General features: G+C 37.1%; 1 protein-coding gene across 1 annotated transcript; it reads left to right on the top strand.

Moving 5' to 3' along the window:
* Positions 1-37683: 37683 nt before the first annotated feature.
* On the top strand, positions 37684-42803 carry LOC100799557 (guanine nucleotide-binding protein-like NSN1). Its single transcript, XM_041013642.1, has 9 exons — positions 37684-37868; positions 37973-38217; positions 39019-39127; positions 39229-39402; positions 39492-39658; positions 40389-40653; positions 41568-41753; positions 41866-42077; positions 42218-42803. Exons 1-9 carry the CDS (start codon positions 37850-37852, stop codon positions 42563-42565), a joined length of 1725 nt encoding a protein of 574 aa, XP_040869576.1. The 5' UTR covers positions 37684-37849; the 3' UTR covers positions 42566-42803.
* Positions 42804-72089: the final 29286 nt, after the last annotated feature.

Below are 72089 nucleotides of genomic sequence, written 5' to 3'. Positions count from 1 at the left end.
ACTAGAACGATCAGCACCAATCTGTGCTTCTTCCTCGTCTATCAGGTCAATATCTTTCCTTTCAACTTTTGTTTTGTAAATTACAGTGTAGTTTACAAAAGCAAAGGTGAAAGGACTTCCCCTGGGGGTAGGGTGCTACGAAAGCACGGATTGGTGCTAATCCTTCTAGTGAGACCTCCAATAAATCTGAGAATTATAAGGAGGAAGCACGAAAGAAAACACAGAAGCATAAACCAAAGAGGGTGGAGAGTGTCAACACTGATGCAGAAGCCTTTGGTGATGACTGGAAAATTCTTATTGCTCTATGCATTCTGAAGCTGAAGCACTAGAACATACGAAGAAAAGAGATACAGGCCATCAAAGTGTGTCATTGGAGAATAAGACAGGAGATTCAACTATGCTGAAGATGGGAAATTCAGCTAAAGTTGTGATAAAACAAGACATGAAGGGAAGAAGGCATAAATATGGGTTTAACAACAACAAACGTGAGAAGGCACAGAAGAAAAGGGTGGTGGATGATGAAACTGGCGACAAACATCAGCTGGATGAAGTCCTATAAAGATCCTCCTTATTCTCAAAGAGGGGAACAAGCAACAATTTGAAGGTTGTACATTCAGGAACTAAAGAATTCAAAATAGCTAGTAATAAGAGGGATTTGTTTTTGGGATTTTCTGAGCACCAAGAGCGGCTATGCAAGAAGCTTGCACTTGAGGAGGGAAGGATATTTGCAGCTAATGAACAACTTTCTTAACTATTTGTCCTTAAGATTTTGCTATTTCTTTTTGCTAATATGTAAATATAAATGGTATAAGGGTATCGTGTAAAAACATGGTCTATATTTACTTCTAAGATTGTTAGGGGTAAAAATGACCATGTCCATAAGCCATAGCCTTATATTATTTATATTTACATATAAGAAAAAAAAACAGTAAAATCTGAAGGACAAATAGTTAAGAAAATTGTTCATTAGCTACAAATATCCTTCCCTCCTCAAGTCCAAGCTTCTTGCGTAGCCGCTCTTGGTGCTCAGAAAATCCCAAAAACAAATCCCTCTTATTACTAGCTATTTTGAATTTTTTAGTTCCTGAATGTACAACCTTCAAATTGTTGCTCGTTCCCCTCTTTCTTTTCTGCAAAAAGGAAAATCAATATCAAAGAAAACATGGATGAAATCACAATTAAAAAGCACAACTACTAATCTTTCAGAGTCCTTTGGTTAATTTGTCTTGTCTCCTTATGTGGTGGGGTTTTGTTTAATAATATTATACTTTTGCCTTCCAAAAAAAACTTATGACTGATCCTCTTTTCATTAATCCTATTTTGTATGTTATTGTATAAAAGATCATGGGTTCTCCACCTGCCTCCCCTACTCCTCCTTCTCCTCCTCCTCCTTCTTCTTCTCCTTCTCCTCCTCGTCCTCCTCCTACTTCGGACGCATCGGCCTCGACATCTGCCGTGAAGCGGACACGCGCAAAGCCTCACGTCTATGATCGTTGTCCACTAGACCACCTGGTGTTGAGAGACCAGTGGTGCATGTTGATCCTGCTACCGGGAAGGTCGACGGTCCCCAAAGGAAGAAATTAAGAACACATTTGGGGATTGTGGCACGTGATAAGGTGGACATCACCTACGAGAACTAGAAGGAGGTCCCTACTGCTCAGAAGGACCTGATTTGGGAGGATATTCAGGTATTTCTCTTTTCTTATTTGATTTTGTGTAATTAATTGCCAAAAAATTCATTATTGTAACAAATAAACTTTGTTTCATGTTGTCAGGCGGAATTTGATATCCTAGAGGCTTCTAACAGTAGGACAAAAAGGAAGTTACTACAGACCGTGGGGGAGAGATGGAGGTAGTTTAAATCAGACCTCACGAGGAAATGGGCCCTTGCAGCCGATCAGGACGGTGTCGAGGACACTGTCTATGACAAATACGGCATCAGCAAGGAAAAGTGGGCCCAGTTTTGCCAGACTCGCAGAGACCCTTCTTGGGAGGTATGTTCCTTTTCCATTTAAGTTGTTTTTCATATTAAACATGATGTTGTTATACTTCATTCTACCCATTTCAAACATTATTGTTTAATTTTTCCAGGATGTGCGCATCAAGGCACAGGCCATCCAGAAGCAGAATACTGTCCCCCACGTTTTGTCTCGTGGGGGTTATGATTATTTGGAGCAGAAGCTCCTGGCTGAGAAGACCAAGAAGAAGCTGCAGGAAGCTGCACAGTAAGGAAGCGTTGATGGCGTCATCGACCCTCCATCCCTGGTCAGACGTCACGTGAAGTGGAAGATGGCCCGCACGAAGAAGACAGGGGAGATGACAACTTAGGCCGCAAAGGAAATCGCTGAGAAGATTGTAAGTCATTTTCAACTAACCATTACAATTCTATTTGAATATTTTGAGAATGCCATGTACCATTGTGTGTTTTCTGTGCAAGATTCGTTTGAGGAGCAGGCCACACAGGGATCGTTCGTCCCCCGTGGACGTCAGGATGTTCTGGCCGCTGCTAATGGACGTCCAGAGCACCCTGGACGTGTCCGTGCTATTGGAGCCGATGTCACCATCAAGCAATACTTTGGATTGGCTCCACGGACGTCCCGTAGCGCTTCTTCCCTGCCTCCTGGCGAATTACAGCAGCTGACTCAACAGATCAGGGACCACCTAGAGGAGTCCATCACAGAGAAAGTGACGAGGCAGGTCATGGCATCCTTCAGCCAACTTCAGTCACAGATGCAAGCTTAGGGACTTGCAGTGCCTCCTGAGCCTCTGGTTGGTCCTAGTCCCTCCGGTCCTCGATTGAGCACAAAGGGGAGTTGTGTTGATCCCTCAGGAAATGATCCTGAGACGGGTGACTTTGACAGGTGCGGCTTGTACATAGAAGCATATCTTGCCCGCCTGGTTGCCGTGGGGAGAGTTTATGAGGGATCCACTCTTGTTCATAACACTCCTTTGTTGCCTGGCCAAGTAAAGGTGAGTGTGGACGAGGTTAAAGATGCAGATGCTCCAGTTCATGTACCCACTGATGAGGTTTCCTTAGTGGGGCAGGCACTTCACACCTTCCTTGCTTGGCCAACACATCTGGTCAAGTCTTTATCACACCAGGTACTTATTGTCCTTACTATATGTTTCTTCTTTTTAAATTAATTCATTAAGCGTGCCTGAAATTTGGCTATTTAACTTTGTTTCATGAGCAGGTAGCTGTGTCTCCGCCAAAACCACCTCTGAAGCCTGATCCGGAGGTCGATGATCCGCTTTATCTGATGACATTGACCATCCCAGAGCTTTTCTTGAGGCCTTATCAGGTTAGATGGGATGCCACCGTGTTCGGGGTCGTTAATCCAGATTTCCCCCTGTACATAAAGCACGAAGACCTCTCCAAAATCACACACGGTGGTCAATGTCTCAGCATATCAGTGTTACAGTTGTGGATTCTGTAAGTCTTTAAATAAAAGGCTTTTATTTACCTAAGTTATGGCTTTCAATTCATAAATATTTAACTTTGACTTAACATAAGCAGGAATCTCACTGAAACATGTATGCGAGCGGGGAATTCTGATATCTATGGATTCCTCGAGCCACAATCCATTCAGAGGTCTGGGCAATCGCAGTTTGAATCTGAAAGTTACATAAAGAGTTGGATGCAGAGTTCACAACGCGATGTGTATCTTGGAGCCTACCTAAATGGGTAAGTCACAAAATAACAAAATTTAATTAATGTTTACTAATGTACTAACCCATTTTAGGTTCCACTGCAGCGGACACTGGCAGATGGTAGTCATCCTGCCCAAGGAACACTTAGTTGTCTGGTTTTGTTCATTGTATAACAGACCAGACAACTACCTTAAGGGGATTATTAATAGGTTAGTGTTCTTTTCAATACATTTGCATTGTAATACCTCAACGTACAACACCAGTTTTTAATTGTTACTCATATGGAACAGTGCTATCAAGGGTCTTGATGATGCTCCACAGCCTAAATCAAAGGCTCCTGCTAGGTGGGTTGTCGTCAAGGTACGTCACTTACATAAAACTTCCACTTATATATATTTCTTTATGTGTCTGTACACCAGTTGTTTAATTAATATCCAAATTTCATTATGTATTTAGTGTAATAGACAAAAAAGGAACTACTGAGTGCGGCTACTATGTGATGCACTGGATGTCCACCATCATTTTAGGAACTTTTAGAAATAATTGGGAAGCGGTAATTTTATTTCAAAGAAAATCAATTTATTTATAATTTGTATTACATTATTAACTTATTATGATTTATTTCATCATGCAGTATTTTAACGATCCTAGACCATTGGAACCAGAGAGATTAAAAGCATTGCGGATCCAGTGGGCACAGTTTTATCTCCGAGTTAGAGATCAGGCCTAGGATTTAGGGACATTTTTTAACATTTTTTACATTTTTTACATTTTCTATGTAACATGAACATTGAATTCATTTGATGATTGTTCTTTATAATAAATCAATTATTTGATGTTTATTATCATTAAAACTGCTTGAAAGCAGAATAAAATATTTATTTGCTGTGAATTGGGCCTCCTGAAATTGCATTTAACAGGTACAATTTTGGGTTTACTGTAAAAACAGAAAGTATATATAAAAAAAATACTTGAAAACAACATCGGTTATTAACAAAAACCGATGTTAATATCATAACCAACATCGGTTATAATAGAAAAATGATGTTAACGTTTGTATATTAGCATTGATTATTTGAGTATAACCGATGTCAGCGTTTGTATTTTAACATCGGTTATCTGTGAATAACCGATGTCAACTATTGTACATTAACATCGGTTAATTATATATAACCGATGTGAATATTGCGCTGTTAACATCGGTTATGTACAATTAACCGATGTTATACACAAAGAACTACACCAAATAAGTGTATGCATCATCAATGTTGACATCAGTTTTCTAGCAAAACCGATGTTAAGGGCATATATTAACATCGGTTTTTTTTAGAAAACCCATGTTAAACTAACATATTAAGATCGATTTTACTGGAAAACCGATGTCAACGTTCATCATGCGTATACTTTTTTTGCTGTTGCTCATTGTGTTTAACATCAGTTATTTAGAGAACCGATGTTGTCATATGTATGTTAACATCGGTTCTACAAAACCGATGTTAACATTCATACATTCAACATCGTCACTTTCAACATCGGTTTTAGAACCGATGTAGAATGTTCTAAATAACCGATGTTGAAAGTGTATTTTCTAATATTGTTAAGTCATGGAAGCCCCAAATTTTCCTTATACTTGATGGAGTTGGCCACTCAGGAATGACCTTTATTCTCTTAGGGTTCATGGGAACCCCTTGATCACTATTTAAAAAATTAAGGAAAGTAATGCAATTAAACATATCTTTTTCTGTATTTTCATGTTGATTATTCCTACCAATAAAGTACGACAAACCTAAGGTGTCCCATATGAGTACCTAAGTTTGTATTGAAACTAAAAATAAGAACAAACCTACCTAATGAGTCCCTATGTACACAAATCATGAAGATGTTGGGTGCAAGAGTGATTTTACAAAAGAGGGTTGCACCACTCAAAACATTCATCATACCACCTATTTTAGGGATTTGGTTCCTAATAATACCTATTTTAGGCACCAACAAAGCACAAGTATTTAAGCTCTTGCAAACTAAACCCTCATCCAACAACTCCTTTACTTGAGGAATAAACTCAAGCCCAAGAGGTGTGGCAATGCTAACAAGTGTATTTTTACAAAGGAGAAAATGTGGAGGATTTCTAAGAGGGGAAGTTTCTTTAATGCTTGTCTGTATTGTAAAATGACTTTCCTTCTTAGCTAACCTCTTGGAGGAAACACTTACCTCCTTACACTCCTCCTTAACCATTAATGGTTGTCCTTCTTCTTGGGGGTAGATTTCATCACTAGATTCTTCCCCTTTTGATTCTTCACGTTCACTAGAGAAAGGTGAAGTAGTAGCCTCATCTTGGCTACTATAAATATCTTGGCCCCTCATAATCATGGTTTTCTTGACAGGGCATTGAGAAGTAATGTGTCCTCTTCCAAAACATTTAAAGAACTTTATTGAGCTAGCTTCTCTTGCATACTAGCCTTAGGGGGTTACTTTTCTATTTTCTTCCCCTTATCATCTTTGGGCTTAGAAGTTGCTGCCCCTAAGATGCCTAGACCTTGGTCTTTCTTTGGATAAGAGTGAGAGTCATAAGATTTTAAAGTAGACTTTCTTTTAAGTTTTTGCTCTACCCTTATTTCCCAATCTAAGTAAGCCTCTACATATTCCTTCCCATGGAAGTATGGGAGGTTAATGTTAGCCTCTTGAGGCTTTCTTTCATTTTCTCTCCTATGGGAGTGAGGTCTAAGATGTGACCTATGCCTTCCTTCACAATAATCACGAAGTTCTTCACTTAGGCTCTCGCAAGAGTTATGACTACTATAGGAGGCATGTTTTTCTTTTCTTAACTCTTTCAGTATTTTCCTTCTTTCTTCTTCCCATATTTGACCCTCTTATCTTGATTTACTTTTACCCTCTCTTTTCCTTTTTCTTTTCTTTCTAGTTTTTCTTTCCATAACTTAAGGGAACTCAACTCATCTAAGATTCTAGATAAAGGGTCCTTATGACTAGTACCCTCGCCATTAACACTAGATGAATGATGACTCATGTTGGTTCCTAAGTTGTGGTTCTTTCTTGTTGGGGGTTTGAAAAAAAGGTAAAAGTTAAGGTTCCAAAAGAACTCAAGATAAGCGTGATAAGCAAGAAGAAAGTATTATGCAATAACAAGATAAGCTAAGTGTAACTAGTAAAGAAAATAAACTGTGAAAGTAAGCAACAAATTAAAGTGAAAAAAATGTAAACTAGGCGGTTCCTAATAGTGTTTGGATGACCTCATTTAAGGTTGCCAACAAAACACTCACTATTCTAAGAAAAAATTGCCTAAAATTATTACATACAAATGGAAGTAGGGTGGCCTATTGGAGGCTCCCAACTTACTTCCAATGAAAGGTCTTTTTCTTACAAAATTTGAAAGCAATGAAGGTAAGTAAATTATCAATTACAAAATTGCAAAAAGGTCCTCAAGTTTGGTGGTTGTTCTCTCTTTGGTGATTCACTAAATTTGGAGTGCTTCTTAGTCCAATAGTTCTTAAGGTGGTTCACCCCTCGCTTCTTGACTCAAATTCTTAAAGGGATGGCACCAATCCTCTTTTGTAATTCCCTATATGACAACTCACAAACAAGGAAACAAAGAGACAAGCAATATTCAAAGACAAAAAAAATGAAATGAAAGCTAAACCAATAGAGTTTTATCAAGACAAATTTGCAAGGATTATTAAACAATTAAAGCAATGACAAGCACATAAAAGCAAGCTAGGACTCAAAGAGAAACCTAGAATGGCTCTAGAGTAGAGTAAAAAAAACTAAAAATATAAGACTCAAGAAACCTCTAGTTTTGACACTTGTTTTCACACTAATTTTAAATTTAAATTCCATAACTATGGTTGGTATAAAATAGGCACAAATTATAGAACACATTTCGAGCCAAAACAACAAGCACACTTCCCTTTCACTTTTTTTTTCTGGACACTAATTTTCCAGCCAACTTGTGTGACTTTTCATATTTTTTCCTTTTATCCAAATCACTTGGTTCTTTTTGTATAATTTTTTTAAAGATGTCTAGAAAATTCAATAAAACGTTCAGCTCAAAATTCTCAATGATCAATTCCCAGTAATTTTTACAAATACAAGTACATGACTGTAAGACAACATGGATTGAGTGATTCACACTTAGATTTTCGTGTTTTTTTTTTCGAATCAATATTTTGGAAGAAAATTGATAGAACCTAAAATTAACACAAAAACATGATTCAAGAGTAGATCTACAAAATTTGAACCATAGAAATGCAATAACAAGTGTAGATCTAAGATTTGATCGGTTTATTTTTTTTGAATCTACTATAAACAACACCAAACCACAAGACAATGGAGGATATACATGGAGAATAAGATGAAGAACAAGGAATTAAAGAGAACTCACCGAACAAAAAGATAGAGGAAGCAAAAGAACATCACCTAGATGAAGATGCTCTGATACCACATGATGTAAGCTCCATTGGAGCTTGTAGGCCTAGGATCTTCTTCGTCAATGGATTCCTTTGCTTCTTGGAAGATGAATGGCAGCGGAATGGGGAAGGAAGAGAGAGAGGAGATGCCACTTCAAGGAGAAGATGAGTCTAGAAGAAGCTCACCACCATAGGAGGCCATGGATAAGAGCTTGGAGGAAGAAGGAGATGAATGAAGGGAGAGGAAGAGAAGAGCACGAAATTTTGTGCTCTAAAAGAGCTTTGAAATCTGAAGTTTAATTTTCAAATGATCAAAGTTGAAAAAAATGCACACACATAACCTCTATTTATAGCCTAAAGTGTCACACAAAATTGGAAGGAAATTTGAATTTCAATTCAAATTTCACTTGAATTTGAAATTGAATTTGTGGAGCCAAAATTTCACTAATTATGATTAGTGAATTTTAGTTATGGTTCAGCCCACTAATCCAAGATCAATTCCAAGATTCTCCACTAAGTGTTCTTAGGTGTCATGAGGCATGTAAAGCATGAAGGACATGCACAAAGTGTGACTATATGATGTGGCAATGGGGTGTAGTAAGCAAATGCTCACCTCTCCCTCTAAAATTTAATTGGATTGGGCTTCTACCAATTCAATTAAATTTATTTCCAACCACACACATCAAATATTCACCTAGTGCATGTGAAATTACAAAACTACCCCTAATACAAAAACTAGTTTAGGTGCCCTAAAATACAAGGGCTGAAAAATCCTATATTTCTAGGGTACCCTACCAACATTATGGAGCCCTAAATACCAGGACCAAATATAATGACATCCTAGTCTAATATGTACAAAGATAATTGGACCCAACCTTGGCCCATGGGCTCAGAAATCTACCATGAGGTTCATGAGAACCCTAGGGCCTTCTTCAGCAGCTCTAGCCCAATCCTCTTGGAGCCTCTTGCTCATGGTTCTAGTGACTGGTCCCTTCCTAGGGAGGATTGCATCAGTGCAGAAGATGGATTGAGTTACATCGTTTCCTTATCTACTGCCAACACATAATTATGCCAATTTACAAAAAAAAAATTGAGGACTGTGGACGTCCATGTGTTATTTCCAGCTTCACTTTGACAAGATGTGATGGACCATGTTCTTTTAATGAAAATCTAGATTGATTCAACCCTATGTCCTATGAAGAATTCGCAATACTTCAACCATGCATCATTCTCATACATCCATGTTTTTCATTGGTTGCAAAGAATTGGGAAGTATGAGCACCCCCCGTTTTGTGCAAGTTCAAAACAAGCATCCCTTCCCGCCATATGGCTTGCCCAATTATACACCACCCAATGTGGCGCACACTCTCGATGAGAATGTCAATAACTCCACTCCCATACTCATTGAAAGCCAACAAACTCAATCTGATCATGCACATATCCCTCAACCCATGGGGGAGACACATGAAATACCCCACCACAATCTAGTTGACTTCGAGCCTCGCCTCAGATACGCCCCTGAGGGGCAAGCAATTGGTGGGGTACCCCCGCCAAACACTTTGGAGGGCCCTCAGTTTCGCCTACAACTGCAACCCTTGCATTTTGCGGTGGGAAAAGTCCCTCCTGCTATGGTGGAAAAGGAGAAATTGGATCATATAGAGGAAAGGCAAAGGGCTATTGAAGAAGACGGAGATCATGTTTTTGCTAACATGGCAGAGTTATGCCTAGTGCCTGATGTTATCATCCCTCCGAAATTCAAGGTGCCCAATTTTGATAAGTACAAGGGGACTACTTATCCCAAGAATCATCTGAAAATGTACTATCGGAAGAAAGGGGCATACGCGAAAGATGAAAAACTGCTGATACATTTCTTCCAAGAAAGCCTTACTGGGGCAGTCGTCACCTGGTATACCAACTTGGAACCTTCCCGAGTTCATTCTTGGAAGGACCTAATGGTTGCTTTTGTTAGGCAATATCAGTATAATTCTGATATGGCTCCGGATAGAATGCAGCTACAAAACATGTGCAAAAAGGGGCACAAATCTTTCAAAGAATATGCCCAATGGTGGAGGGATCTGGCAACCCAAGTGGCACCCCCACCCCAATGACGGAAAGGGAGATGATAACAATGATAGTAGACACATTTCCGGTGTTCTACTATGAAAAGATGATAGGTTACACTACTTCAAGTTTTGCGGATTTAGTTTTTGCCGGTGAAAGGATCGAAGTGGGTCTAAAAAGAGGCAAATTTGATCATCCTGCTTTGATGAATGAGAAAACTAGGGCAAATGGAGAGAATGAGGAGGAGGGAGGAACCCATGTTGTGACTGTCATCCCAACACGGCCAAATTTCCCACCAGCTCAACAATGTCATTACCCAGCCAATATCAGCCCTTCTCATTACCCACCACCCAATCATCCACAAAGGCCATTCATAAATCAGCCACAAAGCCTGCCTGCCGCACATCCAATACCAAACACCACCCTTAACACAAACCAAAACACCAACCACAGAGGGAATTTTCCAGCAAAAAAGCCTGTAGAATTCACCCCAATTTTGGTGTCCTATGCTAACTTGCTCCCATATCTACTTAATAATTCAATGGTAGCCATAACCCCAGCCAAGGTTCCTCAACCTCCATTTTTTCGAGGATACGACTCAAACGCAACATGTGCTTATCATGGAGGAGTTTCGGGGCATTCCATTGAGCATTGTAGGACTCTGAAACATAAGGTGCAAGGTCTAATTGATGCGGGCTGGTTGAAATTTGAAGAGAATTTCTTGTGAATTCTGATGTTGGCAAGCGGCACTATACATGGGGCAATTTGGAGGTTGTTGTTAGATGTCTCCAATGACTCATTAGAATTTTCAAGTTTATGCCATTATTGTAAACCACAATCACAATGCTAATAATATGGATAAATTTGACATCCTTGTCTCTCATTCTCTCACAAATACATCTTTTCTTATTTAACTTTCATTGGAATGTGAGTGTAAGTCGATGGTTTGTTTGCTTAAGTGACTTGCGCTTATGAGTTTTGACTTCTAAGACTGTTCAATAAGAAATTACTCGTTCTCCACATTTGGTGAGTGTGTCATAAACGACGAGTAAAGCAAAAGTTCAAAAAACAACATTTGATTGACTATGCACAAACATTCATGTGACCTCATTCTTAAAAGTTTTTTTTTTGAGAGAAAAGTGAGTTATCAAGAATGGATTCGTTTGACTTAATCTGTCAATTGAAAATCTTTTCAATATTTCTCGTCCTTGAAAATTCATTTTCGAGAACCTGCACAATTTCTTTCATTTTTCCTTACTACAAGGTCATGACGAAAGACAGCAAATAGATACCTCAATGCCCTACACTGGGGCAATGAGAAGCACCGTGCATGAGCCTCAAGCGAACCTAGGGGAAAATCAAAAGTTCTCACCCGGTAGGTTGAAAACCCGAAAGGGCAGCCTAGGCAAAATTGGGTTTAATAAAAAAAAATCAAGGGCGTGTTATTAAGGTTTTGTCCCAAAATTCAAACTACAAAAGGATCTAAGTCAGGATTTGAAATGACACATAGCCATGTTTCAACATCCCAGATGTTAGTATAGAGCAATAAAAAAGAGAAAGAAATAAAGGGAAGAGAGAAAAGACACAAAGTTTTAACGTGGTTCAGCACACGATGTATGTGCCTACGTCCACGGCTACACTAGGAGAACTTTTATTTCTTTCACATAATAGCTTACAAGGTGTCTCTATATATAATACTAATGAGACACAAGTTTTTACAAACCAAGCGATGTGGGACTAAGACTACAAAACTCTAACAATCCAAGCGATGTGGGACTAAGACCACAAAACTCTAACAATTCTCCCACTTGGGGTCTAAGTTCCAAACTCTAGTAGCTCCTTGTAAGCAATGAGTTCATCAACTCTTTACCTAGTGTAGCGCCTTCATCTTTAATTATCCTTGAAGGCCAACTGAGGCAATGCAAAGCCTTAGCTTGTCAGTTATAACAGCTTTAGTCAACATATCTGCTGGATTCTTGATCCTAAGATCTTCAACAAAGATAAGTCTCCATCATTTATCAACTCCCTCATAAAATGGTATCTTAATTGAATATGCTTGCATCTAGAATGGAAGACTAGATTCTTAGCAAGACTTATAGCACTTTGGCTGTCACTAAACATTGGAGCATCATCTTATTCTTTCCCTAATTCATTGAGAAAATTCTTTAGCCAAATCATCTCCTTAGCTACTTCTAAGATAGCTATGTACTCGGCTTCCGTGGTTGAGAGAGCAACTCTATTTTGAACTTTAGACTTCCAACTCACAGCAGTACCTCCCAAAGTAAAAATGTAGCATGTAGTGCTTCTCTTGGTATCAAAATCTCCTTCCAAGTCTGCATCTGAAAACCCCTGTAAAGTGAGATTTCCTTTTCTGAAGCACAAACACATCTCTGAAGTACCCTTAAGATATCTGAGTATCCACTTTATGCCTTCCCAATGCTCCTTTGCTGGATTTGATAGGAACCTACTGATAACTCCCACTACATGTGCTATGTCAGGTCTGGTACACACCATAGCATACATCAAACTCCCAACTGCTGATGCATATGGTACTCTTGACATGTAGCATTTTTCTTCATCTGTCTGCAAAGATTGCTTCTTTGAAAACTTCAAATGAGATCCCAAAGGGGTATTCCTGGTCTTAGAATCTTTAAGGTAAAACCTGTCAAGCAACTTGTGTATATATTTCTCCTGAGACAGCTTCAAAATTCCTTTTGATCTGTTTCTAAGAATTCTCATACCAATGATTTTTTTAGTTGGACCAAGATCCTTCATTTCAAAGTTTTCTGCCAACTGCTGCTTCAACCTGTTAATTTCTGCCATACTAGATCTTGCAATCAACATGTCCTCAATATACACGATAAGGATAACATAACTATTAGTATATTTCTTAACATAGCAGCTGTCGCAACCTACCCTTCAGCGGGAGGGCGACACGAGGGCTCACAGGTGCGTCTTCCAAGGAAGGAAGGCGTGCGGAGTCGCCACCAACGTTTATTCAAGGAAAACGTTAGAAAAACCAAAATGTGTGGTCTAAAAACTTTAATCGTGAAAGGTTCGGGAGTTGTTTTTATGCACGGGGAAGGTATTAGCACCCCACACGTCCGTCACAAGGGACGGCAGCCTTTAATCAAGTGTGCAAATATGACTTCAAAATGTTTTATTTTCCCTTTTTATGTCTTTTTGTGCTTTTATGCTTTTTATGTTTTTTGTATTTTTTATCTTTTTGTGGTCGACAAGGGTGTTTCCCTCGCTCCTACGTATCCTCAATTACGATGAGGAAATTAGACCTACGTAGTTCTTTTAGAACTAAACGTTGGTTAAGTTGTTTTGATCTTTTTCCGCAAGATCAATTTTAACCGAACAAAAGTCGTTTATGGCATTGGACCATTAAACGATCTTTTTATTTTTGGAAAGGAGAGAAAAGTTAAGGCGTTGGACCATTAACGATCTCTTGGTTTTGAAAGGAAAGAAACGTTAAGGCGTTGGACCATTAACGATCTCTTGGTTTTTGAAATGAGAGAAACGTTAAGGCATTGGACCGTTAACGATCTCTTGGGGTGGTCAACAAAAGTGGGGTTTTTGCTCCTACGTATCCTCAATTGCAATGAGGAAATCAGACCTATGTAGTTCTTGCAAAAGTGGTAAAGTTATATGTTGATTTTATACTTTTGAACGGTCCTTGTTAACCAATAAAAGCAAAGAGGACCATTTAAGGTGTTGGACCTTAAAACGGTTTTTAGTGATTTTTGCAAACAAAGCTTGATTTGTGAGTTGGTTTTAGCCTTAGTTTCACTTTGGTTATTAGTCAATTCATTCAAGGAAACTTCCAAAGAAAAACGTTCGATCGCCTAATCTACTGGTTTACCTAATTTATCTCTTCTTAGAGGACTAAAAGCATGCATAGGTTTTTTCACTGGTTTGACACCTTCCATCTTCAACTTCTTTAGAAGCTCTTTAGTGTATTTCTGCTAACGAATATATATACCTTTACTATCTTGCTTGATTTGAAGCCCTAGAAAGAACATAAGTTCTCCCATCATTCTTATTTTGAACTCACTCTTCCTCGGATCAGAGAAATCCTAGCACAGAGATGCATTAGTAGCTCCAAAAATGATATCATCAACATAAATTTGAACTATAATGATTTTTTTCCAACTTCTCTTCTGAAAAGAGTAATATCCACTTTATCTCTCATAAAATCATTTTCTAAAAGAAAATAACTCAAATTGTCATACCAAACACGTGGTCCTTGTTTCAAACCATATAGAGCCTTTTTGAGTTTGTAAACATGATCTGGAAGTATATGATTTTCAAACCTAGGAGGTTTTTTTACATACACTTCCTCTTCTACAAAGCCATTTAGAAAAACACTTTTAACATCCATTTGAAATAACTTTATATTTTTATGATCAACAAATATAAACACGATTCTTATAGCTTCTAGTCTTGAAACAAAAGCAAAGGTTTCAGTGAAGTCTATACTTCTTGTTGGTTATAGCTTTCATCTGCTAACCTAACTTTGTTTCTTACCATCTTACCTTGTTCATCAAGCTTATTTTTTAATACCTATCTTATTCCAATGTTGCTTTTGTTCTCGGGCTTGGGAACAAGTGTGCAAAGATCTTTTTTGGTGAAGTGGTGAAGTTCTTCTTCCGTTTCAATGATCCAATCATCATTAATCAGTGTTTCATCTATTGACTTAGATTCTATTTCAGACAGAAGAGTACAAGACGCAAGATCTTTGAATGATGGTTTGGTTTAGACTCCTTTAGTTTGATCTTCGATGATATGATCTTAAGGTTGGTAGTTAGAAAATGTCTAGTCCTTAGTTTGAGGTTATTGACTTGATGATTCTCCCGAATAAGGAAGCATTTCATCAAACAATTTGACTTTATCTATCTTAGGTGCAACAGATGGACCAATTTGCATATCTACAAAATCATCCTCAAGATCTAATAGCTTCCTATCAGTTGTTAGACCATCAATAAACTTAACATGGATAGATTCTGCCACCAATAAATTTTTTGAGTTAAACACTTTGTAAGCTTTAGATGTGTCAAAATACCCTAGGAAGAATCTTTTATTCACCTTTGAATCAAACTTTGTGAGTTGATCTCTAGTGTTAAGGATAAAACACTCACATCCAAATGGATGAAAGTATGAAATATTGAGTCTTCTTCCTCTCCATAGTTCATAATGAGTTTTTTTTTTATCAATATTCTATTTTGAACATAGCAAGTTTTCACTACTACTACCCATAAGTGTTTAGGAAGTGAGTTTTTGCAAAACATGGTCCTAGCCATTTCTTGCATAGTTCTATTTTTCTTTTCAACTACCTCATTTTGTTGGGGTGTTCTCGATGAAGAGAAATTGTGAAAAATATCATTCCTTTTACAGAATGATTTGAACTCGGCATTCTTAAACTCAGTTCCATGGTTACTTATGATAGAAAAAATGAAAAGTCTTTTTTTCATTTTGAACCCTCTAATAGAATCTCAAATACCATAAAAGACTCATGTTTATGTGCAAGGAAGTAAACCCACGTATGTCTTGAATAGTCATCAACTATGACAAAGCCATATTTCTTATCTCCCAAACTCAACATTCTAGTTGGTCTGAACAGATCCATGTGTGTCGCAACCTGCCCTCCAACAAGGGCACGAAAAGGCCTCTCAGATGGGCCAAGGGTGCATCTTCCATTGAAGGAAAACGTGTGGAGTCTCTACCAATGTTTATTTGAGGAAAACGTCAGAAAAATAAAAAAGACAATGGTCTGCGTATTTTGAAAATGAGGGTTCGAAAGTTGTTTACGCACGAGAAGGTATTAGCACCCCACACGCCCGTCACAAGTGACGGCAGCCTCTAATCGAGTGTGTAAAACATGACTTCAAAATTATGTATTTTCCTTTCTATTTTTTCTATGTGTTTTCCCTTTTTATATTTTTTTTTTACTTTTTGGGGTCGACAAGGGTGTTGCATTTACTCCTACGTATCCTCAGGTGCGATGAAGAAATCAAACCTACGTAGTTCTTTAAGTATGAAATTTTGTTGGTTAAATTGTTTTTATCTTTTTTGAAAGATTCATTTTAATTGAGCAAAATTCGTTTAAGGCATTGAACCATTAAACGATCTCTTGATTTTTGAAAAGAGAGAATCGTTAAGGCGCTGGACCTTTGAACGATCTCTTGATTTTTGAAAGGAAGAGAGAACTGTAAAGTCGTTCGACCTTTGAACGATCTCTTGATCTTTTTGATGAAATGAAGAAGTTTATGAATTGGTTTTATTTGGTTTTGGCTCATTAATCTTCAATCCCTTTTTTTAAAGATAACTTGCGGCATTAATGACCGGTTAAAACTTATTTTACATTGATGAAAAGAGTTTACGATAACGATCGGTCGAAACTTTTTTAAACAATGATTAAGTGAGATTACAACACAAATAATCGGTTGAAATTCATTTAAACAGTGATTAAGTGATATTACAACATAAACAATCAGTTGAAATTTATTTTAACGATGATTAAACAAGATTACGATATGAACGACCAGTCGAAACTCGCTTTGAACAAAGAAAAAGATCGCCGATTATCGAAGAAGGAGATGAAGATGCATAAACAATAAAAAGGGACCCCTAAGGGTCCATAAATCAAACTCAAATGCTTAAAAGCAAACACTAACCAGATGTAGAACGAAGAATGAATGAAGAACGAATGAAGAACAACCGACGAATGATGTAGAAATCGATTGCGGGCACGATTCGGCAATGTTTTAGCTTCTTTTTCTCTTCTTTTCTCTTCTTTCTTCTTCTTTCTGGACCTTTGAACCTTGGGGTGTAGAAGCAAGCTTCATGATGATGAATCGAGTTGATTCAAATAGTTTTGATAATGACAAAGATGATGACAAAAAGCCCAAAGAATGATTTCAAGATTAAGTCAACAAGAAGAAATCAAGAAGATTCAAGAATCAAGTGAAGTTTGATTTCAAGATTCAAGAGAAGAAATCAAGAAGACTTCACAAGGGAAGTATTGAAAAGTTTTTTCAAAAAACAAACATAGCACAGTTTTGTTTTTTCAAAAGAGTTTTCTCAAAATTTTCTAAGTTACCAGAGTTTTTACTCTCTGGTAATCGATTACCAGTGGCAAAGTTTGATTTCAAAAAGCTTTCAACTGAATTTGCAACGTTCCAATTGATTTCAAAATGGTGTAATCGATTACAAGATATTGGTAATCGATTACCAGTGTATCTGAACGTTGAAATTCAAAATTAATTGTGAAGAGTCATATCCTTTCATAAAAAGCTTTGTGTAATCGATTACATGGTTTTGGTAATCAATTACCAGTGACAAGTTTTGAATAAAAATCAAAAGATATAACTCTTCCAATGATTTTCAGTTTTTTCTAAAGGTTATAACTCTTCTAATGGTTTTCTTGACCAGACATGAAGAGTCTATCAAAGCAAGACTTTGACTTGCATTTTATGAACAACTTTTACACAACTTTTTCATATATTCTTTTACAACCTTTGAGTCTCTTTGAACATCTTTTTGAACTTCTTCTTCTTCTTCCTTTGCCAAAAGCTTTCTGAGTTTTCCGGTTTCCAAACTTTGTTCTTTCACTGAAAACAAAAGTGTGCTATTCATCTTTTTCATTCCCTTCTCCCTTTGCCAAAAAGAATTCGCCAAGGACTAACCGCCTGAATTCTTTTTGTGTCTCTCTTCTCCCTTTTCCAAAAGAACGAAAGACTAACCACCTAAATTCTTTTGTGTCTCCTTTCTTCCTTTTCAAAGAATTCAAAATGACACAGTCTGAGAATTCTTTTGATTCTTCCCTTTCCCATAAACAAAATATTTCAAAGGACTAACCGCCTGAGATATCTTTTGTTTCCCCTTCACAAAGTTTCAAAGGACTAACCGCCTGAGATATCTTTTGTTTCCCCTTCACAAAGTTTCAAAGGACTAACCACCTGAGAACTTTGTCTTAACACATTGGAGGGTACATCCTTTGTGGTACAAGTAGAGGGTACATCTACTTGGGTTGTTGTAACTGAGAACAAGAGAGGGTACATCTCTTGTGGATCAGTTCAAGTGGAGGGTACATCCACTAGGTTGTTCAAAGAGAACAAGGGAGGGTACATCCCTTGTGGATCTTTGCTTGTAAAGGATTTTACAAGGTTGAAAAGAAATCTCAAGGACCATAGGTCGCTTGGAGACTGGATGTAGGCATGGGTTGTTGCCGAACCAGTATAAAATTCTTGTGTTTGTCTTCTTCTTCCCTACTCTCTTTAATTTCCGCTGTGCCCTTTAATTATTGTTTTTACTTTTGGTTAAGTTTTTATTTCTGTTCTTTACTTTCTTAACATTATAGTAAAAGCCTAATTGAATCTCGTAACATTAAGAAGGATAGTTTTTAATTACTAAAGGTTCATTAATAATTAATTCAACCCCCCCTTCTTAATTTTTTCGAGGCCACTTGATCCAACATCGGGAACCTCAGGACCCTTTACTGCATCCTTCCCACGCCTATTTGTAGCAAAACAAGGCATTTTGGATGAAGGTAGCTCGCCCAGGCGAGCTGATAACTTCATCCTGAAGTAACTTGCCCGCCCAAGCGAGCTGGTTACTTAATCAGGAAGTTATCTAGGTGGCTCAGGGGCTAAAAAATGCCCTGAACGTGACCCTTTTGCCCCCATTTTGGGTATTTTTCACATTTCCTTCGAAAAACCTTACGGAATGCGCGAAAATTGGTGTTTAGCAACTCAAGTCGGCTGGCAAGAATCTAAATGTTTGCAAATGATCATCCCCAGACGAAATTAGGGTATGACTGTTGCCCCTCTTTACTTATTTTTTATTGGAAATAAAAGGGAAGTAAAGATAAAGACACTAATTTCGTTCGAGGGATCTCACCATCCAACCAGCCACAAGTGGAAGCTCAAGCAGTGAAACTGAGGAAGTATGAGGACAATGAAGTTCTTCTTTTTTCGTTTTCTTCTCTTTTTTCATTTTCATTTTCCATATATCTATTTTTTATTTTTTTAAAAAGCATAGAAATAGAGGACTTCAAGTCCTATGAAGCACAAGGACAAAAGACATTGAAGTCTTTGAGATGAAGACATTGAAAGCGTAAATGATGACATTGTCACTTTTTGAAAGCATCCAATGACTGAAGACATTGTCGTCTTCGAAATGTAAATGAAGACATTGTCACCTTTTGAAAACATGCAATGACTGAAGACATTGTTGTATTCGAAATGTAAATAAAAGCATTGTCGTCTTTTGAAAGCATGCAATGACTAAAGACATTGTTGTCTTCGAAAAGTAAATGAAAGTATTGTCGCCTTTTGAAAGCATGTAATGACTGACGACATTGTTGTCTTCGAAATGTAAATGAAAGCATTGTTGCCTTTTGAAAGCATGTAATGACTGAAGACATTGTCGTCTTCGAAATGTAAATGAAAGCATTGTGGCCTTTTGAAAGCATGCAATGATTGAAGACATTGCCATCTTTTAAATGAAAATGAAAGCATTGTCACCTTTTCAAAGCATACAATGACGGAAGACATTGTCGTCTTTGAAAAGGGGCAGATGACCATAATTTGCCTCTGCATGCCAACGAATTTGATTGTCTCTGGAAGGCAAAAGGAGACTGCAATAGTCTCGGTCGAAAGACATTGAAGTCTTCGAAAAGGGGTGGATGACCATAATTTGTCTCTGCGTGCCAACAGACTTGATTGTCTCTAGAAGGCAAAAGGAGACTGCAATTGTCTCAGTCAAAAGACATTGAAGTCTTTGAAAAGGGGCAGATGATCATAATTTGTCTCTACGTGCCAACGAACTGGATTGTCTCTAGAATGCAAAAGGAGACTGTAATAGTCTCTGACAATGTAAATGACAGAGAACTTTGAGTCCTATGAGAGAAAGGCAGAGGGCTTTGAGCCCTATGAAAGATAAAATGAGGACTTTGAGTCCTATGAAACAAGCCAAATGGTGCTAGTACCAAAGGGCTCGATCTTATAGAAAACAAAATATTGACTCTTTGAGAGGGCCTCTTATCCTCAAGAGAAATCTATGCACTTATGAACATGATTTTTGGGATGCAGATACATGCAACCTTTGTCTTGAAATGCAGTAAATGCAAGTTTTGTATGCAATAATGCAATGCAATGGAAATTTGTACAATGTTCATGATATTTTTTCCTATTTTTGTGATTCTGATTTTGATTTAATTTTTTCCTTTTTTGTGGAAAACACAAATTAATTGTCCCCTTCTTTTTTAAAAGATGTCATAACTCATGCAATCTCATCCTATTTTTTGCAAATTCCTTCGGGAACTCCCTTAGAGTGTATGTTCTATTTGATTTTGTTACTTGACAATTTTGGAGTGATGGCAGTGGATTCATTTGACATTTAATCAATGAACCGAAATATTGGTCCTAGGGTTTTCCCCTTTTCTTTTTTTGAAAACTTTGATTATTCAGAACAGCAAGAAAACACAAGGCTTTAGGACCCATCACATGCATCATTGAAGGATGGCAATTGATTGTCACACTTTGGTGTATGACCAAGTGAAACTTTCTTGATTTAAGGTCTTAAAGTGATGCCATGGGTCTGTTGATCCCACTGACACTCGATGACATGGGTTGATCTTGAAAGAATTTATACAGTGAAGGCTACCCTTGGATTCAAAAAGAATCTCAAAGAGTTTGCATAAAAGACTAACATTAGATGTTTGGGCATCTTCCATGAGCTCTTGGTCAAATGAGTTTTCTTCTCAAATGTGCAGGTGTGAAACCTCGGGGGGTTATATATATATATATATATATATATATATATATATATATATATATATATATATCAACAATCACAAGCGTGTGCGGGTTTTATTCTAGAATCCCAACTTAAAAGCAAATTAGTCATTCTTTGATCTACATGGGCTTTATTGGGCTTGTAACATGGTCAAGGGCAAGCGGGCTATGAAAGAAAGGATTAGAGAGGCTCAAAGAGTGTTTAAGGGTTACATTGAGTAAGAACCTCGAGAGCATTGCCTGTATTTCAACTTTTCAGTTGGGCCCTACTCCTTTTGTCTTGTACATTAACCTTTGATTGCACTTTTGTGCCTTTCTTGAAGAATCTGGAGATCTTTGTCTTTTTTATCTTCACTTGCCTTTGGCGGATTTTATTTTCTTTTTTTTTTCATTGTTGCCTAGCTTCATGCATGTGTTGTTTGCATTTCTCTTCCCGTTGGTTTAGCAGTGGTTCTTACTCAGGGTTTCTATTTTGCTTTTGTTGTTTTTAGAAAACAAATATGCTTTGGATTGGAGGGGGTAGCAAAGGATAAACTAGTGTTTGAGATGTTGAAACATGGTCGTGTGTCATTCAAATCCTGACTAGATCCTTTTGTAGTTTGGATTTTGGTACAAAACCTTAATAACACGCCCCTAATTGCTTTTTTTCCTTTTTATTATCAACCCTAATTTTTGCTTAGGCCGCCCTTTCGGGTTTTCAACCTATCAGGTGAGAAATTTTGATCTGCCCCTAGGTTCGTTTGAGGCTCTTGCACGATGGCTCTCATTGCCCCAGTGTAGGGCTCTGAGGTATCTATTGTTGTCCTTCGTCATGACCTTGTAGCAAGGAAGAAAAGAAAGAAATTGTGCAGATTCTTGAAAATGAATTTCAAGGACGAGAAATGTGACATCCTAGAATTTCTACCCAGAATTTTGTAAGTGCTACATTTAAATAATTATATATATATATATATATATATATATTATTCAGTGTATATATATATTCTTGGTAGAAGTATGTACATTGGGGGAAAGATACGCGGGTTAGACTAATTAACGAAGAGTAACCCATAACCGAACAGTTATAGATTAATTCACAATTAATTAGTCTAAAAATTATCGTTTTGCGTGCAACTTAAAATTTAATAAAAACCAACCTCTGAACCACGCTCAGGGTCTCATTTTGAGCGTTTTGATATATATATTGCCTACTTTTGAAAACGGGCCCCGACGTGTGCAGAGAAACGCGAGGAACTAGAACCAGAGAGGCGGCACGCAAACCGAGGTAGGATTTCAGCATCCAAAAAGGTCCAATTTTTCTCCTTTGTGGCTAAGTATGAAGTCAAATCAAAGGAAAAAGGTGGGCCTTTTGCTCCACTTAAAATGGGACATGTGGCAATTGCTTTTAGAAAAGAAAATGAAAAAGAAAAGAAAATCATTTTTTTATAAAAAGCCCAAATCTTCTCTCTCTTCCTTCAGAAAAATTTCAGAAGCTTCTTCCCCCTTTCCACGTTGCTTTTTCTCTTCTTCTTCTTCTCCATTGTTGCCTCCATTGAAGCTCCAAAATTCCTCTTCATTTCAATCCCAAATTGCAAGGAAAAGCCATTTTCGGAGTCTTGGAGCCTCCCTCTACTTCGTGGGGATTTAAATTTCAGGTAAGGGTGGACTTCTTCTCACTTGAAATTTGTGGGTGTTGGGTTTTTGGGAGCTATAATGGGTAGTTCTCCTAGGTTATTGCCTTAGGGTAGTTATTTGTGAAGGAATTTGTTGAAATTATGCTAAACTTGACATGTTTGATGTGAGCAAAACTACCCATGTTGATTTAGAGTTTAATAATGATGCTTTGTGATATATGTATGTTTTAAATGTTGATAGAAAACTGATAGAGAGGATGGGGAGAGTTAACTTAGAGTTAAATGTGAGAATGATAGTGTGGTAGGTGGAAAAGTGTGAAATTTTGAGGGTTAGAAAGCCAAATTTGATGTTAGTGGAAATTGGAGTCTAAAGTGAGTTGATTCTAGTTTAGAATGTCCATTAGGACTTGTAGGAGAGCTTGGGCAGAGCAAATGAGAAAAATGAGTGACAAATGTGAAAGAAAAGAGCCATTTCTAGGATAAATTGGGTGTTGAGAGGTCAAATTTTGAATAGGTGGAGTTTTCACCTTAAAACCAGTTTGAGCAAGTCTAAATCAATGTTATAGACTTGATGAAGATGAGAGTTTACCCCCAAATTACCCAATTCTCATTTTCACCTTTCAAACCTTGAAAATTCACTAAATTGATGGGTTTTGGATACCTAGAATTTGATTTACCTTGATTTGAAGTTTGTTTTTGGCTTGAGTATGATTTATACATGATTTAGGACTTGTAGGATCCAATTTGAGTAAAATTGGATGTAGGCAAGTTGGATTTCGAAATCTACCAAATTGTGCAGCAAAAGCTGTCAAATTGTGCAGCAAACTTGACCAAATGTGCAAAAAAATGGTTGTGCAGCACTAGTCACGGGAAAGGTAGTACATCTCGTGTTCTAGATATTTTCTAGCAGATCCCAATGGTCAAAATTTAGATTTCTGTATTAGGAACCTCTAGTAAAATTCTCAAGGCGATCCAATGGTTAATGAATCAGAACGAAGAGAATGTTACTGGGGCATGTGAGTAGGAAAAACTGTGGAATTTGAATGAGTTTTGTGTAGAGTTTTCTGCCTCCACTCTGTTTCCTTGGTTTAGGGTAGTTTCATGACAAATGGAATTGAATTTTTTGGATATTGTGAAAGCTTGGAGGGGTTGATGGGGGACCCAGTGCTGAGAGGAACGAGGATAAGGGCTACGTAGGAGTGCGTGAGCTCAATTTAAAGGTGGGCAACTGGGGATGGTGTGCTTATGCCTGACTTGTGGAAATGAGATAGTTGATTTGTGCCATCGCCCGATCGCCACCTAGTACCACATATGGCGGGTGCCCCATAATCCAATAAGCTTGATGTGAGAAAGCGTGGAAGAGTCAGTCTTCCTACTTTTGTTTGTTGACCACAGAGTGGTACCTGGAGATATGTCATGGGGGTCAGGAGACCTTGGGGATGTTAGGTGGGGTGCTATTGCCCAAAACCAAGCTTGGCTAATCCTGACCCAATCCGGGCATAGTCAGTCAGTGAGAACCTGTGACGTACCTAAACAGGCGAGCTCCTGGCAGTCAACCAATAAAAGAACAAAGTCCACGAAGCAAGGAGACTTGTGTGGTGGCTGGCCAGCTATGTATCTTGGGTGGTATATGAAAATTAGCCTCTAGTAATCGATTACCATTCATGGGTAATCGATTACAGGGTTTAAAAATGGAGACAGGATGTTAAGTAGCTACTGGTAATCGATTACCAATTGTGTGTAATCGATTACATACTTTGGTAATCGATACCAGAGAGGAAATCCCTTGAAAAAGATATTTTGACTATGCGTAGCCGTTATGGGACGCATTGTATGGTTACCTATGTAGTTAGATTTCTTGTGAAAGAGTCTACCCTCTTTCTTTTATCTCTTGTAGATCGCGATGGCAGCACAGTTGATCCATGATCGCGTGGTGATGGAGTGCCTAGAGGGTGTTTGGAAAACCCTCGACGGCAATGAGAGGTGTCGATTCCGTGGCACAATTCGACTCACTGCTACTTCATTAGTACATCCGGAGGAACCCGCACGCACACTTCAGCAGCCTGTGGAGTGGATACTACCTACACCTACTCCATATCGACTAGCTGAGTCAGTTCAAGTGATAGAGGTGTCATCCTCTGAAGAAGATCTTGAAGAGGATCTAGAGGAGTTACCTCCTGAGCCTGCTATGGACGCCCTTGGCTTACCTAAGGATGATGAAGACCCGCTCCCTGATGTTGATTCTCCAAAGGATATTATGTCAGCATCTGAGGCAGACTCTATAGAGGAGAGTGGTTCTGGAGGGACAGCCAATAGTGACGACTCTTCATCATAGTAGACGGCTCCTTAGACTAGGCGTACATACTTTTTGTGGGTGGGTGTAGCTAGTTCAGACTGCTAGGTTTACTCTTTTGATTTTTGGGTGGGTAGACCTATTGTATAGAAATTTTGATGATTGTATATATTGTGGTTGAAGCCACCACAGTTGTTACCTTTGCTCTGGATGTCACTATGTTATTTTGAAGACTCCCATATTTTTGGACAGTTGTAGATGATAAAAACAAGTATGCTTTATCTTGTTATTTGAAAAGGAAATGTTAACGAACTTTATTTGAAAAGAGTTTACCAACCGCATCTTATTATCTTTCACGTGACGACCTAAAATGATGACTGATATATTTTTGAAAGAGGAAAATAGTTTGGAAGTTACTAGTGATCAGAAAGAAATGAATCCGAATAGAGTTGTGAACTGGCCATTCAGGACTCTATAGTGATAATTTTCCTTCTGAATATAATTACCGTGAAATGAATAACAGTGCAGAAAAAAAAGAAAAGGAGAGAAAAAGAAAAAGAAAAAAAAATTCCCATGGTTTCTGCTATTTAATTTATTACTATTAAACCAGTCATTATTTAGGGACGCCACAAGAAATATTAAAAGGATCTTCAATTGACATATTAAGTCAAATGACTCTTGTTCTTGATAACTCACCTTTCTCTCAAAAAGACAAACTCTTAGGAATGATAAAATGACGTCACGTGAATGTCTGTACTTTTCATTTGAAACACAATCAATCAAATGTCTTTCTTTTTTTTTGAACTTTATTCATCGTTTTACGGCACCCTCACCAAACGTGTAGAACGAGCAATTTTCTGATTGAACAGTCTTGGAAGTCAAAACTCAGGAGCGTAGGTCGCTTGAGCAAACAAACCAACGGCTTACACTCACATTCTAGTGGAAGTTGAATAAGCAAATATGTAATTATGAGAGAATGAGAGACAAGGATGTCAAATTTATCCATATTATTAGCATTGTGACTGTGGTTTACAATAATGGCATAAACTTGAAAATCCTAATGAGTCATTAGAGACATCTAACAACAACCTTCGAATTTCCCCATGTATAGTGTCGCTTGCCAACGTCAGAATTCACAAGCGATTCTCTTCGAATTTCAGTCAGCCCACATCAATTAGACCTTGCACCTTATACTTCAGGGTCCTACAATGCTCAATGGAATGCCCCGAAACTCCTCCATGATAAGCACATGTTGTGTTCGAGTCGTTTCCTCATAAAAAGGGAGGTTGAGGAACCTTGGTTGGGGTTATGGCTACTATTGAATTATCGAGTATATATGGGAGCAAGTTAGCATAGGACACTAGAATTGGGGTGAATTCTACATGCTTTTTTGTTGGAAAATTCCCTCCATGGTCGGTGTTTTGGTTTGTGTTTGGTATTGGATGCCCGACAGGCGAGCCTTGTGGCTGATTTAGGGGTGGCCTTTGGGGTTGATTGGGTGTTCTTGGCTGATAGGGTGGTGGGTAATGAGAAGGGCTGATATTGGCTGCGTAATGACATTGTTGAGCTGGTGGAAAATTTGCCCATGTAGGAATGACAGTCACGGCATGGGTTCCTTCCTCCTTCTCATCCTCTCTATTTGCCCCAGGCTTTTTATTTGTCAAAGCAGGATGATCAAATTTGCCTCTTTTCAGACCCACTTAAATCATTTCACCGGCAAAGACTAAATTTGCAAAGCTTGAAGGTGTGTAAGACACCATTTTCTCATAGTAGAACACCGATAACGTGTCTACTATCATTGTTATCATCTCCCTTTCCGTCATTGGGGGTGCCACTTGGGCTGCCAGATCCTATTCTTTGAAAGATTTGTGCCACTTTTTACCCATGTTTTGTAGCTGCATCCAATCTAGGGCCATATCAGAATTATACTGATACTGCCTAACGAAGGCAACCATTAGGTCCTTCCAAGAATGGACTCGGGAAGGTTCCAGATTAGTATACCAGGTGACGGCTGCCCCAGTAAGACTTTCCTGGAAGAAATGCATCAACAATTTTTCATCTTTCGCGCACGCCCCCATCTTCCAACAGTACATTTTCAAGTGATTCTTGGGGCAAGTAGTCCCCTTGTACTTATCGAAATTTGGTGTCTTAAACTTCGGAGGAATGACCATGTTGGGTACTAGGAACAACTCTTCTATGTCAGCAAAGGCATAATCCGCCTCCTTTAATGGCCCTTAGCCTTTCCTCTATGTGATCCAATTTCTCCCTTTCCACCATAGCAAGAAGGACTCTCCCCACCGCAAAATGAAAGGGTTGTGGTTGTGGGAAAAACTGGGGGCCCTCCAAAGTGTTTGGCAGAGGTACACCACCAACTACTTGCCCCTTAGTGGCGTATCCGAAGCGAGGCTTGAAGTCGGCTAGATTATGGTGGGGAATTTCATGTGTCTCCCCCATGGGTTGAGAGACATGTACATGATCAGATTGAGGTTGTTGGCTCTCAATGAGTATGGGAGTGGAGTTATTGACATTCTCATTTAGAGTGTGTGCTATGTTGGGTGGTGTATAGTTCGGAGGCAAGCCATATGGTGGGAAGGCATGTTTGTTCTAAACTCGCACAAAATGGGGGTCGTTTGTACTTCCTAACTCTTTGCCTCTCGGACCTACCATGTCTGAGGTTGGATGATTTATTTGGTTGAGGCCAGATGGGGGAGTCGGGTCCACCTCAGCAACGACGTTGGTAGCGACAACTGCAGCCACATTGACCTCCATTATCTTCTTCATGCTCAATATGGCCTCCATCATGGCAGCCATTTGGTCTTTCATGGCCTCTATGTCAACCTTCATCTGTTCCTGAACTTCCTCTACTTCACTCATTACTCTAGCTCTAGCACGCATTTGGTAAGGGTGTCGTAAAGCGCATTCATTCCTTTTGATAACAATGGTTACAGTTCTGATTTCAAGGAAAAAATGCAATGAGCAATGCCACCAATGTTAAAAGAAAAATAAGCATGGATGTATGTGAATGATATGTTGTTGAAGTATTGTGAATTTACATAGGACATAGGGTTGAATCAATTTAGAACAACATGCTCCATCACATCTTGTCCGAGTGAAACTGGAAAGAACACATGGACATCAACAATCCTCAATTTTTTTTTTGTAAATTGGCACAATTATGTGTTGGCAGTAGACAAAGAAACGATGTAACTCGACCCATCTTCTACCCCAACTTTTGCAAGCTGGTTACTTCCATACTTGACCTTGACTTGATGAACCTTTTCTTAAAACATTTGCTTGGTTCAATCCCACAATCCAAGGAAAAGCAATTTTGACCGCCAACACTTTGACAACATCTCATAGAGATGCCCTAAGAACCATCATTTCCTAGTTAACCATGGTACCACATTCACATGATTTTCAATCATTTTTTTTGAAATGGGTGTACAATCCCAACATGGTTGGTTTATAGCCATCATCATGGTACCCAACACATGTAACTAAGAATGTGGTGTAAACTTTCATGACTTTCTCTTGTTGTTTTTTTGTTCTTGTTTTTTTTGTCTTTTTGTTGTTTTTTTTTTGCTTTTTTTTTTGTTGTTCCCCATTTTTTATAGAGGAAAATGCAAGGACTATGCATGAGTGAACATGGAAATAAAGGTATGCAGTTTGTAGAACAAAAAACATGTTAAATGAAGATGCATGATAATGCAATAACTCATGCAAAATGCAATGCATGAATGTGAAAAATGCAGGAATGATATGCCCATCACGATACCATGAAGAGATGCATGACGTAATCTAGGAATATGCCAGAGTAAGTTTACTATGTGCCCCCTAATTAAGGAACCTAATGGAAAGGATCCAAAAGTCCACTTTTAGTGATAATTCCCAAGGGTAGTTTCATTTAACTTTACTAGCTTCTAGAGATATCGTCCTCTTAGGTAATACATTGTGGTGATAGGGACTATCAACAACAATGCATCACTAAAAGAGGAAAACTCTAGATGAGACTTCATTGTCATCAAGCGAGTTGGAGACCCAGCATAACCACATATCGACCTCCACTCCTTATGGCTCACATAGACCCGGGTATAGGGCCTAATATCTCAATGTGTGTGCGAGCTGTAGGTGTCATGTGTGTGTAGAAAAAAACATTTCTAACTATGACTGCAATCGATAGACAAACACACACCCAACACAACAACATAGCAAAGGTTATGTACAAATATGGACAAAACAAAAGATAAAAGGGAAAAGGGAAAATAAATAAAGAAGAAGTCATGATAAAAACATTGCACACTGACTGAATGACCTAACTCTCTAATGATCCCCAACGGAGTCGCCAACTGTTGCAACCTACCCTTCAACGGGAGGGCGAGGCGAAACCAAAATGTGTGGCAAGGGTGTTGCCCTCGCTCCTACGTATCCTCAAATACGATGAGGAAATCAGACCTACGTAGTTCTTTAAGTCTGAAATTTTGTTGGTTAAATTGTTTTTATCTTTTTTGAAAGATTGATTTTAACCGAGCAAAATTCGTTTAAGGCGTTGGACCTTGAAACGATCTTTTGATTTTTGAAAAAAAGAGAATCGTTAAGGCACTGGACCTTTGAACGATCTCTTGATTTTTGAAAGGAAGAGAGAACCGTTAAGGCGTTGGACCTTTGAACGATCTCTAGATCTTTTTGATGAAATGAAGAAGTTTATGAGTTGGTTTTATTTGGTTTTGGCTCATTAATCTTCAATCCATTTTTTAAATAACTTGCAGTGTTAATGATCCGTTAAAACTTATTTTACATTGATGAAAAGAGTTTACGATAACGATCGATCGAAACTTTTTTAAACAATGATTAAGTGAGATTACAACACAAACGATCGGTTGAAATCCATTTAAATAGTGATTAAGTGAGATTACAAGATAAATGATTGGTTGGAATTTATTTTAATGATGATTAAACGAGATTACGGTATGAACGACTGGTCGAAACTCGCTTTAAACAAAGAAAAAGATCACTGATGATCGAAGAAGGAGATGAAGATGCACAAACACTAACCGGATGTAGAATGAAGAACAAACGAAGAACAACCAATGAACGATGTAGAAATTGATTACAAATGCGATTCGGCGGCTTTTTAGCTTTTTTTTCTCTTCTTTTTTCTTCTTTCTGGAACTTTGGACCTTGGGGAACCTCAGGAACCTTCACTTCATCCTTCCCACGCCTATTTATAGCAAAATAAGGCATTTGGGATGAAGGTAGCTCACCCAAGCGAGCTAATAACTTCATCCTGAAGTAACTTGCTCGCCCAGGTGAGCTGGTTACTTCATCATGAAGTTATCTAGGTGGCTCAGGGGCTGAAAAATGCCCTAAAAGTGACCCTTTTGCCCCCATTTTGGGTATTTTGAACATTTCCTTCCGAAACGTCGAAAAACCTTACGGAATGCACGACAATTAGTGTTAAGTAGCTCAATTTGGTTGGCAAGAATCTAAATGTTTGCAAATGATCATCCTCGGACAAAATTAGGGTATGACAATGTGCAACAATTGTAACGGTATGGTAGTGGAAACAACATCCTTAGATTTAAAAGAAGTTTTGATTTGTTTCCATTGATGACATGCTTTGCAGAGAATATAGGTTTTCTAATAAATCTTAAACAGTAATTTTACTAAATACTTTTTAGATGGTTTTGAAATATGTTTCAAATTGGCATGCTCAAGTTTTTTGTGCCAAATCCATCTTTCATCTTCTCTAGAAAGCAAACATGTTACATTCTATTTACTTTAGACCTATCAAATCAATCTCATATAAATTGTTGTGCCGTTTGGCAGTAAACTAGAACTTGGCATCTTTTGCCTTGACTATACATTGGTCTTTGTTGAAGAACACAATATAGCCATTGTCACAAAATTGACTATCATTTGTAAGTTATACTTCAAAATTTCAACATATAATACGTTTTCTATGGAGGCTAAAGAGGGAATACCAATTTTACACATACTAGTAATCTTCCCCTTACCCATGACTCCAAAGGCAATTGTTCCTCCTTTAATTGACATTAGGTCGAGGAACATAGACCATTCCCCCATCATGTGTCTTGAGCATCCATTATCTAGGTACCAACTTAAACACTGGCTTTTTCCTACCAAGGATATTTGCAATAGGGCCAATTTGAGATTTTGGTATCCATATCTTTTTAGGTTCATGAAAATTTGTACCCTTAGACATATGTTTCTTCTTATGGATGCATCTACACTTGGAGTGTCCAAACTTACCATAGAAGTCACATTTGTCTAAATCAGACTGTGACTTGGAAGATGATGCCCCTTTTCTAAGCCTAGGTTAGACTTGTCATGGGGATGTTGATGGAATTTTAAAAGCATAAATAAAGTATTAGAACTTTCCAAGAACTTCTCAAAGTCTTTTGTAAGACAAGCAACCTTTTTTCTTAGTTTTTCAACTGTGGAGGATTCGTCAGCCTTACTGGCCTAACTTAGGCGCACTTCTAGAGTCTGGAACTTCTTTTTTAGATTTTCATTTGATTTCTCTAGTTCAATATTTTTTCAAATAGATAATTTATACTTTTCTTTATACTTTTTGCACTAAAGAGAAATCATATGACTATTTTGAAGAAGAACATCAGAGGACATATCTTCTACATCGTTTGATGTAGCATAAGAAGAGTTATCAAATTTAGAGCAACTTTTTACCTCAACTTTTTCGTTTGTATCTACCATTAGGAAGATGTTGGCTTGCTCATTGTTTGAACTGCTACTTTTCTTACTGTTTGAGTCATCCCAAGTGACCATTAGACTTTTTTTTTGTAACAAAAATATATTTTCTTCTTTAGCTAGGGACACTAAGCCTTCATGTGTCTAGGTTTTTTACAATTTAAACAAATGATCTCATTGCCCTCTTCTTTGTATTTCTTTTTGACTCATGTGTCTTTTCTTCTGGAGGAGTGTTGAAACTTTCCTTTCTTCTTCATCATCTACTTGAACTTTCTAGACATGAGAGCCACTTGATCATTTGTGGAATCTCTATAACTTTTGTCTGAACCATCAGACTCAACCATTTGCAGCAAAGCCACTTCATATGTGTTGAACACTTCAACAAGAAACCATTTCCTTTTGCGTCAGAGCATGTCTATGTAGTAGAACACTTCTTTTGATGGTGAATAAAAAATTTGAGAGCTTAGGCTTCATTTGTTTTTCATAGGATTCGACAAATCCTAGGAGAATGTCTCTACAAAAAACAATCTCAAATACAGAATATCAAGTGAAGTCTTTTAATGTCATCTTTAATATCTTATCAGATCATGGTCTTAACTTGCTATCATTTGGAAAATCAAACACAGACTTGCGAAACATGTTCTCATGAAACATAAGACACAATTTTTAACTTTTGTATTTATTTACATCTAATCAAAATAATTAAGAGTCTTGATTCGTCTTAAGATATAAATGTCTTTTAACTTAACGTTGCCAATTACATATTTAAATATTTTCAATTCTATCGTGTAAACAAATTTATTAAATTTTGCCATTGATATTTTGTATATGTTTACTTTAATTATATTATATGAATAAATTTTCATTTTTTATAATAAGTAGTTATACTCATAAAATTTGGATATTGCACTTGACCCAAGCTAAAATACTAACATGATTCATAATTTTCAAAATAATATATTAGTTGATGTGATGTGATCTTAGGAGTAATCAGAATCGGAACTCTGATGTGATGGTGATGCCACCGGTGGTGATTGTGCAATATGAGATCTATAAAAGATTTTCCACCTTAGTCATCTTTGAATGTCTTGGTTATTTTGTTATGTGAGAATGAGTAAAAACTACCTAATTCAAAGAGACAAAGGTCCTTTTATAGGTTCTCTCTGCCTTAGATATGGCCCGTTGGAGTCTTAGGCCTTGTTCCTAGATCCAACCCTGTTGGGCCTTGCCTTATTATATATGGAGTTATTCTTTTGGGCGTTCTAGCATGTAATGGATTGCCCATAGTCTAGATGTATACCATAACAATTGTCTCCAAGTCACTGCCTTTTTTGGGTACAAGTTAGCGAAATGGAAAACAAAAAATCAAAAAGATATTACATGACAAATATGCTCGTATGCTATTGGTCATCATTTCAGTGACAAATTCATCCCTATGTGTCTACGCAGATTATTTAATGGTGACGAACGGAAGTTAACTCCAGATATATTTGTCACACTCTTTAGACGATTTAATGGTGACAAATGGAAGTTAACTCTGAATATATTTGTTGTACTCTTTACATTTTCGGAGACTAAATTTTATATTTTCATTTATTAGCAAATTAAATATTTAGGAATAAAAGTAACTATTTACTCTAATAATAGTCATCCATTTAGTGAGTCACCCACACCTCTATTCCTTCTCCCAACACAACTGGAAAATACCTTCCCCTTATAGTTGAATTGAATACTATCTTCCCCTTTTCCCACCCTTTGTTCCCTTTATAGTGCATCTCCTTAGTTCACACGTTTAGTTCAACTGTTGTCACTGTTCCTTTACATTTAGGATCAAGTCGGCACCTATGCTCTGCCAATCGTTCACGTTTTGGTCTCATTTCACTAACTAGGTACCAAATTTCCCTCTTCCTGAATTAAAATCAATGAATGGTGGAATTTCTTTGTTACCATTACGTTCCCTCCCTTTTACAGCTTCACCTTCCCCTCTCCCTTTCACAATTGATTTCGATCACAACTTCTCAAGGAATTGAAAATGATGTCTCTCAATTGCAACCTTTCTCTTTCCTTGCGACAACATTATAGTTATTTGTATTGAATCTTGCTATATTTGTTTACAGTGAAGACCTTTGAAATTGGGCAAAGCTTTTAATTGTTTACTCATGCATCTAGCTTATGTCTGTATGTTCATCAATTGTAGTTTATTGGATTGAACCTTGCTATATTAGATTCAAAGGAATTGTAATTACTTCAACAGGAACCCAAATGCAGTGTTTTTGTTGGTGTATGTATGAGCTAAATCTAATAAAACCCGGGTAGTCTGAAAGGAAGAGCCATAATCTGTCTTTTTTTAGTTTGGAATTACAGACTAATTATTGAATTAAAAATTAGGTGTTCATGACAGAACAATGTTGAGAGGATTAGTTATATACTAGAATTCACTACATGATATGCAGGATCTTAGTGGGTTGAACTCAAACTAGGCTACTACCTTGATGGCTCAGAACATGCTAACAACAGCTGATTGGTATGACTTTGACAGACTTAGGTTGACGTGAGAAGCAATTCTATATGATTCTATATGAAGATGTTTCAACAAGTACTATTATGACGACTGCATTGGCAAAACAACACCATTTTTTTCTAATTGTAAGCAGTCTATTGATCACATGTCTTGTTTTATGATTCTCTCAATCCAAAAGAAGACCAAAAGATTGATTGCTAAGAACTCAATTCGAGGTGATGAATACCAAATCAAGTTCAAGTAAATCATGAAAGCAACTCTGAAATTTTGCATATAATGGTAACAAGGAATGGAAGCTGGAAGAATAGAAAAATAGATTTAGAGTTTAATGAAGATCAAGAATGTCTATGACATCATTGAAAAGATAAAAGCAGAATGAAGTTAGAGAGAATATGAGCTACAGAGGTTTGAATTGAAAAGAAAGAAAGCTGATATTGTACAACAACTTGCATTGCATGCTTCAATACATTTAAATACGAGCACGATTGAGGGCGCTGGAGCCTCCTCTAGCTATGCAAGGGCGCCAAACAAAGGAATAATATCAACATATGACAAACAATAATTATATGTTCGAGAGAATTAACCCTCCACCAGCTAATCAAACTAGAGGCCATTAATAACCAATCTTACAAGAACATATGACAAACACAAATTATTCCAACAAAGACTTAGATCTATCTATAGCCATTTGCATTACAGTTTCATATATCATAACAACACAATTAAAACGTGTATATGTCTAGACCACCAAATTTCAGAAAAGCGTGATCAATCAACCAACCAGTACTCTAATGTACAGTTCTTCCCATTACCCTTCAGCTGTCCAGCAAGCAGAATTTAAGAAGAAAAGAAAGGTTCTCCTTGCTGATCATGATGATCCGTTCATTCCAAAAAGGAATTACCAAAATTGTGAAAGGGGATTGAATTATGACATACAAAAGACGAGACAAAAAATATAGCAAGATATAATGTTGCTGTAAAACAAGAGAAACGGGAGATTGTGCTGCTACTGATCTTGCACGAAAGGAGGCAACGTGAAATTTTGTCGTTAAGTGCGGTCACTGATCATGCAAAATTGCTGAAACGTGGATGGGAGAAGGGAGGTGCTGTCATTGATCTTGTAAAATTGCTGAAACGTGAATGTGAGAAGGGAGGTGTCGTCACTACTAATTTTGCAAAGTTACAAACATGAAAGGGAGAAGGGGGTATTTTAGAGTGGGGTAAAGACCTCCACGTGACTCAAGTGAGTCTTTTAATCTGATTCGTTTGGTTTTTCTTTTTTTAATTGTAATCCTATACTAATTATTATTTGTTCTCATTTTTAAGATGTGTTCTCATTTAAAACTTATTTTCAAAATAATAAAAATGTTATTTTTTTTACAAATATGTCTGTGCATCACACAAAAATATACATTATTTTAATTATTAAATTAAACTTATACATAGAATACAGACATGTAGTGTTAAAAATATATAATTTTTATCTCCAAATTACAAGATTACTAAATTAAAATTAAAATAATATAAATATGAATTAATCATCTAATTATAATATTTTAAAATTAGAAAAATAGTTATTTTTGTCCTTATATTTGTAGAACACTGACAAATTCATTTCTGATGGAAATTCAAATTTTACTTCTCAAAAAAAAAAAAATGCAACAAATTCATCAATCTGTTTGTTAATTTTGGTATATTACCATTGATGAAAGAGAGAGTCTAGGTGACACATTTAGACACTTAGGAACGAAAATGATTATTTACTCAAAATATAATTTAATTTTCATCTTCTCCTTTTTTAATCGTTACAAGTATAACATTATAATAAACACCTTAAAAAAATAGGAAAATAAACATGGTATGTTATGCTTGATGTCCTATTTTTTTAAGTAGTTATTATAATGTTATACTTGCAACGATTAAAAAAGGGGAAAGATGAAAGTTAAATTATATTTTGAATAAATAATCATTTTTATCAATTAGAGTGCTAATAAATTTGTCCCTATATGTGCCATGTAGGTCCTTTTCATGGACAAATAACGGATAGAAATTATCATATGGATAAATGTGTTGCACTTTTTTCACCGTCAAGAACTAAAATTTGAATTTTCATTTCTCGAGATTTATACCTTTAAAGACAAAAATGACTTATTTACCTTTTAAAGTATTTTAAAGGGTAAATAGTCATTCTTGTCTCTAAATGTATAATTCGCTGACAAATGCCTAAAAGATGAAAAATACAAATTTAGTCTTCGAAAGTGTAAAAAGTGTGATAAATATACCTGACCATTAACTTTTATCCGCCACCATTAATAAAATAGTTTACGTGACACAAACGGAAAAAGAATTTGTCAATGAAATGATTGTCAACGTGACTATATCGAATTGTTAGTATAGAGATATATTTGTCATATAATATTTTTATTTTTTATTTTTTATTTTTTGTCTTCCTATTCCACTAACAAATGCGTATCTGAAAGATGATAATACAACATTTAGTTCCCGAAAGTGTAAAAAGTGTAACAAATATATTCGGACGTTAATAGTAGATTGTGATTAATTATTATAATTTAAAAAAATTTATACTCATTGTGACAATTTTTTTAACAAATTCGTAAATTAAATTGAGTATAAAAGAAAAAAGAATACTAGTTTTATAAACCCGTAAATAAATTTTTTATACTCCTATGCTTGATGAAAAGTTTAAGTAAAAAAAAATACTTATTGTAAAACATTATAGTTAAATTAAATCCATGAATAATTATTAAGAAAAACTGTAATTGCAATGACACTTTTAATTTGTAAAAAGCACTCACCTCCTTGGAATGATTTTTTTAAGGTTATGATTTTTTAATGACCAGTGAATAAAAAATAATTGTGTATGATATAAAAAAATTAACTTAAAAATCAATAAACTTTTATTATGATTTGTAATTTGATATCATTGCATACACTAATAGACATTCATATTTTATTATGAAAAACTTATGAAAAATAATTAAATAAATAATGTTTGATTAAACGGAAACAATGATTTTCTTATTATTTTATTGTAATTTTTTTTCTGTGTTGATAACATTTATTCAAAAGTTAATAACAAAAAGATTGATTTTTTGTTGTAGTTGAAGAAAATTAAGAAGAATTTGTCAAAATAATAAAAATTCACTTCCATTGATAATATTTTATCGCAATCATTATAAATTTTTCAAAATTATAATAATTAGTCACAATTTACTATTAACATTCGAATATATTTGTAGCATTTTTTACACTTTCAAAAATTGAATTTTATATTTTCATTCTTCAGAAACACATTTATTAATAAAGTGGAATACGAAAAGTCAAGAAATATTATACGTTAAATATGCTCCTATACTGAAAATTAGATATAATCACGTTCATAATCATTTTAATAATAAATTTATCTCTCTGTTTGACCTAAAATATTTATTATCAAGAAAAGTTAGCCACACTATCTCACTCTTTGAGATTTAATTATATATTTTTATTTTTTAAAAATACATCTATAAATAAATTATATATTTAAGAACAAAACTGGTTATTTATCTATTTTAAATTTTAGAAGGCAAAATATGATAAATTCGGTAGTCCGGTTCCAAATTACTTAAAAACTTAAAACCCTAAATTCTTTGCCTCCGCCTCACAAACAACCATCAGCAACACTCTTCTCTTCACCGTCTCTCCATCCTCTATCCTTCACGCCTTTGTAACACGAAGAAAAGCACAGTAACTGAGAGGACACGATGGTGAAGAAGAGCAAGAGTAAGAAAACCCGTTTCCCTCTTTTTCGATTCCATCATCATTGAACCCTTCATCACCATCGTTGTATAATAATGTTTGTTTTTTGTTTCGAAATTGTTTTTCAGAGAGTAAGAGCAAGAGGGTTTCGTTGAAGAAGAAGTACAAGGTCATAAGGAAGGTGAGGGAGCACAACAGGAAGAAAACGAAGGAGGCGAAGAAGCTTCGCTTGAGTGGGAAGAAGAAGGTTGAGAAGGACCCTGGTATTCCCAACGATTGGCCCTTCAAGGAGCAGGAACTCAAAGCGCTTGAAGCTCGAAGGGCGAAGGCTATTGAGGAATTGGAGCAAAAGAAAGCGGAACGCAAGGAGAGGGTAATTGTTGTTCATTCCTTTTGTTATACTCATCATTCCATGCTTTTTTAATCCCCTCACATAATATATTTTAGTTTTTGATCTTTCATGATAAGATAAACAGCAAGATTTTAAATATCAGTTGATGAAACTCTTTGCGGTTGTTGATGTCACGGACAAATGCGGCTGATGTGGTCCCAATTGCGGTCGCGGACAGTTAAAAAACCTTGATGTTGTGACCCAAAGCAGGGGTCATAGGTCAATTTTTAAAATCTTGATAAACAGAGAAGTTAATGAAAAATAATAGTGAAAAATTGAGAGTGATGGACCTTGTTCTCATATGATGGGAAGAGTGAGATAGAGATTAATGATAGATGTTAATGGGGCGTTCGGTTATCGTATATAAACGTGTCTGTATGTCCACTTCAAAATGGGGTGGAAAGATAAGAGAGTTAGGAGGAAAAGAGAGAAGGTAGAGGGAGAGTGATATATGTGGTAATTAATGTGATGGAAAAAGAAGAGAGTTAGAGAGTAAATGAGGTGGAAGGGAAAGTGTGTGGATGTTTGGTATATTTTTTCTTATATTATATGAACTGTTTGTGTTTTCTCATAAGTCAAGACTTGTCAGTTGTATTGTTGGTGCAGACGTATTTTTATTAATTTTCTAGAAATATGAGATTTAAGTCTGTAGGCAAATTGATGGGGTGGATATGTGTACAAAAAGGCTGACATGAACTCAACAATGCTTCTGTGTTATGCTTCAGTTATGATTTCTGTTTGTCTTGTAGTTAGAAACTTCACTATGTTCAATGCTTGTTTCAGGCTCGGAAAAGGAAATTGGGCTTGCTAGAGGATGAAGATAACTCCAAATTGAGTGACATGGATATTTTAAAAGAGAGTAATGATTTTGCTACTGTTGGGAAGACTAGAGGTGTGTATTTATTTGTAATTGGCCGACAATTTGGCTAATGTTAAGTGCTTATTTGCCTCTGTCCTTATATTTGTTAATTTTTTGGTCTTCTTATTCCATAGATAGCTCAGATAGGGCCTTTTACAAAGATTTGGTTAAGGTCATTGAAGCCTCTGATGTCTTACTGGAGGTGCTTGATGCCCGGGATCCCTTGGGTACTCGTTGTGTTGATATAGAAAAGATGGTGATGAAATCGGGACCTGATAAACGTCTCGTCTTGCTTTTAAATAAAATTGGTAGCTTGCTGATCACATTCATTTTGTTTCCTTTCTACTGTTTGGAATATTTATTTTTCCACTGGCTAATCATTTGGCTCTTAAAATAGATCTTGTTCCTAAAGAAGCTTTAGAGAAGTGGCTCAAGTACCTTAGAGAAGAATTACCTACTGTGGCCTTCAAGTGCAGCACACAACAACAAAGATCAAACTTAAGTGATTGTCTTGGTGCTGATACTCTCCTCAAATTGTTGAAGAATTACTCAAGAAGTCATGAGGTAACAGAATTGTTTAACACAGCCCCCCTCCCCCTCCCCCCCCACCCCCCCCCCCCCCCCCCCCGATTCTGTGCCTGTGTTAAGTCTTCAATTGAAGATCATAGGATTGCTCTTCTTGGCCTTTCCTTCTATTTTCTTTATTCATGTTTATATTTTCTTCACTTTGTTGATATTGATATATTATTTAAACTAAATTTGTATTTTGCTTGTGAGATTTTGTGATTGGTTTCTGGAACACTGCCTTTTGTGGTTCAATGGTGACATCTTTTTGTAAAAATTACAATGTCATAATGTAAGTTTTGTGCTGAATTTAAGTGTCTGAAGTAGAGAGTTGTCACTTAATGTTGGATAGAGTTACAATTTTGGTTCTCTTAGTTGAAAATGATATCATTCTGGTCCAATGTTGGTGCCATTTAATCTGTTGAAAATGACTTCTGTTATCCAATAAATACCTTCATTTGTTTGTTTCTTCATGAATGTGCATGACACACTTTTCAAGTTCTGGTATACTGGAAGAGTATGGTATAGTGTGCCTTGTCATGGGTTATCATTGCTATCTGTTGGGATTTTACTTTGACTGATTATTTTCTCCTCTCTAATTCATGTAGTATTTCTTCTAGTCTTGTGTGATGTTTGTTGCTTATCCATTAATTGTTTTGTTATTTCTGTAATTGTCTGTTTGATTTTAGATCATTGAGTCTTCATTTATTCTGCTTCCTTGTATTGACAGATCAAGAAGTCGATCACTGTGGGTTTGATTGGCTTGCCCAATGTTGGTAAGAGCAGTCTTATTAATAGCTTAAAGAGGTCCCATGTTGTCAATGTTGGTTCTACTCCTGGGTTAACAAGATCAATGCAAGAGGTTCAGTTGGACAAAAATGTTAAGTTGCTGGATTGCCCTGGTGTTGTTATGCTGAAGTCTCAAGAATATGATGCTTCCGTGGCTTTAAAAAATTGCAAGAGAATTGAGAAGTTAGACGATCCAATTAGCCCAGGTACATGAAGGCATTTCTTCCCCTTATTATCTGGTTATTTAGGTCTTTCTTTGTATTGTAGACTTGTAATGCAATTCAAAATGGATGGTAGAAGCTTTCTAAGAGTATAATGAAGAAAAAAATAGTAAAGAAAATGACCTTGTGACATTGAAGAAATACATTACAGTAGTATGCATTTTTTGCTATTCTTTGTTGCATTTTGTTTGGACCAGAATGGCTGCATTTCTAAGGGTGTCACCTTGTCCTTAAACTTGAATTTTCTAAGGCTTTATTTCCTGCAATTATACTTGAATTTTTCTGCACAAGATACCTATACCATTTCTTTTGCTTATGACCATTTTCTAGAGCAGAAGATGCTTCTTCTTGGAGGGAAAATAAACATGTGCAAAAATGTTATTTTTCTCATCCGCCTTGTTTATGTCTCATTTCTTCTACCTTTTCATCATTTTTTGTTATTTCATTGTTAGGTTAGCAGTATTTTCAAAGTTGCTCCATCTTTCCAACTTCATTTATTTTGTGTTAACAAATGATGGTGCAGGTGAGGTTAAGTCCACGCCACAGTTACAAGACTACAAAATATTGAGTTCTGTTAGGTTTTAAAAATGCAACTGATTGGTGAATGGTAATGTAGTATAGTAGTACATTGAATTTTTTTCTGCCTGTGCTGTTGTATTATGTTTTTCTGTTATCTTGTTTTAAAATGAAACTTCTTTGATTGTGTTTTACTTTTTCTAGATATAATTTAAAGTTTGTTTTATCGAAAGAAAATTTTAAAATATTTTTGAGTTTGCACCAAACAGTTATTGTATTAATGGAAAATCTTTATGTTGAATCCTGATTTTCTGGCTATTGACTCTTGTTTCCCTGGTTACATCGAAAATCTTATTTATTTTCTTTTAACTTGGACATTGCAGTGAAAGAAATTTTCAAGCTCTGCCCTCCCGAGCAGCTGGTAACTCATTACAAGATTGGAACCTTCAAATTTGGTGATGTTGATGACTTTCTACTGAAGATAGCTACAGTTAGGGGCAAGCTCAAGAAGGGTGGAATAGTTGACATTAATGCTGCTGCAAGAATCGTTCTTCATGATTGGAATGAAGGTAGTTTGCTAAATCATATAAAGAGAAACTGAAACTTGTTTCTTTGAAGTTAAAACGAGTAAGTACTCGATGCTTTACCCAATTAAGAGAAATTTCCACTTGTATGTTTCAGGTAAAATTATATATTATACCATTCCCCCAAATAGGGATCAAGGGGAACCTGCAGAGGTTAAGATAGTTTCTGAGTTTTCAAAGGAGTTTAACATTGATGAAGTCTACAAGAGTGAATCTTCATATATTGGGAGCCTTAAATCTGTTGATGACTTAAATGCTGTTGAAGTTCCTTCAAGTCGCCCTCTCAATCTTGATGAGACAATGTTAGAGGTCTGTTTCTTGAAGACGTTTAAACTTTAGGAGAAAATGCCTAGGGAATTTACTATTGTTGATATCAATCATATTCCCGTATTTTTAGTCCTTTCCAATTTACTAATTAAACCATCCTCTTACAAACTATGATATTATAGGATGAGACACAAATCAAACCAGCTGAACAAGGTGAAGGTCCTGGAAACCTGGCTGTGGTGGATGAATCAATGGAAGATGATGCTGGCAAGAACAAGGGGAACAGTGAAGCTGGCAGGCAAAATGAAAAATTATATGCCACAGATGGTATGCTTAATACAAAAATGAGGCGCGCTGAGAAGAAGAAAAGGAAAAAGGCCAAGAAAGCTGTAGCCTCATCGGATCCCATGGATGGTGATTATGACTTCAAAGTTGATTACTTCCAAAAGGGAGCGACAATGGATGCTGAAGAGAGCAAGAGTGAGGATGACGATGAACAAGTCAGCTCTGAGGTGCCTATGAATGAGTGATGGGGTAAATGGACTTGCCATAGTTTATGGGGGAAATGAATGAACAAGCCAACACAGCCATTATTTAAACATGATATAAGGGTTCCTCTTAACTTCAATTTTTGTTTCGAAGATTTTAAATTGCTGCTGTTGATCCATTATGTATATATTATTTTGGGATGTCACGAACAAAATTTTGGATAGGTCATTTGTGTCCAATTGAGGCATATGATTATGCAATTTTGTTTCCGGATTTTTACCCCGCTCCGGTGTCTTTAATCATTTGCATAACTTACTGCAATGCCCTCTTTTATTTATTTATTTAATTTTTTCTGGAAATTTGATTAACTAAATGAGTTTAAGAGTGATGTAGTGACTATTTTAAATTATCATTCAATCATAAATTATAAATTTTGGTTCATATTATTTTTTAAATAATTTTATAAATTTATCATAAATGATAATTTATGATTAGACTGTAAAATAGGATGGAGTTTTTTTTCCTCTAATTAAATTATGTTTGTTGATTAAGGAAAAGTTAAATAAAATAACCTACGTACCTACTACCTCTTCAAACATTCTGAATCGATGGGATGAGCTTAGTCAAAGGAAATTTGGAATAACATGGAGTTTTTAATGAAGATTGATTTCTGAGTAGCTTCTTGCCTACGTGCTTGATTATGGTTGACTGAGGTATGCGGAATTACTTAGATGCTTAGGCCTGAACTGAGTTTAGGTAATAACAACTCTTAATAATCTACTCATTACTTTTAGTAGTTTGTTTTTCGAGTTCTATTTTGGACGGTTTTAAATTTGACTATCATTTAACTTCGATCTTTTAATAGAAAAATTTAAAACAGGAAATTCCTTCTTGGTGGTTTTTTATTGGTTTGATGTCATTTTTTGTCAATTAAATTTTACTTTAGTTTTGTTTTATGACATTAAATATAAAAAAATTCATTTTATTTTTTTTATGTTTTTTAAGTATATTATTTTGATATTTTTCTATTAAAATGTTTAATTCTATTAATATTTTAAATTTTAAAATAATTAATTTAACATGACTAAAAATCATCACCATCTTTATTTGATTTTAGAAATCACAAAACAAAATAATTCCTAAACTTTCTCCTTTCCCAAACACTAACAGCCACCTTCACCTCTCTCCCCACTGTCATTCCCACCCCCCACGCCCACCTCCCTCCCCCACGTTCCTCCTCCTGCATGTCTCCCCCGCCTCCTCCCTTCACGAATGTCTTGGTCTTCTACAACAATGGCTCTCCCTCCTTGACCCCCCCTCGATTTGAGCTTCATTTAAGGTGGTGAGATCTCTCGACAGTGGTTCTACACCCGCATAAATCCTAGATGGCGTAGTCGGAGGTGAGTGCATTCCCCATTTGTGAGAACCATACTTGTGCAACAATTTTTAGATTTGAAAATTTTGTTTCATCAAATGGGTTGTGTTTGGCTACGTGCAACCACACTCGTTTCCCGTTCTATTTCCCATTGGGTTTTTATATTTTTGAACATGGTTTTATGTTTGCACGGATTTGGTGGTATTTGGCTACGATGGTTGAGGTTGAAGATGAGTGAATGTGGTTGGAAGGAGAAGACGATTTGGACCAAAATAAAGATAGCACGATTTTTAACTCTCTTTAATTTAAAATACTATCAAAACGGAAAAAAATAAAATTTAATGGACCAATAATGACATTAAGCATTTCCTATTCCAATGCAAGTTTCATAACTTGTAAATTAAATATTGTTGACTTATTCACCCATTTAGGAAAAGCCAATTTTCTTCCAGTAATTTTCTTATTTTATAAAATGAGCTTGTAATCTTATCATATTATATAAAATTTGAGAATGAATATTTTTATGAGAAAAAAAGAGTTATACACTATCAGTTTAAAAAGTTTTACATTATCATCCAATCACAATTCATCATTTATGATAAGTTTATTGATTTTTATGATAATTATTTTAAGTCATATTAATGATGAATTGTGATTGAATGACAGTGTCAAAAAAGTATTTTACATTATCACTGGATGACCATTAAACTTTACTTTTATTTGAACACTTCTAAAACAAACTTAAATTTAAAGAAATTTATATAAACGTAGCAAATAAACAAACTTTATCTTCCCAACAAGTGTCACACATTGGCCATTAAAACCACACACAAATTGCAAAGCAAAATGTAATTTATATCAACCCTTCCACGGTGAAAATTGCCACTGTTCGAATCCGGCAAGTGCATCGGATCGCGTAAGTAGTATAAAACGGTAAGAATCGAGTATCGAACTCTCGGGGAACTTATGTTACTTGGTAAAGCTACTTCAATGAATAGGTGTTTGGTATGAAAAGAAATGTGTTGACTATGAACATGTATGTAAACTAACTATCAAAAGGAAAATCAACCAGTAATGATGCGTAAAGACAAGTGGACAACACGTTGGTCTTCCTAATAGGTGCCTGATGTTAAAAGGATATTCTCTACTTAATAATGCTCATGTGTTCTATGGTGTCTCTTGAAATGCTAAACTCCGATTCCTCATGATAGTCTAGCCTAATCCTGATCAAGCATCGTCTTCAGATTCCTCTTGTTGGACTAAACTCAACCAGAACCACATTAAGACAACTAGGTTATCGTACCTCGATCCCTCATGAAAATATGATAAACTAGCCTTGCCCTATCAAGTTCTAAGAATCAGACCAGTTTCCACTATTGAATGATCCTAATGACACATACATCTACATGATCAAGGCAAATGCATGGTAGCATGAAGTTATGATAACACAGTGAACACACAAAACATCATTAAATAGATATACAAGTATTTACATCAAGTACCAACAAGGAAGAACCAACAAAGGATTTAGCTCTCCATAACTGGGAAGCTCCCTTTACATCAAAGAGAAGAGAAAAATGAAGGATTGAAGAAATACAAGCGGTGAGGATGTCTCCTCCACCTCTAGGACCTCACAATCACTCACAAACTCATCTCAAGCTCTTAGGACGGCTTCCTCTTCAAGCTCGGTTCTCTGCAGGTCTTCACACAACAAAATCTCTCAAACTCTCTGGAACTTGGACCTTTCTCTCTCTAGAACTATCTAGACATGCAAAAGCTTCAAGAAAAGGCCAAAACTCCTTTCCAAAATCCGATTTTAGGCTTGAATAGGTGGCTTTGTTCGTGCTTGCACGCTAAGCACAACTCTGAACCGCTTAGCGCGCATTAGTGAATTTTGACTTAGCGCTTGCTTTTCTTGCTCAGCGGATGGACTGAAGTGGTGCGCTTAGCGGGATGACCCTTTGCTCAGCGAACATGCACAACTCATCCTTCTTCCAGATTCTTCTTCACGCTTAGCCGAGGAGTGTTGTGCTCAACGGATGGCTTGCTAAGCCAGCAGATTGGCTTAGCGAGAGGGTAAAAATCAGCATTTCACAAACTTGCCTAATTAACCTGAAATTGAGAGAAAATGATTATTAAACGCACAAAATGGAAGTACTACGTATTTATTACCTATCTTTAACAAAAAGTAATTACAACACTACAAAATAACCATAAATTGGAGGAGTTTGATACAATTTACACAAGTTTTATACACAAAAGTTAGTCGTATTCATCGACTAACAACTCCCCCAAATTTACAATTTTGCTTGTTCTCAAGCAAATAAAGAACAGCTCACTAGTCCCCTAGTGAAAATAACCCGCAGTGACTATGTACAAAGGTGTATGCTACAAAAGTTACTGATTGCATGATAAGAGAATGAAGCAAAATGCCCTCATCACTTGTCTTTCACAAAGCATGCAGTTATTCAAAGAGAAGAATAAAATGTAAGCTGTACAATTAGATGACGTTAGGCATGAGACAAATATCAAGGAGAGTAGCTTAAACCAGAGAGTCTCACGACTACTGTTTCACTCAAGCACAAGTGTTTAAGCTATTCATTAATAACAACTAGCAAGAGGTCCAATCTTTGAACTTTATCTCAAGCCATAAAGTCAGAAATGTATGAACAGAATCAGAAGGACTTTCCCAGGCTTGTAGTGAGGTTTGGCTACAAAAATCATTGGTTTTTCTAGGATTCAAAGGCTTAGATTCTAAGAGAGCACAAATCCTAGACTTATCCAAGTAATCTTTTCATAAAATTAGCTTACTCAATAACCTTTTACTTTAATTTGCATTTAACCTTATTACACCAGCACAAATAATTGGTTTTTTTTAAACATACAACTTATTTGTTGTGTGTGCTGATGCTTTACCTTTTTCTTTGCATCCTAGTCAACTCCACTCCCCCAAATTTGGGGTAAATTTGCCTTGAACCATATGCTCTCCTAGAATCTAAGCAAGGTGTCTGGAGACAATCATTTAAGTTTAGGGGTTCAATTATCGACATTACCATTCGGCTCACAAAGGGCGAAAAGGATACAATTATAATTCAAGGTAAGCTTTTTAGTCAAATGGCTTGTATATACACAATCATGGCCTTCATCATGTCCTCATTTATATATTTAATTCTAAAATCCAGAGATTGATGCAAAGACTATAACTCAAAGCTAGTCGTTCACTCACAGTTTAAGATCACACTCTCACCGGTTTTGGTTCAAGCTTTTCTTTCTCAATCAACCTGTCTATTAACTAACATTTCTAATTGCAAGTTCAAATTCTTGTTCTTTCTTTGTCTAACATACACACTTGCTCAAACTCATGAAAAGAAACACAAACTCCATCACAATCATGCATTCAATTCAAAATTAAATCATACACCAATTTTCACAAAAAGATAAAAGTGTTTCACTACAATATCATCAAAATCAAGTCAAACTGTTCTAAATGCTTCAGAATGAGCAAACCAACTAACCATAAACAAAAAACTAGCAGTGTGTATAAACATTAACTAAAATCACTAAAAATACCGTACTGAAACTATAATCATAATAATAATAATCCAGAAAGCAAAAGCATCATCAGGAATTTAGAATTCCTGTGACTGGTCCTGAGTATCATGTGTCTGAACATCCTCCTCATCTGTCAGATGAAGTATTGGAGTAGCTGGAGGAGAAGTGTCCAGAGTTAGGATTGGTGTGGTCGAGTCCTCAAGTATCTATAGGATAGGAGTGGAGGGGTCTGCTGCATGTTGAGGCGAGGATAGGCCCACCACTGGTGCAGGAGGCTCTGAAGTGGCCTCAAGAGATCTCTCAGGAGTAGCATCAGCTATCTGTCTCACCTGTGTCTCACCTACCTCCTCCCCTATAATGAATGACTCAGGAATAGTGGCCCCAGATGACTCATCCTCCACATGCTGTGGTACCTGGGCTGTGGGACCTTTATCTTCCCTGTGAAGAGAATGTTGGATTCTAGGCCAGGTACCATCTTCCGAAACTGCTCAACTGAAGGAATGGATCCTGAAGGGGCCACCACCTGTAAACTCTGCAATAAAATGATCTGTCTCTGATGAATGCTCTGAAGCATGGCTTCAAAGCGCTAAGAATCTGTCTGAGCTGGGACAGAAGAAGCTGCTGAAGTGGATGCTGGAGTAGGAGCTGCAGATGTGGAAGGAAGCTCAGCTGGCCTCGCCCTCGCCCTCATAGCCCCTCGAATAGAAATTGTCAGATTGTCAGGATTCCAACAGTTCTTCCTGATGTAGGCCAAGTTAATGACCGGGCTCAGGTGCACAAAAGTTAGGCTGTCAGAGACAACCCCTCTGGCTCTACATAGGGTGGTGATCAGAGCAGGAAACCCAAGTCTAGAAGTGTTAGGCTAGGCTATAAAAGTTATCTGGCCAGAGATAAGAGCTCCTACGTTCATGTCCATGCGAGAGACTAGACCAAAGATTAGCCTAACTCTGTCCACTGTCAGATCAGAGGTATGTGATGTGGAGGCCAGGTTGGAGTATGAGAGAACAATCCACACCTAGGCTAAAGTAGTCAAATATTTCCTGAGAATCCTCCCAGGATGGTCCTTAGCATTCAAGATGAACCCTCGGCCTGGTAAGCATAAGGCAACCTCAATCTCTCTGTACTCTGTGGGCAGCCTGCAATATCTGGAGTATGTGGGCAAAGTCTCACCCTCTGCCAACACCACATGTGTCTCTAAAAATGTGTTGAGACTGTCAGCATCAATCTTCACTAGATGGCCTCTGACTCTGGCTTGCTTTGGTGAAGGGCCCTCCGAGCTGTATAGGTTTGCATAAAACTCTTTCACCAAAGCCAAGTCTCTGCTCCCATTGACCAAATTGGTGAGGCGTTTATGGAAATTACGCCTCTCCAACTCAGTCTTAAAATCATCCAACTCGGTGTGGTAGAGCTCCACCTTCCTCTTAGGCAAGATGTTTCTCCCTAGGACATTATCCATGTACCGGTTCCAAGCATCTAAGGAGTGAAATCTCCTTGTATCATATTGTGCTGTGGGTCTTGAATCGATACTCTTGCGTTTCCTAGAAGCCATCTGCAAATAAAGGAACCAAACAGTTAAACAAGACACAAGTTATTCAAATTCAAAAACTGAAAAAGGCACTGGCGGCTTAGCGAGACATGGTTTGCTTAGCTGGCCTTCATAAAAAACACATTACCGCTTAGCAACATGTGTGGCCGCTTAGCGGAAGTTGCAGAAATTAAGCTTCTACATAATCGGCTTGGCTAGCAAGTGCCCGTTAAGCCTAACGATTGCTGCAAGGATTTGCGCTAAGCTACTCAGAGGCTGCGCTTAGCGGCACCAAACAAATAAAAAAAATACACTAAATAAAGGAACTTAGCGAGCGGGGCTCGCTTAGCCTGATGGTTGCCGCAACGAAACAAAATGCGCTTAGCTCAAGTAAGCTCAACTTAGTGCTCGACTTTCATCAAAAAAATTTGACTAAGTTACCTGGGCTTAGCGAATCAGCCTCGCTTAGCCACAGGTATTTCAGCAAGAGGATGAGTGTTCATCCTCAAAAGATGAACTTGCTTAGCACGATAGGCACGCTTAGCGAGTTCGTCTGGAAACGCAAATATACAATGAATTTTTGATGAACTTGCTTAGCGCAACTTGCTCGCTTAGCGAGTTCATCGCGTTTTCAAAAAAAAAAAATGCAGAAAACACAGTACATTTTCTTCCATTTTTCAAGCCTCTAACAGGCATATCAAACATGCAAACCATCCCAAATAATCTATATAGTATAAACATATATAAAGTCCTAATCTTTAACTACTTCTAAAAGAAACATTAAAACCCTAAAAATCAAAAGCTAATTCCAAGGTTTTCTAACCTAAGGTTCAACAAAGTAAAAGAGAAAGAACAAGAATAAGGAACTTACTTGGATTGCTGTTAGTAGCAGACGATGCGTGAAGATGCAGAAGAAAACACGAATGCATGAAATTGGGTGTGAGAGAAAATGCAGGTAAGGTTCAATAAATTTGGGCAAATGTGAGTGTAACTGACGTTACACTCACTTAAGCAGTTTTCGACCCTCTCGCTTAGCGGAAAGCCTCGCGCTTAACCCTTGTTTGAAATTCAATATATATATATATATATGTTTTTTTTAACACACAAAAGGCTTGGCTTAGCGCATGGATAGGGCCGCTTAGCGAGTTCTGCAAGTTAATAAACCTGCAACTCTCGCTAAGCCGGGCTCTGGGCCGGCTTAGCTAAAATGATGCATCTAGGGTACAGAGGAGCATGCGCTTAGCGGAAAAGGAATCGCTTAATGCTGACATTGCCGCAAGGATATGAGCTTAGTTGCCATTAGTTTCGCTTAGCTCAATGAAACCCAATTTAGGCTGCATTGAATTGAGCTTAGCTGCCACAAGGGATGCTTAGCTCAATGAACCTCAGTTCTGGCCGCAAGGAAATGAGCTTAGCGGCAACGAGGCACGCTTAGCCAAAGAATACGGTGAGCTTAGCGATTAGACTGCCGCTTAGCCGAATTCAGATCGAATTGAAATTGGCTTAGCTTAGCCTTGGCCAGCTTAGTGGACCAAATCAGCCTGAGATACAAGGGTTGGGCGCTAAGCGCTAGAGATTCTTGGCTTAGCGCATGACCAAAGATGCGCTTAGCACGAGGCTTGCGCTTAGCAAAAGGACTGTTTTTCATAAAAAAATTTCTTAGTTATTTTTTAGTCCCTTCCTCAAGAAATTGAAACCCTTATATCTATCATTCAAGGACAAGATGATATACTCCAATGTACTGATTATAAAGCAAGTTCCACATGATACAATACATGAAAAACAAAGATAACAGAAATTAAAACTGGGTTGCCTCCTAGGAAGTGCTTCTTTAACGTCATTAGCTTGACGCTTTTACCTTAATGGGTGATAAAATGTACAGTGCTATGTGCCCTTGTGAATTCTTCACCATGGTACAGTTTCAACCTCTGACCATTTACCACCCATGTTTTGTCAAGATTATGAGATTGTGGGTCGTATAGCTCTATTGCACCATAAGATTGAACTTTCTTGATAACAAAGGGTCCAGACCATTTGGATTTCAGCTTACCGAGAAATAATTTCAATCTTGAATTAAAAAGTAGTACCTGTTGTCCTGGTTTGAAGTCTTTCTTCAACAGTTTTTTGTCATGGTAGGTCTTGACTTTTTCGTTGTAAAGTCTTGAAGATTCATAAGCTGTTAATCGTATTTCTTCTAGCTCCAACAATTAGATCTTTCTGTGCTCCCTAGATGCCTTCTCATCAAAGTTCAGAAATTTCAGAGCCCAATATGCCTTGTGTTCTATTTCAACTGGTAAATGACATGATTTGCCATACACCAGTTGAAAAGGAGACAAACCAATTGGAGTTTTATATGCAGTTTTGTACGCCTACAACGCATCTTCCAATTTGGCTGACCAATCTTTTCTGGTTGACGCCACTATTTTTTCTATTATTTTCTTTAATTATCTGTTGGATACTTCGACTTGCCCATTTGTTTGAGGGTGGTAGGGGATGCCACTCTATGATTCACATGGTATTGACTCAACACCTTTTGAAGTTGAGTATTACAAAAATGTGAACCACCATCACTGATTAAGATTCGAGGTACCCCAAATCGAGCAAAAATATTCTTCTTGATAAATTTCACCACAGTCTTAGCATCATTTCTTGAAGTGGCCATAGCTTCCACCCATTTAGACACATAATCAGCAGCTACCAAAATATTTTTATTTCCTGCAGATGAAGGAAATGGACCCATGAAATCAGTACCCCAACAATCAAAAACTTCAACTTCCATAATGTTTTGTAGAGGCATCTCATTCCTTCGGGAAATTCCCCCCATTCTTTGACATTGGTCACACTTTAAGACATGGTGATGGGTGTCTTTAAAAAGTGTTGGCCAGAAAAATCTTGACTGTAAGACCTTAGCTGCTGTTTTATCTCCACCATAATGCCCGCCACATGGTGAATTGTGACAATGCCACAATATGCCCTTGGCCTCCTCACTTGTCACACATCTTCGAACAAGATTATCTGCACCTACTTTGAACCAGTGTGGATCATCCCAAACATAATGTCGGGCATCATAGAAGAATTTCTTTCTCTGCTGCCAATTGAGGTCTTTGGGTATGACACCTGCTGCCTTGAAATTAGCCATATTAGCAAACCAGGGTCTCCCTACAATAAAAAACAAAGATTCATCAGGAAATTTATCTTTTATTTCAGCCTCCTTTGAAGTGACATCTTCATTCACCAATTTGGATAGGTGGTCTGCTACCACATTTTCAGAACCTTTCTTGTCCTTAATGACTAAATCAAACTCTTGAAGCAACAATATCCATCTGATCATTCGTGGCTTGGAATAAGCTTTGCGCAATAAATATTTAATTGCTGCGTGATTAGTGTAAATCACTATCTTTGATCCCACCAGATAAGATCAAAATTTCTCAAGTGCAAAAATAATTGCCATCAATTCTTTCTCAGTGGTGGCATAGTTAATCTGAGCATCATTCAAAACTTTGCTAGCATAATAGATGGTATGAAACATTCTTCCCCTTCGCTGTCCCAGCACAACACCTACTGCATAATCACTTGCATCACACATAAATTAAAACTCTTATCCTCAGTCTGGTGCTATAATCACAGTAGCAGAAACCAACTTGGCTTTGAGGGTGTTAAATGCTTCTAAACATTCTTCATTAAAAACAAACACAACATCCTTGTTCAGCAGATTACTTAGGGGCTTAGCAATTTTGGAGAAGTCTTTAATGAATCACCGATAAAATCCAACATGACCTAAAAAACTCTGTATGCCTTTCACATTAACTGGAGGTGGAAGTTTATCAATAACATCTAGTTTTGCTTTATCCACCTCAATTCCTCTTTTAGAGATCTTGTGTCCCAGCATGATACCTTCTTGAACCATAAAGTGACATTTCTCCCAGTTGAGCACCAAATTAGATTCTTCACAACGTTGTAACACTTTCTCTAAATTTGCTAGACAATTTCCAAAAGATGCACCAAAGACCGAAAAATCATCCATAAAGACTTCAATACATTTCTCCACCATGTCAGCAAAAATTTCCATCATACATCTTTGGAAAGTAGCTGGGGCATTACATAAACCAAACGACATGCGGCGATAAGAAAATACACCGAAGGGGCATGTGAAAGTTGTCTTTTCTTGGTCCTGAGGATCTACTATAATCTGATTGTAGCCCGAGTATTAGTCCAAGAAACAGTAGAAAGATTGCCCTGGAAGTCTCTCAAGCATTTGATCCATGAAGGGAAGTGGGTAATGGTCTTTCCTTGTGGCTTCATTGAGCTTCCTATAATCAATACACATTCTCCATCCAGTTACTGTTCTTGTAGGAATTAGCTCATTTCTATCATTTTTGACCACTGTCATACCTCCCTTTTTCGGAACAACTTGAACAGGACTAACCCATGAGCTGTTCGAAATTGGATAGATTAGTCATGCCTCTAGTAACTTGAGCACTTCTTTTCTTCTTCTTTCATTATAGGATTCACGGGCTTGTAATCAGCTTCCAAATTGATCTTGTGCATACAATATGATGGACTAATTCCTTTTACATCATAGATATGCCAACCGATAACTGCTTTATGATGTTTTAGAATCTGCACCAATTGATCCTCTTCTTCCTTCTGCAAGGAGCTGCTAATTATAACGGGTTTAGTCTCATTATCCTCCAGAAATACATACTTTAAATGCGTTGGAAGGGTCTTCAATTCTGCTTTGGGATTTTCTGTTGGTCTAGTTTTCTCTAATTCTTTAGGAACCACATGACCAACAGAGTTGTCTTTTGGATCATCAAGCTCTTTATCGCAAACTAAGCAGTCTGTCACATAATTAGGTTCTTTTTCCAAAGGAAACTGTACTACCATGGTTGAAGCTGATAATGCTATCTCTTGCTCCACCTCTTCTTCTTTAGAGCAGGAATCACCCATATCTAGGTGTTTCATTGCTTCAAAGAGGTCAAAGGAGATTTTCTGATCCTCTACACTGAGTTCCAATCGGCCTTTATCTTTCCCTACAACATAGCCAGTAGTTGCCATGCAGGGATATTCTGGAATAATAGAGACTTCATCCTTTTCTTCTTTGGTGATCGGTTGATGATGGATTGTGTTAACTTGAAGAATGCTTTCTTGATGTGTTTCAATCTCTACATATTCTTCTTCTCTTCTGACCACAACTTTAGTCATGTCATCCACCAACTTACCGATCTGAGTCTCAGCTCTTTTAAATGCTTGTTGCATTGAATCAACTGTATCTTTGAATTGCATTAATAGGTCATCCAGATTAGAAAATCCTTCTGCTTCATTGTGATAATAAGGTTGCCATTTTGACTCCCATTGATAATCTGCAAAAGAATAGTCCCTTTCAAACTGGGTTCCCTGCTGTTGCATTGAATAACAATCACCTTTAGAGCTATCTTGATATGTCATGAAATCTGCCAAAACACTTTCAAGATCAGGAGCTCTTCCTTTCTCATGATAATTGTACATGGTTGACTCTTGTCTCCAGTCAGGTTTATTTATAGAATAGAAATAACAACTGTCCTGGTAATGTTCTCCTCCAGCAAAATCACAATTTATTAATGGAATAGAGATAACAATCTTCATGATACAATGATAGAAGATTATATTTCTTCGGAATAATTAGGCTACCTGTAGGAGATTCTATACATACAAAGCACTAACAGAAATAGAGGTTATTCAGTTCAAAAGGAAAACAAATATGAATCGAAAGTAAATATTCACAATTTATCAAAGAATAAAGAATAGACACCTAGGATTGAACTAAATCTCCAAATAGAAAGAAGTTCCCCGGCAACGACGCCAAAAACTTGTTCGAATTCGGCAAGTGCACTAGATTGCGCAAGTATTATAAAATGGTAAGAACTGAGTATCGAACTCTCGGGGAACTTGTGTTACTTGGTAAAGCTACTTTAGTGAATAGGTGTCTGGTATGAAAAGAGATGTGTTGACTATGAACATGTATGTAAACTAACTATCAAAAGGAAAATCACGTGAGTAATGATGCGTAAAGACAAGTGGACAACACATTGGTCTTCCTAATAGGTGCCCGATGTTAAAAGTATATTCTCTACTTAACAATGCTCATGTGTTCTATGTTGTCTCCTGAAATGCTAAACCCCGATTCCTTATGATAGTCTAGCTTAATCCTGATCAAGCATCATTCTCAGATTCCTCTTGTTGGACTAAACTCAACCAGAATCACATTAAGACAAACATACAACAACTAGGTTATCGTACCTCGATCCCTCATGATAATACGATAAACTAGCCCTGTCCTATCAAGTTCTAAGAATCAGACCAGTTTCCACTGTTGAATGATCCTAATGACACATACATCTTTATGATCAAGGCAAATGCATGGTAGCATGAAGTTCTGATAACACAGTGAACACACAAAACATCATTAAATAGATATACAAGTATTTACATCAAGTACCTACAAGGAAGAACTGTTGGATCAACTGGCCTCAGAATAATTAAGAAGGGCGGTTGAATTAATTATTAATGTGTCTTGACTAATTAAAAATTTATCCTTCTTAATGTTATTTTTACTACTAAGTTAAGAAAGTAAAGAACAATAACTTAACCAAAAGTAAAGCAGAAATTAAAAGTACACAACAGAAATTAAAGAGTGTAGGGAAGAAGAAGACGAACACAAGATTTATATTGGTTCAGCAACAACCCGTGCCTACATCCAGTCCCCAAGCAACCAACGGTTCTTGAGATTTCTTTCAACCTTGTAAAATCCTTTACAAGCCAAAGATCCATAATGGATGTACCCTCCCATGTTCTCTTTGATCAACCCAGTGGATGTACCCTCCACTTGAACTGATCCACAAGAGATTTACCCTCTCTTGTTCTCAGTATAACAACCCAAGTAGATGTACCCTCTACTTGTGTCACAAAGGATGTACCCTCCAATGTGTTAAGACAAAGAATTCTCAGGAGGTTAGTCCTTTGAATCTTTGTAAGGGGAAACAAAAGATATCTTAGGCTGTTAGTCCTTTGAAATCTTTTGTTTAAGGGGAAGGGAAGAATCAAAAGAATTCTCAGGCGGTTAGTCCTTTGAATTCTCTTGGAAGAGAGAAGGGAGACACAAAAGAATTCAGGCAGTTAGTCCTTCTATTCTTTTGGCAAAGGGAGAAGTGAATGAAGAAGAAGAATAACACAAGTTTTTGGTCAATGAACTTTTCTTTAAAGAGAAAGTATTGAACAAAAACTTTTAGAAAGATGAAGTGAAATGAATCAGAAAGTTCTGTAAAAACGTTATTGAAATTCATGTCATGGTCACATATTTATAATCATTTGATGACTCAAGTTAAAGTTTGTGACTCTTGGCAATTTCTTTAAAACTAGTCACCTTTTAAAAATTGTGACTCTTTTGAAAACTAGTCACTTAAAAAGTTGTGACTTTTGAAAAAATCTTTAGAAACAAGTCACTTTAAGAATTGTGACTTTTGGAAATTTATTTTTGAAATCAGTCACTAGTAATCAATTACCATCAAGGTGTAATCGATTACACATCAACAAATGTGACTCTTCATGTTTAAATTTTGAAAATCAAAACATTTAGAAACTCTAGTAATCGATTACAAGTATTGTGTAATCGATTACACAAGTTTAAAATGATTTGAAAATGTTTTATCACTAGTTGTGACTCTTAAAATTTGAAATCTAACGTTTTAAAACATTGGTAATCGATTACATGATTAGGGTAATCGATTACAGCTTTGTAAATCAGTTTTGAAAACAATGCTGGCTACTGGTAATCGATTACTACCTTCTGGTAATCAATTACTAGAGAGTAACACTCTTTGGTAAAAGATTTTGTGAAAAATTCTTGTGCTACTCAATGTTTTGAAAAACTTTTCTAGTACTTATCTTGATTGAGTCTTCTCTTGATTCTTGAATCTTGATCTTGATTGTTCTTGAATCTTGATTATTGAAACTTGATTCTTGAAGCTTTTTGACTCCTGATTCTTTGGAACCTGCCTAACTCTTGATTCTTTGGCATCATCAAAATAATCTTGGAAGGCATTGCTTCCACAACAACCCATAAAGGATTTAGCTCTCCATAACTGGGAAGCTTCCTTTACAACAAAGAGAAGAGAAAAATGAAGGATTGAAGAAATACAAGCGGTGAGGATGTCTCCTCCACCTCTAGGACCTCACAATCACTCACAAACTCATCTCAAGCTCTCAGGACAGCTTCCTCTTCAAGCTCGGTTCTCTGCAGGTCTTCACACAGCAAAATCTCTCAAACTCTCTAGAACTTGGACCTTTCTCTCTCTAGAACTATCTAGACATGTAGAAGCTTCAAGAAAAGGCCAAAACTCCTTTCTAAAATCCAATTTCAGGTTTGAATAGGTGGCTTTGTTCGTGCTTGTACGCTAAGTGCAACTTTGAACCGCTTAGCGCGCATTAGTGAATTTTGACTTAGCGCGTGCTTTTCTCGCTCAACGGATGGACTGAAGCGGTGCGCTTAGCGGGATGAACCTTCGCTCAGTGAACATTCACAACTCATCCTTCTTCCAGATTCTTCCTCGCGCTTAGCCTAGGAGTGTTGCGCTCAACGGATGGCTCGCTAAGCCAATCTGCTGGCTTAGCAAGAGGGTGAAAATCAGCACTTCACAAACTTGCCTAATTAACCTGAAATTGAGAGAAAATGATTATTAAACGCACAAAATGGAAGTACTAAGTATTCATTACCTATCTTTAACAAAAAGTAATTACAACACTACAAAATAACCATAAATTGGAGGAGTTTGATACAATTTACACAAGTTTTATACACAAAAGTTAGTCGTATTCATCGACTAACAGCCACCTTGAGGAATCTCACCACATAGCCTATTGTAGCTAACATTCAAGAACTGAAAATTCTTGCTCCAATAGGGATGTTCCCATAGATCTTATTGGCACTCACATTCAAAGTTGTTAGGTTTTTAGGCAACTCAACATTTCCCAGGTCAAAAGGACATGTTTCTTGAAAGGTGAATTATAGTTATCCCTTTGGAGGATCGAAAAAGCATGGATGCATCCCCTTCAAGTTTTTTCTAAGACATGTTGATTAAGTGCAAGTTGTTCAACTTTGCAAAGGAGAAAAATGGTTGGGGCATTGGCAAACCTACAAGTATTCAAGAAGATTAACCATGCTTCACTCTTCACAAGGCTAGTGTTTCAATCAACACACAAGTGTTTCAGCTATGTGTCTATCATTTAAACTGACTGGAAATACAAATATCAAATTGGCACATCATATAATCAATGCAATTGCACACAGACAATATGGACCACTAAGGACTTTATCAGGCTTGTAACTTGGCTGGACTAACAGGGAATCATGGGTTTTTCTCAAAATTCAAATATCTAGGTTCTAGGAGAGAATTCTCCATTGCTTATCTACTTGAATAATCAATTTCTGCTCCTGACCACCAAACATTTGCATCAAGCCATTATTCGCATCACACAAAGATGTTATTGATATGTATTTACCTTCAAATCTTGTTCCCTTTTTTTGTTGTGCTTTGTGTTTTTGTTTTTGTTTTTAACAAATACTACAAGGGAATATAGTTCAAATTCTCTGTGTGTGTCTGTTAAAGCAACAAAGTTTATCTAAGACACTCCCCCAAATTTGGAACAAATTTGTCTTGATCCATAACAATGCTAGCTCTCCTACAACCTAGGAAAGGTGTATCCATATAACAAAAGTGCAAGCATTTGGCTTAGGGTTCAATGACAAAATTATTCACATTTTAGGCTCAAGAGGGTGCAAGGGATTCCATTATTCATTTACTGCAAGGTTAACTATTTGGCCAAGTCACTGAAATATAAAAACAACAAGCCCTTGATCATATCCATATCTTGTATGCACTCAAACAATCAAGAATCATGCAAAATCACTAAAAAAGATTAGTTGTTTCTTTGACAATTAAGGCGCACACAACTCACACGGTACTATGATGCATTAAGTTTCTCATTCACAATTTCTTGTCATGCAAGCTAACTAACTCACTCATGCGCATTAAATTCACAAAACCATCACTCAACAACAACGTGTGCCTGCTCGTAATTTGGAAATTTCACAGCATCACTAAGGCACAATGTATCTTAGTCATGCAATTGGTTCAACTACTCATACTTCCAAAAAGAATTGCCAAATAAATCAATCCAAAATATACCAAATAATTATCTATCATGCAAAAACTTTAACTAAGCAGTAAACCAAAGTATTGTAGTGCAAGTAATATCACAAAAAGAAAACAATAAATAAAAAACAATAAATTAATAAAAGTCCAGAATTAGATGGGTAATCCTGTGTAGATGATGGATCCCAGGCTAGAGTCTAATCCCCTGAGACATCAACAATATAGTCCTCATTAAGTTTGGGCTCTACAGTATTAGCAGGTATATGGTCCATCTCAGTAGTGGTAGCAGCAGTAGGCTCAGCCTTAGCAGTCTCAGCAGTAGCAACAATAATAGTAGGCTCTGCCTCCTCTATAGCAATAACATCAATAGTAATAATAGTAGGCTCTGCCTCTTATGTTGCAGCAACATCAATAATAGGCTCACTGGCCAGTCTCCAGGCCATGCCACCCTCTGAAGGAAGTCCTTTGGTGTTATAATCGGCAAATGGAGTGCAGTCCCAATATGCTGCAAGTTCTGCATGATAAAAAGCTAGCTTTGATGGATACTCTACAGTTTGAGATCATCCAAGGTAGAGGTCTAAGAAGAAGAAGGAGTGGCAACTGGCTGTGGTGTTTGAGGGATCTCCTGGATGGCTCGCCCCTGAGTCTTCTTGGTCCCCTGGAATACTACAAAAATGTCTGCTGGATTCCAACAGTTCTTCCGTATGTATGCCAAGTTAATTATATGGCTCAAGGACTTAAAGGTCAATGTATCAAAGTGAACCCTCTTGGCATCACAGAAGGCCGTGATAAGGGCAAGGAAGCCGAGTCGGGATAACTTGGACTGGTCTATTTGGGTGATCTGAAATGAGATCAAGCTCTCCATATCTATGTCCATCTTTATGATGATCCCATAGAGAAGGCGAGCTGATCCATGTTGAGATCGGAGATGTGGGAGGTAGGAGCGAAGTTGGAGTAGGAGAGGACACTGCAAGTCTGAGCAAGAGTGATCATGATGGAATCCTCCCTAGGAAGAGACCAATCACTAGAGCCATGAGCAAGAGGCTCCAAGAGGATTGGGCTAGAGCTGTTGAAGAAGGTCCTAGGGTTCTCATGAACCTCAGGATAGATTTTTGAGCCCATGGGCCAAGGTTGGGTCCAATTATTTTGTACATATTAGATTAGGATGTCATTATATTTGGTCCTCTTATTTAGGGCTCCATAATGTAGGTAGGGTACCCTAGAAATTTAGGATTTTTCAGCCCTTGTATTTTAGGGCACCTAGACTAGTTTTTGTATTAGAGGTAGTTTTGTAATTTCACATACACTAAGTGAATATTTGATGTGTGTGTTGGGAAATAAATTTAATTGAATTGGTAGAAGCCCAATCCAATTAAATTTTAGAGGGGGAGGTGAGCATTTGCTTGCAACACCCCATTGCCACATCATTTAGTCACACTTTGTGCATGTCCTTCATGCTTTACATGCTTCATGACACCTAAGCACACTTAGTGGAGAATCTTGGACTTGATCTTGGATTAGTGGGCTGAACCATATATGAAATTCACTAATCATAATTAGTGAAATTTTGGCTCCACAAATTCAATTTCAAATTCAAGTGGAAATTTGAAAATTTCCCTCTAATTTTGTGTGACACATAGGCTATAAATAGAGGCTATGTGTGTGCATTTTTGTAACTTTGATCATTTGAAAATTAAACTTCAGGTTTCAGAGCTCTTTCAGAGCACAAAATTTCGTGCTCTTCTCTCCCTCTCCCTTCATTCATCTCCTTCTTCCTCCAAGCTCTTATCCATGGCCTCCTATGGTGGTGAGCTTCTTCTAGACTCATCTTCTCCTTGAAGTGGCATCTCCTCTCTCACTTCCTTCTCCATTCCGCTGCCATTCATTTTCCAAGAAGCAAAGGAATCAATTGATGAAGAAGATCCTAGGCCTACAAGCTCCAATGGAGCTTACATCATGTGGTATCAGAGCATCTTCATCTAGGTGATGTTCTTTTGCTTCCTCTATCTTTTTATTCGGCGAATTCTCTTTAATTCCTTGTTCTTCATCTTATTCTCCATGTATATCCTCCATTGTCTTGTGGTTTGGTGTTGTTAAGAGTAGATTAAAAAAAAAACCAATTAAATCTTATATCTACACTTGTTCTTGCATTTCTATGGTTCAAATTTTGTAGATCTACTCTTGAATTATGTTTTTGTGTTGATTTTAGGTTCTATCATTTTTCATTCATAATATTCTTGTGGTGAACCTTAGATCTAAATTTTCTTCCAAAATATTGATTAGAAAAAGAAAAACACAAAAACTAAGCGTAAATCACTTAACCCATGCTGTCTTAGAGTCATGTTTAGTCATAATAATTGTCACATTATGTTCTAAGTTTGTGTTGAATTTTGATTTTGTTGATTAAATTCTAGATACATTTGTTCATGTATTCTTGTCATTCTTAGCCTATCTTTTGAATTTTTAGTTTAATTCTTGCATGTTATTTAGTTCATAACATGTTCTAAATCAATTCCTAGAAGTAGTCTTGTTGTTGAACTCTTTTTTGTTTTGTTTTTTAAGTTTCCTACATGATGCATATGATGAAGTTGAGTTGTGGTGCTGAGTTGTGGCTGGATTTGTGAATCAAAATAAGTCTTAAACTCTCTTAAATTGTTTTATTCAAGATAATTGAGCATAAGCAAACACAAATTGTAACTATCCAAGCCTTAAGCAACATAAACACTACTCTTGATTTGTAGGTTAAAATTGCTAGTGTTGGCAGCTTGAACATACGAACTTGTATAAATTACTGGGAATTGGTCACTACGTTTTGTGAGCTGAAATTTTTTCTTAATTTTCTAGACATCTGGACCAAAATTATGAAAAAGGAACCAAGCGATTTGGATTAAAGGAAATAATAAGAAAAATCACACAAGTTGATAGAAAAATCAGTGTCCAGGAAATAAAAAGTGAAAGGGAAGTGTGCTTGTTGTTTTGGCTCAAAATTTTTTCTATGATTGGTGCCTATTTTATACCAATCCAAGATCTGAAATTTCAATTGAAAATTAGTGTAAAAAAAAATTGCCAAAACTAGAAGTTTCTTGAGTCTTTTTTTTAGTCTTTCTACTCTACTCTAGAGCCATTCTAGGTTTCTCTTTGAGTCCTAGCTTGCTTTTGTGTGCTTTTCATTGCTTTAATTTTTGAATATTCCATGAAAATTTGTCTTGTTAAAACTCTATTGGTTTAGCTTTCATTTCATTTTTTTAGTCTGTGGTTATTGCTTGTCTCTTTGTTTCCTTGCTTGTGAGTTGCTATATAGGGAATTGAAAAGGAGGATAGGTGTCATACCTTGAAGAATTTGAGTCAAGAAGTAAGGGGCCAACCACCTTAAGAGCTATTGGACAAAGAAGAAATCCAAATTGAGTGAAACACCAAAGAGAGAATAGCCACCACAATTGAGAACTTTTTTTTGTAATTTTGTAATTGGCAATTTGCTTTGGTTTCAAATTTTGTAACAAAAAGGCCTTTCATTGGAAGTAAGTTGGAGCCTCCAATAGGTCACCCTGCTTCCATTTGTGTGTACTAATTTTAGGAAATTTTCCCTTAGGATAGTGAGTGTTTTGTTGGGAACCTTAAATGAGGTCACCCAAACACTCTTAGGATCCGCCTAGTTTGCATTTCATGCATTCGAATTTCTTGTTTACTTTCATAGCTTATTTCCTTTATCCTCCATTGTCAAAGCGCCTACGTAGCTTTCCTTTTACCAATTAGTTTTTACCTCATCTTTCACACCTCTTTTAGTGTTTATTTTGGCTAGTTTCAACCATAGTTTCTTTTACCTTTTGTTTTCAAACCCCCGACAAGAAAGAACCATAACTTAGGAAGCAACATGAGTCTTCATTCTTCATCTAGTGTTAATGGTGAGGGTTCTACTCCTAAGGACCCCTTGTATAAGATATTAGATGAGTTGATATCCCTTAAGTTGTGGAAAGAAAAACAAGAGAGAAAAGGAAAAGGTAAAAAAGAGTGGAAGAAATAAGTCAAGATGAAAGAGAGAAAATAAGAGAGGAAGAAAGAAGAAAAATAATGAAAGAAATGAAAAGAGAAAAACATGTCTCCTATAGTAGTCATGATTCTTGCAAGAGTTTAAGTGAAGAACTTAGTGACTATTATAGAGGGCACCATAGTTCGTATACTAAACATCACTCCCAAAGAAGAGAAAAGGATAGAAGGCCTCAAGAGGTTAACATTAGCCTCCCATATTTCCATGGAAAAGATAATGTTGAGGCCTACTTAGATTGGGAAATGAAGGTTGAATTACTCTTTGCTTGCCATCATATTAGTGAAGAGAGAAAAGTTCCATTGACTACCCTTAGCTTTCAAGGGTATGCCCTCTATTGGTGGACTTCCCTTGTTAGGGAACAAAGGATTCATGGGGATCCTCATGTAGAGTATTGGAATGATCTTAAGAGTGCCCTTAGGAAGAGGCACATTCCCTCCTACTATGAATGAGAGCTTATGGACAAGATCCAAAGGCTTAGACTAGGGAGTATGAGTGTTGAAGAATATAGACAACAAATGGAATTACTCTTTTTAAGAGCTGGACTTAGGGAGGAGGAAAGAATAAGCATAGATAGGTTCCTTAGTGGGCTTAATATGGAAGTGAAGGACAAGGTTGAACTCCTTCCATATAGGGACCTAGATGAGATAGTCCAACTTTGTATAAGAGTGGAGCAACAACTTAAAAGAAAGCCTTCTTAAAAATCTTACGACTCTCACTCTTATCCAAGGAAGGACCAAGCTGATGGAATTTTGAGGGCTGCACCTTCAAAACCCAAGGAAGATAAGGGTAAGACCATAGAGAAATACGCCCATAAGACTTGTTTCCAAGAAAGGACTAGCAACATTAAATGCTTCAAATGTCTTGGGAGAGGTCACATTGCCTCTCAATGCCCCACAAAGAAAACCATGATCATGAAGGGTCAAGACATTTATAGTAGTCAAGAGGAGACTACTTCTTTCCCTTCCTCTAGTGGAAGTGAAGATGAAGTAAAGGGAGAAGAGTCTAGTGAGGAAGTCTACCCCGATGAAGAAGGTGACCTCTTAATGGTTAGAAGGCTCCTTGGAGGTCAATCTTGTGATATATCTCAATCCCAAAGAGAGAACATCTTTCATACAAGATGCAAAATTTTAGATAAAACTTGTTCTCTCATTGTGGATAGTGGATCTTGTTGCAATTGTTGTAGCACAAGATTAGTTTCCAAGTTGAACCTCACTATCATTCCCCACCCAAAAACTTATAAACTTCAATGGCTCAATGAGCAAGGGGAAATGATAGTTAACCAACAAGTGAAGGTACCTTTCTCCATTGGGACATATAAGGATGAAGTTAATTGTGATATAGTTCCCATGGAGGCAGGACATATTCTTTTAGGAAGGCCGTGGCAATTTGATAGGAAGATCATTTACAATGGCCTAACTAATGAGATTACCCTCACCCATCTTAGCACTAAATTTGTGTTGCATCCTCAAACACCTTCAAAGGAGGCCAAAGATCAACTAACTATGAAAGATAAGAGGGATGAGGAAGAAAAATTAGAAAAAAAAAGAAAAAGAAGGAAAAAGAGGAAAAGGATTCCCCCAAGAAGATTGTTAAGAAGGAAAATCATTTTGCAACAAAAGGTGATATTAAAAGAGCACTCCTTCTTAAACAATCTTTCTACCTTCTCCTATCAAGGGAAACATCCCTTAGCACTACCATAATTCCTACATTTGAGACCTTACCCCCAAAGGTCCAAGAACTCTTACATGAATTTGGTGATATATTTCCTAAAGAGATACCCCCTAGGCTACCTCCTTTAAGGGGAATAGAACACCAAATAGATTTAGTCCCAGGAGCAAGCCTTCCAAATAGGCCAGCCTATAGGACTAACCCTCAGGAGAATAAGGAGATATAGTCTCAGGTTAAAGAATTGTTGGAGAAGGGCTGGGTCCAAGAGAGCCTAAGCCCATGTGCATTGCCAGTGTTGTTGGTGCCCAAAAAGGATGGTACGTGGAGAATGTGTAGAAATTGCAGGGCCATCAACAACATCATTGTAAAGTATAGGCACCCCATTCCTAGACTTGATGATTTGCTTGATGAGTTGCATGGTGCCAATATCTTTTCAAAAATTAATCTTAAAAGTGGTTATCACAAAATCAGGATGAAAAAGGGTGATGAGTGGAAAACAGCTTTCAAGACCAAGTTTGGTTTGTATGAATGACTAGTGATGCCTTTTGGGCTCACTAATGCACCAAGCACCTTTATGAGGCTTATGCATCATGTCTTAAGGGATTTCATAGGTAGATTTGTAGTTGTTTATTTTGATGATATTTTAGTATATAGTAGGAGCCTAGATGATCACTTAGGACATCTTAGGCAAGTTCTTTCAGTCCTTATGAAAAACACTCTTTATGCAAATATGGAGAAGTGTACTTTTTGTGTAGGTAATATAGTTTTCTTAGGGTTTATAGTTGGTAGAAATGGGGTCCAAGTGGACCCTAAGAAAATCAAGTCCATCCAAGAATGGCCCACCCCAAAAAGTGTGGGAGATATTAGGAGCTTCCATGGGTTAGCAAGCTTCTATAGAAGGTTCGTTCCTAATTTCTCTATAATTGCATCACCTCTCAATGAGCTGGTGAAGAAGAATGTGGCATTTACTTGGGGTGAAAAACAAGAGCAAGCCTTTGCTTTGCTCAAAGAAAAGCTTACTAAGGCACTTGTTCTAGCTCTTCCTGACTTTTCTAAAACTTTTGAGCTAGAATGTGATGCCTTGGATTGGGAGTTGGAGCTGTATTGTTACAAGGTGGGCACCCTATTGCTTATTTTAGTGAAAAACTTCATAGTGCCACCCTCAACTACCCCACCTATGATAAAGAGCTTTATGCCTTAATAAGAGCTTTCCAAACTTGGGAACATTACCTTGTTTCCAAGGAATTTGTCATTCATAGTGATCATCAATCACTTAAGTACATTAGAGGGAAAAGCAAGTTTAACAAAAGGCATGCAAAATGGATAGAGTACTTAGAGCAATTTCCATATGTTATCAAATACAAAAAGGGAAAAAAATGCATTAGCTGATGCCCTTTCTAGGAGACACACATTGTTTTGCTCCCTAGGAGCTCAAATTTTAGGATTTGATAATATTATGGACTTGTATGCTTTAGATGAACATTTCTCTCCCATTTACGAGAGTTGTGAGAAAAAGACCCAAGATGGATTCTATTTGATTGAGGGGTATTTGTTCAAAGAGGGAAAACTTTGCATACCCCAAGGATCTATTAGGAAATTACTTGTGAAAGAGAGCCATGAGGGTGGGCTCATGGGCCACTTTGGGATAGACAAGACCCTTGTCTTACTCAAAGAAAAGTTTTATTGGCCCCATATGAAGAAAGATGTCCATAAGCATTGCACTAGGTGTGTGGCTTGTTTACAAGCCAAGTCTAGGGTGATGCCTTATGGGCTATACACACCCTTACCTATCCCATCTGCACCTTGGGTAGACATTAGTATGGACTTTGTCCTTGGGCTTCCTAGAACCCAAAGAGGTGTAGACTCTATCTTTGTGGTGGTGGATAGGTTTAGCAAGATGGCACACTTTATACCCTGCCACAAAGTGGATGATACTTCCCACATCTCAAAACTATTTTTCAGGGAAGTTGTGAGACTCCATGGTTTGCCTAGGACCATTGTGTTAGATAGAGATGCTAAGTTCCTTAGCCACTTATGGAAAACCTTATGGGCTAAGCTAGGAACTAAACTTATTTTCTCTACCACTTGTCATCCACAAACTAATGGGCAAACAGAGGTAGTGAATAGGTCTTTATCCACCCTTTTAAGGGCTCTTCTGAAAGTTAACCATAAGTCTTGAGATGAGTATCTTCCTCATGTAGAATTTTCCTACAATAGGGGGGTTCATAGAACCACCAAGCAATCTCCTTTTGAGGTTGTCTATGGGTTCAATCCCCTAACACCGTTAGACCTCAATTCCCTTCCACTGGACACTTCTTTTATACATAAAGAAGGGGAATCTAGGTCAGAGTTTGTAAAGAAGTTGCATGAGAGGGTTAAGAACCAAATAGAGAATCAAACAAAGGTGTATTCAACTAAAGGCAATAGAGGAAGAAAAGAGCTAATTCTTAATGAGGGTGACTGGGTTTGGCTACATCTTAGGAATGATAGATTCCCTACTAAAAGGAAATCCAAGCTTAGCCCTAGAGGGGATGGACCTTTTCAGGTTTTGGAGAAGATCAATAACAATGCCTATAGGTTGGACCTCCCAGAAGAGTATGGAGTCAACACCACTTCTAACATTTCTGATTTAATTCCTTTTGCAGGTGGAGCTGATATTGGGGAGGAGGAATTAACAGATTTGAGGTCAAATCCTCTTCAAAGGGGAGGGGATGATGCAATCCTCCCTAGGAAGGGACCATTCACTAGAGCCATGAGAAAGAGGCTCCAAGAGGATTGGGCTAGAGCTGCTGAAGAAGGCCCTAGGGTTCTCATGAACCTCAGGGTAGATTTTTGAGCCCATGGGCCAAGGTTGGGTCCAATTATCTTTTTACATATTAGATTAGGATGCCATTATATTTGGTCCTTGTATTTAGGGCTCCATAATGTAGGTATGGTACCTTAGAAATATAGGATTTTTTTGCCCTTGTATTTTAGGGCACCTAGACTAGTTTTTGTATTAGGGGTAGTTTTGTAATTTCATATGCACTAAGTGAATATTTGATGTGTGTGTTGGGAAATAAATTTAATTGAATTGGTAGAAGCCCAATCCAATTAAATTTTAGAACGGTATGTGAGCATTTGCTTGCTACCCCCCATTGCCACATCATTTAGTCACACTTTGTGCATGTCCTTCATGCTTTACATGCTTCATGACACCTAAGCACACTTAGTGGAGAATCTTGGACTTGATCTTGGATTAGTGGGCTGAACCATATATGAAATTCACTAATCATAATTAGTGAAATTTTGGCTCCACAAATTCAATTTCAAATTCAAGTGGAAATTTGAAAATTTCCCTCTAATTTTGTGTGACACTTAGGCTATAAATAGAGGCTATGTGTGTGCATTTTTGCAACTTTGATCATTTGAAAATTAAACTTCAAATTTCAGAGCTCTCTTAAAGCACAAAATTTCGTGCTCTTCTCTCCCTCTCCCTTCATTCATCTCCTTCTTCCTCCAAGCTCTTATCCATGGCCTCCTATGGTGGTGAGCTTCTTCTAGACTCATCTTCTCCTTGAAGTGGCGTCTCCTCTCTCTCTTCCTTCTCCATTCCACTGTCATTCATCTTCCAAGAAGCAAAGGAATCCAATGATGAAGAAGATCCTAGTCCTACAAGCTCCAATGGAGCTTTCATCAAATCATTTCCTTACTATGGATCTTCCATGGGGCTCCCTCAACGTTCATAATGAAGGAGCCTCCAGGTAGGTAGAGCTTGGCCTCAATGGCCTGGTGGTCAAGGCAGGTGTGGAGGAACTGGGACAAGGCAGGGTAATGTTCTCCTCCTTAAAGAACCACAAGCATTTCCAGGAAGGTGTTCAATGTTTGAGCATCAAACTTGATGACCTTTCCTCGGACCTTGCATTGTTTAGGTGAGTCGTCCTCAGGATCATAAATGTTGGAGTATAACTCCCTCACCAAAGCCACATCAGTATTTTTCTCTGGAAGCCTGGTGAACATCCTATCCCAATGTCTCCGCTCGAACTCCTTTAGGAACTCGTCATAGTCGGAGTAGGTCAGCTGGAGGTTCCTCTTTGGAAGGATGTTTCGGAGATGAACATTCTCCTGATATTTGTGCCAGGCCACTTCTAATGTGAACTTGGTGGAGTCCCATTCTTGTTTGGGCTCCTGTGGCCTAGCCTGTGATGTTGAAGCTTTGTGTTTTTTAGAAACCATCTGCAAAAAAAAAAGGACAAAAAGAAACTAGTAAGTAAAAGATAAAATAGTTAAAGTTTAAAAGTAAAAGTAAAAATAAAGGTAACATGTAGTGGACTGGGCGTTAAGCCCAGAGTTGGGCTCTTAGCGCCATCCTTAGAAAAACACTTAGTTAGTGAGGCTGGGCTTAGTGCGAGGGTGCACGCTAAGCCCAATTATTGAAAACAGGCAAACAAAAAGATATTTGGGCTTACCACGTATGGCTTGCAGAGCCCCATACAAAAAAATGGAACCTCTGGGAAAGGCATGGGATTAGTGCGAGTAGCGTGCTTTACCCAATTCACAAAGTATTAAGACAGAGAAGGGATTGGGCTTAGAACATAGTGCGTGCTTAGCCTAATTAGCAAAATATTCAGACAAAGAAGGAATTGGGCTTAGCGCGTAGGGTGTACTTAGCCCAATTCAAAAATTAATATAGACATAGAAACTTTTGGGCTTAGCGTAAGAGTGGTGCTCAGCCCAGGCAATGAACAAAAATGTCCCAGGGTTCAATGGCTTAGCGCGAGTGTGCATGCTAAGTCTAGGTGTAAAAACTTTTAATAACGTTTTGGCTTAGTGCGAAGGTCACACTAAGCCAGATACACAAAATAAAAAAAGTCTTATGGGCTTAGTATGAGGATGCACGCTAAGCCTAGGTTCAGGGAACACAAAAACATAGTAGGGCTTAGCGCATAGCTGGTGTTAAGCCCGTGCATTTGGAAATGAAAGGACTTATGCAAAGTTGAAATGACAAGTGGGCTTAGCGCGTAGGGCGCGCTAAGCCTAAAAACAGGACACACTAAACAAAAGTCTCGCTTAGCACGTACACACGTTTAGTGAGCAACAAAGTTTGGGAAAAATTCATAGATTCGTAAGAATGTTGATGAACATTCAACAAAAACAAGAACACAAACCCATAATACATACATATCAACACACAAAATTATGAACTCACTAGGCGCACGACTTAGGCTTAGCAAGTTCATCCAAAATTTTCTAGTGATTCATACATAAACCCAGAAATACATGAACTCACTAAGTGCGGTTTTCCGACTTAGTGCATTCATGTTCAGAAACCCAGATCACATGAACTCGCTAAGCACAGAGGTCCCGCTTAGCGAGTTCATCGACTTTCAAAACCAAAATCATATGATCAGTGAAAATAAACACAACACATATATATGTACACAATGTACACTAATCCTTTACGCAACCAAAGTATAAACTCAATGAACAAAAAAAAATCAAGACACATATACATACAATCAACAAAATTATGAAAATTAAATAAAACCAAAAAGAGAGAATGGAGAAATAGAATGTACTTGGGGGTGTGAAAATGAATGCACGACGGAGGAGAATAACAGAGAATGTGAGTGTGTGAGGGCGTGAAAGCAAGAGTGAGAAGAGTTTTGGAAGCGTAGGGAGAAAGAAAAGAGAAGAGGGAAGAAGAAAAAGGCTAAATAGGTTTTATTGAAATCCTTGGCTTGACCTATTTTCTAGAAAGGTCTAGCCTGGGCTGAGCTTGATGTAGGCTAGGCCATAGGCCCATGTTGAGCAGCTTGACCTAGTTGTACAAACTTGAATTTCAAATGATTAGCATTCAATTCATAGGAAGGAAATACATATAATTTAGAGTTTGTAAAACGTGCATCAACCTCATAAAAGGACAAGTGTGCAAGCTCATCATTGGACGTTAATTAACTAATATATAAAATGTTGAGCGACCATTTTGTGAAGGTCTAAACGACCATTCATGCCTACTTGAGATTTTGATGATTAACAATGAGTATAAATTATTGATAAATTAATGAATTTATGACAAGTGGACATAATCAATGTTATTAAAGGACTTAATTCTCATATATGTATATTATCCACATCCAAAGAGGAAAATGCTCTATTAATTATTAACTAGTGTCCAACGCGCTAAAACCAAGAGCGTTTATTCATGATATTAACCAGTGTTATACATTGTGTATTATTAACACTCACGTCCAGTTAGTATGATACTCATACATACTTTCAAAAAAATCAGCACAACTCAAAGGCTATAATATCTGAATAGGGAAGTACACATATTCACTCTCATCAGTTTTCAGTTTGCCTCTCTTTATTTGAATTGTCAACATTTGAATATAAAGGAAATGACACAATAAAATAGAATAAAAGATCTACACAAAATATTCCTCAAAGGTCGCTTTCATCGAGTAAAAGGAGCACATGCAGTTGTCTGTAATTCTGCGCATTTCCTCTCAAATAAAAAATGCCATGTAGCCTCATCTCCCATTGTGAGACAATGGTTATTTTAAGGACTCAACACTATTCTTGTAACAAATCTTTCGCTAAAGTCTATAAAAGGTAGACTCTAACCAAAAAACAAAATGATGAAATTATCATGAGAGAACAAGAATAACTTTGAAGCAAAACTCTGGTAAAATTATTGGACAATTGATTTAAGTTTTTATTGTTTATCCTTTGCTAAGAAAATTTATCTTGTATTTGAACGTTATTGTTTATCCACTCATTGAGTTTTAGTGAATACTTGTATTCATTCAAACTATTGTTGTTGAAAGCGAATAATGGCTTAGTGTTAAACAATACTTGAGTTTTCTTAGATTCATGGGGAGTCTAAGATAGTGCCAGAAGTGGTATTAAGAATACTTGTATAGCCATGAGTGACATGACAAAATACTTGTATTGTAGCCAAGTTTTAATTAGTGGAACCATTTACTGTTGTGTAAAGGAGAATTGGACATAACTCAATTTGAGTAAACCAGTACAAACCAAGTGTTTATACTACTCCCACCGGTTTGTTAAGCATTCTCTTAGCACTCTCTACCATTATTTTCATACCAAGTAATTGCTTGAAAAACTATTTTCAAACTCCATCTTATTCAGTTACTGGACGATCAAACTTGGCTTTATTAAAACCTATTTTCTTTTAAGTGGACAACTCATCATATATATATACATA

Source organism: Glycine max, chromosome 20 (genome assembly GCF_000004515.6).
Source record: "Glycine max cultivar Williams 82 chromosome 20, Glycine_max_v4.0, whole genome shotgun sequence".
NCBI lineage: Eukaryota > Viridiplantae > Streptophyta > Magnoliopsida > Fabales > Fabaceae > Glycine > Glycine max.
The sequence above is the reverse complement of the archived record's forward strand: the minus strand, read 5'-3'. Positions and strand labels throughout refer to the sequence as shown.

Coding starts and splice junctions, on each gene's coding strand:
- LOC100799557 (XM_041013642.1), top strand. Junction 39,659..40,388: donor ATTACTCAAGAAGTCATGAG/GTAACAGAATTG, acceptor TTGTATTGACAG/ATCAAGAAGTCGATCACTGT. Junction 42,078..42,217: donor TTGATGAGACAATGTTAGAG/GTCTGTTTCTTG, acceptor ATGATATTATAG/GATGAGACACAAATCAAACC.